This window comes from Mustela putorius, unplaced genomic scaffold (assembly GCF_011764305.1).
Source record: "Mustela putorius furo isolate JIRA1106 unplaced genomic scaffold, ASM1176430v1.1 tig00001433_pilon_pilon_pilon, whole genome shotgun sequence".
Lineage (NCBI taxonomy): Eukaryota > Metazoa > Chordata > Mammalia > Carnivora > Mustelidae > Mustela > Mustela putorius.
Genome location: NW_025421741.1, coordinates 601994 through 660547, shown reverse-complemented (window position 1 = coordinate 660547; position 58554 = coordinate 601994). Strand labels below are relative to the sequence as shown.

The 58554-nt window shown below is 51.7% G+C and overlaps 2 protein-coding genes across 6 annotated transcripts; one reads left to right on the top strand and one right to left on the bottom strand.

Annotated features, from left to right (window-relative positions):
- Positions 1 to 1529: 1529 nt before the first annotated feature.
- RAN (RAN, member RAS oncogene family) lies at positions 1530 to 4450 on the bottom strand. Its single transcript, XM_045087638.1, has 7 exons — positions 4303 to 4450; positions 3704 to 3749; positions 3447 to 3531; positions 3249 to 3374; positions 2383 to 2570; positions 2028 to 2198; positions 1530 to 1931 (listed from the first exon to the last, which is right to left on the bottom strand). Exons 2-7 carry the CDS (start codon positions 3737 to 3739, stop codon positions 1887 to 1889), a joined length of 651 nt encoding a protein of 216 aa, XP_044943573.1. The 5' UTR covers positions 3740 to 3749; positions 4303 to 4450; the 3' UTR covers positions 1530 to 1886.
- Positions 4451 to 17323: 12873 nt separating this feature from the next.
- On the top strand, positions 17324 to 49830 carry STX2 (syntaxin 2). Of its 5 annotated transcripts, XR_006608867.1 has the most exons (11): positions 17324 to 17613; positions 26412 to 26486; positions 30225 to 30324; positions 36473 to 36547; positions 38223 to 38296; positions 38884 to 38992; positions 40823 to 40896; positions 41001 to 41138; positions 43164 to 43274; positions 47168 to 47390; positions 47734 to 49830. XR_006608867.1 is itself a non-coding variant. In XM_045087634.1 (10 exons), exons 1-10 carry the CDS (start codon positions 17584 to 17586, stop codon positions 47809 to 47811), a joined length of 864 nt encoding a protein of 287 aa, XP_044943569.1. In that variant the 5' UTR covers positions 17324 to 17583; the 3' UTR covers positions 47812 to 49830. The 5 variants fall into 5 exon arrangements, 4 of the variants coding, with proteins under 4 accessions (XP_044943569.1, XP_044943571.1, XP_044943570.1 ...); XM_045087634.1 differs by lacking the exon at positions 47168 to 47390; XM_045087636.1 differs by lacking the exon at positions 47734 to 49830 and having other exon boundaries at positions 47168 to 47727.
- The last annotated feature ends 8724 nt before the right edge of the window (positions 49831 to 58554 follow it).

Genomic DNA, 58554 nt, shown 5'->3' with positions numbered 1-58554 from the left:
GCTTCCAACACAAGGCTTCCCCTTAACCCATCAGATTTCAAAACAGAGGGGAAACCCCCTCCCCGCCGCCGTGTCTAACCTGCACAGAAATGTACCCTCACAGGGAGGTGATGCATGCTAACGATTCATTATTTCCCACAATACTACAGAGGATCCAGAAAATCCAGGCAAAAAGAAACAATATATTTTGCAGCAAATTTTTCAGTAAGACTTGCAAATTCTCTCCCACCCCATATTAAACAGGTAAGTGAAGCAGCTTCCATGTTTAACGGTTACATTCCAGATTCTGAGTAGTCCCGTCACGCTTGCATTCCACACAGGTCACAAACACATATGCCTTCTACTAAGTATCGGAAAAAGGTTTCATCCGAACTATGGGAAGACCCTTTTCAAGTCCCAGATTTAATCTGGTTTTGAACAGAGTGTAGCATGTAGAGCGATTCCGATCTGTGAGTAAAATCTATAGATGCATTAACTGAATATTGAAACTTATTCAATTCTATCCTTTGTATTTCATTTTTTCCATATATTGAAGCAATCCCTACTTTCTTTTTAGGTAGGAAAGTAATCATTTAAGAAGAAATGGACTTGTGAGAACTTTGGTAAGCTGAACTCTAGCAGTGCTTGTATCAGCGAGATAGTTAAGGCTGACACCCAGCTGCTACAGGGCATAGCATCAATGGGGTCAAACTCAAGCAAGACAGACCCAACTCATTTTTAAATGTGGAAATCATACAGACTTAAATGGTTTCATCCGATGAAGCTTCTACAGTGTTTCACGTTTACCGAGAAACCATTCTAAGGTCTGCTTTTTTGTTTAGAACGTATTTAGTCTGTGCCATGGAACTGGCCACAAAAAAATCCTTCAGGAAAAAGCTCAAAGCTGTGAGGTGTCCAAATTAATCTTCGACATCCTTAAGGCTTGGGAATACTTGAAAACAGCAGGAAAACGTGCAACATCATTCTAAAATACCAATTTTACATTAAACATGTAACATTAAAACAAAAGCAAGTAAATGAATAACTTACACTCATTTTTAACAAGTATTTCGTATTTGAGACTTCTGTCAAGTTCCTGCCATCCTTTGTAGGGTATAACTGGACTGTGAAATCTCTACATAAAAGCATGGTTACTTCTGCCACGAATTAACCACAATTCTAATTCTCAAAATGCCTAGCAAAACTCTGAAACCACACACTGATCTGTCCTGACAGGCCACAGAAGTCTCAAGCTCTTCCCCAGGTGACGACACCACCCCGTCAACAGGCAGGTGGCAGGAGAGACATTTCAGCGTGACTGCACTGATGACGCTCACACCTCATCAACAACTTACCAAACAGAACACTGCGGACACCAGCCCATCACTTTCGTCAGAGGATTCAAACGTACAAGAAACAGACATAAGAGTTTTACTTGCAAGGCTTCAAATTAAGTGAGAATAGCAAAGGCAATTTAAACAGTATCATGGCACAACTTTCCCTGTTAGTAGTTTTAAAATTCTTACCAAACAAGGGAGGAGTTCACTTGCTTAGATATTTGAAATACAACTTTATTCTGATTCTAAACGAAAAGGAATGGGAATGACAGTGACAAACAAGATTTCACCACTGGGTATTGTGACGGGACTTTAGCAGTCTCATATCTGAAACTCAGGAAGGAAACAACTGCGTTCCAAAACAGCTAAATATGCAGGTCCAAAAAATGAAGGTACTTTTTAAACTGCCACATTCACTCCGAAGCCCATTCATCTCCTTCAGCATCCCAAAGATTAAGCACATGTTCTGCTCAGCTATATAATAAAGTGGCAAACACGCTGCACCACTGACATCACAGGACAGTTGCCTATAAAACTAGACTTCTGACGCTGGCCTCCGGCTGCACGTTCTCACAGGTCATCATCCTCATCCGGGAGAGCAGTTGTCTGAGCAACCTAGAAAAAGACACAACGTGGTAGTACTCTGGCCTGGAGCCACCGGCAACATAAGACCCCGGAAAGGACCACATGGCGAACACTTGCACACCCTACCTCTAGATCGTGCTCATACTGTGCTGCCAAAGCTGGGTCCATGACAACCTCTGGCGGGGCAAGAGCGGGCATGGCGACAAACTCCAAGTTAGGGTCTCCAATTAGTTTTCTAGCAAGCCACAGGAAGGGCTTTTCAAAGTTGTAGTTACTTTTGGCAGAAATGTCATAGTACTGTTGAAAAAAAAAAAGAAAAGTTAGTTTTTAAAAATGTATTTGTCATTAGGATGTTCCAAACTAAAGAAATTCTCTCGAACCACACCACAGATGTTTATGAATCCCTTTAACAGACCTGTTCATTGTAATTCCACTTTTGATACAGCAAGAACACCGTAAACAGCAAGTTTTATAAACGTACCTGAAGATTCTTCTTTCGGTGGAAGACAATAGATTTTGCCTTAACTTTCCTGTCCTTAATGTCCACTTTGTTGCCACACAGCACAATGGGGATGTTCTCACACACTCGTACCAGATCTCTATGCCAGTTAGGCACATTCTTGTAAGTAACCCTTGAGGTGACATCGAACATTATAATGGCACACTGGGCTGAAGAAAAATTCAGGAGAAGGGTTACACTCCTAGGATTTCCCGCACACACAAGGAATGCCAAGATCAGACCAGTCCTCTGGCTATCTGTTTCTTAACTCATTCCCAAGTCTCCTCCAAATGGAAAAATCTTCCATCCCTGGAATACACCGCGAGATCTGGAATCCCACCCCGCGCGCACGACCAGCCGGCTGGATCGGATCTCGCTGCCGTACATCAGTGCTGCCCCATCCCCAAATCTCCAGTAGATGAACGACACAGCAGCATTCTAGGAACCTACTCCTCCGCTCTGAGATCGGAGAGCCTATTCTGCGGAAGACCGCACAAGACGGGATACGCCACTCTCTCGCTGAGGGACGCGTAGGTCCCCGTGCTGACCCCTGAAAACCCTAAAACAGCTCAGTGAACCAGGAAGCACGACCTAACGCTGATTTCTAGCTCCACACCGATCTGTTATTCGCGCGTCGAAAACGGCCAAGAAAGGGCTCCCAGAAGCTTTCCGGCACAGAAGTGCGATTCCAGGAGAGCTCTTCTTTATGAAACTCCATTTCCAATTCTGAGATCCTTTTGGGAAAAAAAACCCCCAAACCCCAACCACTGCAGCAGCGCCCGGCCAGCTCCGCGGCTCTCGGATCATGACACAGCACGGCCTCCAGGCCGGGGTGGCCGCCCGCCTACCTTGGATGTAGTAGCCGTCCCGCAGGCCGCCGAACTTCTCCTGGCCGGCCGTGTCCCACACGTTGAACTTGATGGGTCCCCGGTTGGTGTGGAAGACGAGCGGGTGGACCTCCACGCCCAAGGTGGCTGCGACACAAGCGCGGCCGTGAGCCCGCGTCGGCGCCCGCCGCCCGGCCCCGCCGCCCGGCCCCCACGTACCTACATACTTCTTCTCGAACTCGCCCGTCAGGTGACGCTTCACGAACGTCGTCTTCCCGGTGCCGCCGTCGCCGACCAGCACCAGCTACGGGACAGCACAGGCTGGCGAGGGCCGCGCCGCGCGCCTCCCGCGCCGCCACCGCCCGCGCCCGCTCCGCGCCGACCCCGCTCCGCGCCGACCCCGCTCCGCGCCCGCCCCGCTCCGCCCCGCTCCGCGCCCGCCCCGCGCGCGGCGACCACCCCCGCCGACCACGTACTTTGAACTGGACTTGGGGCTCTCCCTGGGCAGCCATGGCGCTGGTGCTGCGGGGCCAAGAGAAAGACGTGGGGCCGGCGGCGCGGCCCGGAGCCACATGGCCGGGCCCGCCCCACGTGCCCGGGCCCACAAAGGGGCGCCGGACGGCCCGGCCCCACGCGCGCTCGCCCCGGCCGGGGCGGGGGCCGCGGCGCGCTCACGGCGGGCGGCGCTGCTCCGGCCGCGGGGCCTGGCGACGCGCCCGCGCCCGCGCCGAGGGAGGCCGGGAGGCCGGGAGGCCGGGGCGCGGGGCGGAGGCCGGGCGCGGGGCGGAGGCCGGGGCCGCACAGCGCCCGATCGCGCACCCGCCTCCGCCGCGGGCCCGCCGTCCGCCCCGGGGCCGCCCCCCGCCGCCCGCCCCGGGCCCAGCGCGGCTCGCGTCCCGGCGCCGGCCTGCGGCCTCCGCCGCGGGGGGAAGGGGAGAGCCCGCCGCCGCCGCCCCGGCCCGCGCCCCCGCCCCGGCCCCCGCCGCCGCCCCGGCCCGGCTTCGCCGCCCCCCGGAGTCCCCCGGGCCCCGGCCCCCGCGCCCCCGCGGCCCCCGGCCCGGCCCCGCCGCGCTACCTTCCAGAAGCGTCTCCGGCCCGTCTGACTGAGGGCTGGAAAGATGGCGGAAGCGCAATTCAAATGCCCGGAGACGCAGCCGACGCCGGCGCGCGCCGAGGGGGGCGGGGCAACGGCGCCGCGGCGCTCCCACGTGGCCCGGCGCGCGCGCGCACGCACGCCGCGGGCTTGGGCGGCCACACCCGTCGGCCTGGCGCGGAGGGAAAGACTCGAGGGGCGGCGGGCGCGGGCGGGCGCGGGCGGGCGCGGGCGGGCGCGGGACGCAGGGCGGGCGCGGGACGCAGGGCGGGCGCGCGCACGCACGCCGGCCCGCGGGGCCACGTGCCCCGGCCCAGAGGGCGGGTTCCCGCGCGCGCATGCGCCGACGGCGACGCGGCGCGCCCTGCTGCGGCCGCGCCACAGAGCTCGGAGGAGAGCGCAGGCACCTTGGGCGGGAAAGTCGCGGGGCGCGGCCCACACAAAGACCCGGGGCTCCCAGGCCGGGGGACTAGTCGAGCGGACGGGGCACGGCGGTACCCGGGCGGGCCCCATTTGGGGGCGCGAGCCACGCCTGCGCCCCCAGCCCCCTCCACACCCCCTGTCGGGGCCACACGTGGCCTCTGCCCTGCGCCCCCAGCCCCTTTTCTCTCCCGCCGCAACCCAGGCCCTTCCTCCCACAGTCTCCTCCCCAAGCCCCCCATCCCAACCACTACCCACCTCCCCTACTCGTTACCGCCCCGGTCCCTCGCCTTGGGCCTCGGCCGGGCCCCTTCCGTTCCCGCCGCGCCCGGTCCCTTCCTCCCACACCCGAGCTCGCTCTAGATCCCCTTCCCTGCGGCACCCATCGTCCCCCAGCCCCAGATCGCTTTCACTCAGTGTCCCTTCTCCCCTCTGACCTCGACCCCTGGCCACTTCCCTACGTTCCCGGTCCCACTCCCGCCCCCCGCGTCCCTGGCGTCCGCCGGAACCCACTTGCGGGTAAAGGACAGACAGACAGATGCTTTTTCCCACCCTGAAGAGCCAGCCTCCCTTCTCTTAAAGCATCTGATCGGTCAGCAGGCTCTGCGACCGTACCCTGCAAACAGGATGACCAAATCGTGTTTCCAGACTCGGCAGCTCTTCTCAACCCAGTTGCAAACGTGGATGCAGTCGATGAGTGTTTAGGTGCCAGACTCTGGAGGGGATAAAGCTGTCAACAGTCCAGACGGGACTGCACTCAGAAGCCCATCTGAGGGTCAGTGTAGGTAGAAAATAAAATGAGCCACAAGCTCAAAATGTTGATTGTTATTACCGCCCACTGGCACTGAGCCTGGTTGTGGGCCAGGTGGAATCCTCCAACCTCTGACCCTAAATCTAAGACCAGTTTTTGGCATTTGTGTGGACAGCCACAGATTCACCTCTAACCCAGATCTTCTTAGTCCCTCTGCAACCAAGCATCCACACTCAGAGCAAGAGCAGGCTGCTAATGACCTGGTCAGAACAGTCAGGTTGCTCAGAAAGGATTCCGCCATGGGAAACCCATGGACCAAGAAGTTAGCCATTTCGTCCTGAGTGTGCTTTGCAACCAAGCCTGTTGGGAACACAAGTGACGCAAATTGGGCACGACGTTTCTGTGAACCTGCCTGCTGGGAGCTCAAGTCTGAGCACCCCCAGAGGACCCTCAGGAGGACACCAAAGCAGCTCTCTATGCTGCTGGAGGGAGTGCACATTGCTTTGGCCTCTCTGGAGAGCAGAAGCTGATAAAACATCACTGCCGAGAGCTGCTGAGCCTGTACTTTCACTTCTAGAGAGAGTGCCTGGAGTTAAACCCCCATATATGCACAGGCAGACAGTATTGCCTGCGCTCACTACAACACAATAGCAACAAAAAATGGAACTTCCAGAAATATCCATTGACAGGAAAATGTATACACGTATTAACCTGGATTCCGGTGTGGCATCTAAAAGGAAGCAAGTTCATCTGTATCAACAGGGTTAGGTCTCAAAGGGTAATGTTGAGAAAAGAAGGAAGTTAAGAAAGATGTGATGATAGCTTTATACAGTCCACAGGATGTTTTATAGAGACGGTATAGTATAATGCCATCTATGGACATTTTTATAGACACAAAACCATATTAAGTCTTAAGTGTACGTAGAAAAATTTTTTTAATTGACTACAATGATATAGGCTGAATTCGGAGGCTGTTGTTTTGAGAGGCAGTAGGGAGTGGTGTGATGGGAACAGGCAGAATGGTCAAAGGCGGCTATCAAGGTTCCCTTTCTTCTGTTAAAAGAAGGTAATTAAAGCAAATAGGACGACATATTAGCCGCTGTAAAACTCTAGGATGGTGAGAACACCAGTGTTTCTACCTTTTGGCATTTTTGAAAATACTTCTTCCTGCAAGAAAAGCCAAGTTGAACCAAGGGTATCCGTTGTTCTCACACAGCGTTCCAGGAGCTCCTGGTGGTTTGGTTTCTTTTCTTTCTTTCTTTCTTTCTTTTTTTTTTTTTTAAGATTTTCTTTATTTATTTGACAGAGGTCATAAGTAGGCAGAGAGGCAGGCAGAGAGAGGGGGGAGGAAGCAGGCTCCCTGTGGAGCAGAGAGCCGGACGTGGGGCTCAATCCCAGGACCCTGGGACCATGACTCTGGGACCATGACCCTGGGACCATGACCTGAGCTGAAGGCAGAGACTTTAACCCACTGAGCCACCCAGGCGCCCCTCCTGGTGGTCTGGTTTCTTTACGTTAGTTGCAGATGGCGTTCCCTGGCCCTGTCCCAGAACTTCCGAAGAGGATCATCTCAAAGAACGCAGACTGAAAATGGGAAAATGTACCCTGGTTGGCACCGATAACACATTTCCCCAGTGAGACTGCCCAAGCTCTTCCATTCACCAGTGGCTTTGCAGGGTACCGGGGTACTTCCTTGTCTTCCCCACCCAGCATGGATTGCAAACCCATGCTTGCCCTGTGGTTTCAAACATGGCAATCACATGCTCAGAGAGGCAACAGAATTACAAAAAGGTTGCAGCAACAGTACAAGGAATTTCAGCTGTTGCCTCTAATTTCCTCAAACATCAGCACTCCTCATTTCATAGGTCCTCCTCTGCTTCCCTCAGTATCGATCTCACCGTATATATGATTTTAATATATATCTATAGGATTTTTGTCCTCTGGGATGTTTGAGAGTAAGCAGCAAGCAAGATGTCCCTCGGTATGTATTTCTTAAAACCAAGGACATTCTGTTACGGAACCACGGCTCAGTTACCCAGATCAGGAAATGAACCCGGCTGCAGTCCGATGGTCTCACCTACAGACCAGAATGCCACGGGTCTCACCGCCGTCCTACAGCTGGTGCGGGATCTGTTCAGGAAGCCATGTTACCTTCAGCTGTTTGGTCGGTGTAGTCACACTCCTAGATCCACAGCAGTAACTTCATCTTCCATGACCTTGACTCTGCAGGACCGGACTTCTGTGGATTTGTCGGATATTTCCTCTGGATGGGTTTTGGGTGACACAGTTTGGGTTGGGATACCTCAGAAATGGTGATGTCCTTCTCAGTGCATCTTTTTTTTAGGAGTATAAACTGACCTTCGTAGAAGAGTTCAGACCCTCCTTGGGCTGTCTAACACTGCAGCGGTTTGCCAGCTCACTTACATACATGACACCTGTGGCTGGCCAGGCCCCACGTGAGCTAAGTTGTGTCTCCTTTTCCACCCCATCTCCAGCTTCTTTCCCTGTAACTGTGTAGCCACATGAGCCTTTCTGAATCGTACCTCTGCCAAATTTGTCCCTGCCTGAGGGCCTTTGCACTTACTGGTCCCTTTGCCTAAAATGCTTTCCTCCACATTCTTGCCTCCTTCTCACCTTCAGACTGCAGCTCAAATGTCACCTCCTCAAGAAAGCCCACCCTGACTGCCCTCTCTACAATAGTGTCACTGTACCAGCCCATTTTCCATCTCAGCCCCCACTTGATTTTCTCCAAAACACTTACCACTAACTGAATATAGCTTGCTTAATAATTCGTATGTTTACCTTTCTGTTTTTCTTTCTCTCACTAGAATAAAGAAAGCACATTGCCTGGCATGAGTGCCTGGCTTGTAATGGGTACTCAGTAAATACATGTTGAATCATTGAGTGAATTACTCTTAACACCATCTGAATACAGTAACAGCACCATCATATGCTAATAAAATAACAGTGACTTACATACAGAAGCTTATTAGAATTTTAATATGCTATTTCTCGTCAAAAACTAATCATTAGGGCGCCTGGGTGGCTCAGTGGGTTAAAGCCTCTGCTTTCGGCTCAGGTCATGATCCCAGGGTCCTGGGATCGAGTCCCACATCAGGCTCTCTGCTCAGCAGGGAGCCTGCTTCCCTCTCTCTCTCTGCCTGCCTCTCTGCCTACTTGTGATCTCTGTCAAAAAAAAAAAAAAAAAAAAAAAAAAAAACACCTAATCATTAAGCAAGTAACAAACATTTAGCAAAAACATTGCCGATCTTTCCTATTTGTGCACTTTCCATCAACTTCCTTGACTTTGCAAACCAATAAGGAAGGAATTCTTCAAGATTCCATGATCTACTTCATTCATCAATCCAGCTGGATATCAATAATCTGTCAAATGAAATATTTCCTTTATTAGACACTCAGTTTTGTACACCAGGAGCGCGCTGAGGCACAGATTACATGTTTCTCCTTAGCATTAGCGCAGAAATTATTTTCCCTGACTGCAAAATCAAGAGCTTTGTCATTTATTCATGCCAGAGACCCATCCCCTCCTCCACGCAATGATCAGGCAGTGAATGAACTCAGTCCCACCCTCCTGTGGTATTTGTCCTCTCCTGGGGTGGATCACCACGTGATTTGTATCTAAACTAGTTTCAGCACTTCAGAATGTGATGGCGTTTAAAGTGAGCCCACCAATTCCTTGAAACTTCTCTCTTGAAAAAGGCTGAGCCTCCTTCTTGTGTGTGGGCGGGGCGGAGCGACTCCCTTCCAGCAATGGGAGTGTGTCCCAAAGGACAGCCTGTGATTTTGGAGACTGAAGTCCTGGAGGTTCTGGTGACTTCCACCATGCTCTCTCTGGGCACTCACTGGGAGAGTCCGCGTACTGCAGGGACGAGCGCAGCCCCATGGACAGGTTCTAGTGAGGAGGAGTTGAGAGGCTTGTAAGGAGCCCAGGGGGATTTGCTGGCTGAGAGGGAGCCTTCTAGAAAGTCCTCTCGCAGCCCCCGTCCCGCCTCCCTGGCTGCGGTCTCCTGCACGCATCTTACCTGCAGTTTCCAGAGACTGAGTCACAGCCTCCCAGTGAAGCCAGTCCTGGATCCCGACTCCTGGAAAGCACGTGAGATTTATTGTTTGCGGCTGTTTCAAACACTAACTTTTGACGTGATCTGTCCTGCAGAGTGGTAAGGTCTACAGCACAAGGAACAAGGGTAGTTCATGTAAAAATCCAGGCGTCTGGTTTCTTTTGAGAATCAAGATGGGCAGTCACTGAGCCTGCTTTCTTGTGTGGCCACCGGCACCTGGATTCGCCCCTGCCTCCCAGGGACGGGCGAACACTGCTATTGGCCTCAGGCTCTGCCAGTCCCTACTGTGTCTCAGTCCCAAGGCCTGCCGTGGGCCCTTGTCACCTGGCACTGATCCTGCTCTACTCACGCACCCCCCCTGAGCCCTGCAGGACCTGCACTCAAAGCCTCTGGTTTCGTGAGTCTGAGATGAAAAAATACACCACTCATTCATTCATTCAGCAAATACTTAGTGAACATCTACTATGTGCCAGCCATTCCCTAAGGACTGGAGTAGTTAACAAAATAGACTCCAGAGGTCTTGGACTCCCGGAGCTTCCATCCTAGAAAGAAGAAACAGGGGAAAGACTTGGTAAGGAAGTAATACGTATATAACGTAGTGATGATTGCTAAGTGAGAAACAAAGCAGGTAAAGAAGATACGGAATGTCAGAGCAAAGGGAGAGGGACCAACAGGCCTCCCTTAAGATAGTGACATGTGAGTAAAGGCCTGTAGAAGGTGAGGGAAGAAGTCACACAGATATTGGAGGAAAGATAATTCTGGGGACAGGGAATGGCCAGTGCAAAGGCCCTGAGGTGGAAGGCTGCCTGGAGCTGTCAGGGACAGCACGGAGGCATGTGTCTGGAACGGAGGAGCAGCGGTGACGTGGGATCCCCGCGCTGACCATGTTTCTGCGTGAACTCAGATCTCAGAACTCGAGCAAGGAGCCTCTTGTCTTAAGAGCAATGATTGCTTCTTTATTGCAAGAGGAACCTTCAAAATAGGCCGTTCGTTGACAGTCCACGGTAGGACAGAATGCTCTCTGTGAAAGAAACTTTCATTCTGTGTCCCATGTCACTTTAGGGGAGTCTGGACCAAGAAAGAGGCTAAAAAAGGCCTTAAAAAAACACAGACATGGGGCACCTGGGGGGCCCAGTCATTAAGGGTTTGCCTTCAGCTCCGATCATGATCCCAGCTTCCTGGGAGTGAGCCCCGTATCGCGCTCTGCTCAGCGGGAAGCCTGCTTCTCTCTCTTCCTGGGGTTCCCCCTGCTTGTGTTCCCTCTCTCGCGGTGTCTCTCTGTCATAAATAAATAAAATCTTTGAAAAAAAAAACCCACAGATATATAACAGAAGTAAACAGTTCTCAGAGGCTGACACAGGCCTGGGACCCTCCAGCCCACCGTAGACCTACACATCTGCATCTCTATCTAGACATCAGCCATCTACACTCCACATGTTGTCATTTGCTTTCAGATGGTGAGACTGAGATCTAGCATCTACATACCTGGTGGCCTAGTAGCTAGGCAGCATCTCTGTCCATATAGAGACAGTACCTGGTACCTATATCCGTAAGCTATATCAGTATTTATATATGGATACCTATACCTGCAACTTTTAGAGTATATACATGAAAAATTCCAGTATAGATTTGTCACAGTGTATCTTTAAATGAATACCTCTATTTAAAATTTCAGTATATATGTTTTTCAGGGTTTCAAAAATTGTGGCACTTTTTTTTTTTTTTAAAGATTTTATTTATTTATTTGAGAGAGAGACAGTGAGAGAGAGCATGAGCGAGGAGAAGGTCAGAGGGAGAAGCCGACTCCCCATGCAGCTGGGAGCCCGATGCGGGACTCGATCCCGGGACTCCGGGATCATGACCTGAGCCGAAGGCAGTCGTCCAACCAACTGAGCCACTCAGGCGTCCCATGTGGCACTTTTTTTGAAAAGATTTTATTTATTTATTTGACAGAAATCACAAGTAGGCAGAGAAGCAGGCAGAGAGAGAGGAGGAAGCAGACTCCCTGCTGAGCAGAAAGCCCGATTCGGGGCTTGATCCCAGGACCCTGAGATCATGACCAGTACCTGAACGGAAAGGCAAAGGCTTTAACCCACTGAGCCACCCAGGCACCCCTGTGGCACATTTTAAATGCTGACTTTGAACTAACTGGCTCTTCTAAGACGTGCAAATCTCCGACACATAACAGTGCTATTTATAAGGTAATGACAGGGTTTACTGGGTTCTGGGGCTCCTCCTGTAACAAAAGACCAGAAACGAGGTGCCTTGAAATCACAGAATCAGACTCTCTCACACTTATGGAAGCCTGAAATCGAGGTGTGGGCTGGGCCACGCTCCCTTTGAAGGCTCTAGGGGCAAGTTTATTCCAGGCTTTTCTCTTAGCTTCTGATATTGGTGGCAATCCCTGGCCATCTTTGCCTTTTGATGCCATCAGCCTGCGGTCCCAGGGGCTATCACACAGCTTCCTACAGTCTTCCCTCTGTGGGTCTGTGTCTTATTCCTTCCTCCTCCTCCTCCTCCTCCTTCTTCTTCTTTTAAAGATTACTTATTTACTTATTAGAGAGAGAGAGATAGAGCATGAGCAGGGAGGGGGGATGAAGCAGACTCTGGGATCCTGACCAGAGCTGCAGGCAGTCCCTTAATCAATTGAGCCACTCAGGCTCTTCCTCCTAATCTCTTCTGATGCCTTCCCCACCCCTCCCCCCATCAACAACACCCCTTCACTTGCTGATGTCTGTAAAGACCGGTTTCCAAATAAGTTCCCAGGTATGGGGGTGAGGACTTCAGAGTATTTTTCTGGGGGACAAAATTTAACCCTAACGCAGGGCTTATAAAAATTTTGTAGAACCACAGTCTGTTTCGGTAGAATGCTCAGAACTGGGGCACAAGCCTCGGTTGCATGATGTTTTCTTCGCTGGAGTCTTGACAGCGTGTCTTAGAGCTGCTCAGGTGTATCAGGTCACTCACACGGAGGCCGGGGAAGTGGCATGGCGGCACTGGGTGTCTTCCCGAATTACTGTCTGATTCGCATAATAAGTAACCTTCCAGCCTTGATAGATCAGTTGAGGTGTGTTTTAGTTTTTGGTTTTTTTTTAAAGATTTTATTTATTTATCTGACCGGCAGAGATCACAAGTAGGCAGAGACGCCACTTTCCTTCTTTTTTAAAAGATTTTATGTATTTATTTGACAAAGATCACAAGTTGATGGAGAGGCAGACAGAGAGAGAGGGGGGAAGCAGGCTCCCCGCTGAGCAGAGAGCCCGATGTGGGGCTCCATCCCAGGACCCTGGGATCATGACCTGATCAGAGGCTTTAACCCACTGAGCCACCCAGGTACCCCATGTGTTTTAGCTTTTTTTTGCCACTAAAACCATGCGGCAGTTACTATCTATCTATTCATCTATGCATCCTGGGGCTTTTATAGCAAGTTTAGATTTCTCAAGAGGAATCAGTGGGTCAGGGATACCTGGGTGGCTCAGTTGTTGAGCATCTACCTTTGATTCAGCTTATGATGCTGGAGTCCTGGCTCAGGTCATGCTCCCGGGGTCCTAGGATTGAGCCCCGCATCAGGCTCCTTGCTCATCCGGGAGCCTGCTTCTCCCTCACCCACTCCCCCTGCTTGTGTTTTCTCTCTCTGTCAAATAAATAAATAAAAATCTTTTTTTAAAAAAAGAGGAGTTAGTAGGTCAAACGGATGTGTACCTCTGTTTCTGCTTTCCCTAGGCATTGGGAAAATTGTGTCACACAGTAGTTTTTTTTTTTTTTTTTGGTTCGGTTTTCTTTAAAAGATTTTATTTTTCAGTCGTCTCTCCCTGCAAGGTGGGGCTTGAACTCACGACCCCGAGATCAAGAGTTGTTGGCTCTTCCGACCCAGCCCGCCAGGCACCCGTCGCACTGCAGTTTTAATCAGCGTTTCCTGGTGATCAGGGATATGTGCATCTTTTCCTCCCCCTGGGCTGGTGTTTCAGCCCACAGGTCAGAAGAGACTGGTCTGGTGATAGTAGCCCTTCTCTCGGAAGACATCAGTACCAAACAAAGTCATTAGTCATCAGCTAGAAGGCATTTCATCCTGTTTCCTTTCCATTCACAGAAAGGAATGCATCAAATAGTTCTCTGAAAAACAGGCCAAGTCTAAGTCACAACGGCACCATCACGGCCCCCAGGGATATCTGCACTCCAGCCTCCTCACCTGTGACTCAGAGTCCCCGAAAGGGACCTTGCAGAGGTGACCAGCACCACAGACTCTGAGAGGGACACGAGGGGGATAACTGACCGTGGGCAAAACGTGGAAGGTGGGAGAGGTATGAGTGCTACGTGGAAGGGGAAAGAGCCGCCCCCCCCCTCAGGTGAGTGGTGACCCTAGGAGGCGGGAAAGGGGCTGAAACAGACCCTCTCCCAGAGCCCCCAGGAATGTCCAAATTGAGCCCAGAGAGACATCTGGCCCTGCAAAATTAAGATAATAAATGTGTGTGTGTGTTTTTTTAAAGATTTTGTTTATTTGACAAACAGAGATCACAAGCAGACAGAGAGGCAGGCAGAGAGAGGGAGGAGCAGGTTCCCTGCCCAGCAGAGAGCCCGATGTGGGGCTTGATCCCAGAACCCTGAGATCATGACCCAAGCCAAAGGCAGAGGACCAACCCACTGAGCCACCCAGACACCCAAGGATAGCCTATTCTAAGTTTAGTGTAATGGTCAATTAAACAAGGCAACTGCATTTCCAAATACCTAAAAGCCTATCCTCGTTTCCAGTGACATTGCATTTGTAGGATCAAGCGGAGACAGTGAATTCTTTAACGTATGACCAGAGCAAGCACTCTAGGGTCAACGGACAGTCCTTCTTCAGGAATCTGACTTGGAATGGTTTTTTAAATTTCCCCTCGTAGGTCATTAAGTCCAATAAGGCACATTAATTTAGAATCACAGAATTTTAAAACAGGCAGGAACCTTGCTGGGTTCAAATCCAGACTCTTTGGCCTGAAGTTAGGTACCCTGTACTTTGCCATAACTTGCCCACCACAGTAATGAAGATTATAATGGGTATATGCACTAAGCAAATTTTGTGGCATAATTTTTTCATTCACTTAACAAATATTCATTTAACAACTCATATGCTGGGCCCCATTCTTGGTGTTGGAGATAATTAGGGGGTAACAGACAAAAATCCCTGACCTCAGTGGAGTGGACATTCCAGAGGAAAGAGACTGTTAATAAACAGCAAACAAATACATATACACAAGATGTACCTCATTAGAGGGTTGTAGGTGTTATGGGGGGGGGAGAAAGGGTAAGGGGGTTTGGAGTGTGAGATGGGGGGGTGCAGTTTTTAACAGGGTCATTGAAAAGACGTCATTGGATCAAAGTCTTGAAGGAAGTGAGGGACCAAGCTCCACAGATACCTAGGGAGAGAGCATTCAGATGGGAACAGCCAGTGCAAAGGTCCTGAGGTAAATGGGACTGGCTGGGAGTGAGTGGAGGGAAAGGCACTGGAAAATGAGACTCTGGAGCTACTGCAGATGGTCAGATGGTGCAGGGCTTCCCAGGCCACTGGGAGGACTCTGGCTTTTACTCCAAGTGAGTCGATAATTTACATATAAAAATTATAAACTATCCCATGAATCTGTTGTTACTGATGTACTGATGTACTGTAACCTTCTGAGTGTTGGCTTAGATTTCAGTGTACTGAAAAATCAGACATGCTGCAAGCAAATGTTTTTTTTTTTTTTTTTTAAGATTTTTATTTATTTATTTGACAGACAGAGACCACAAGTAGACAGAGAGGCAGGCAGAGAGAGAGGAAGGGAAGCAGGTTTCCCGCTGAGGAGACAGCTCAACGCGGGGCTCAGGACCTCGGGACCACAACCTGAGCCCAAGACAGAGGCTTTAACCCACTGAGCCACCCAGGCGCCCCCAAGCAACTGTTTCTAAGGGAGGAGTGAGTCATGAAAACTAAAAGCAGTGGCTTAGAGGAAATTTCTAGGCTACAGAGAAGAAAGTTGGAGACTGTGTGTTAGGCTGTCCTTGAAAAGGGACATGTGAACAGCATAGATGCCCCATCCAACAGGGACTCAAGTTCTGATTTTAGTCAATGACTATTAGATTCCTACTGTTGCCATGACAAATTATAAAAATCTAGAGCTTCTTTAAACGACACGTATTTATTGGCTTGCAGTTCTAGGGGTCAGAGGTCTGGGCTGCATTCTCTGCTTTGGGGTTCAGAAGGCTGATACCAAAGTGTCAGGGGGTCACCTGTCATTGGGAGGCACCAGGAAGAATCTGCCGCTAACCTCAAGCAGCGTGTTGACACAGCACAGGTCCCTGTAGTTCAAGACTGAAGTCCCCATTTGCTTGATGGCTGTCAGGGGGCAGCTGGCATCCTCCCTTAGCTCCTAGAAGTCTGTCTTCAGTCCTTGTATGTGAACCCAACATTTCAGAGCCAGCGATGGAGTAAAGACTCCATCCCACAGTGGGGGACTCTCTGTCGTCCTCTCTTCCCGCTGGAGAAAAGCCCTTCACTTGCAAGGGGTCAGGTGGTGAGACTAGGTCCACCCCCATAATCTGGTAAAGTCCATAACCTGTCACCATGGCCACGCTGCCTATCTTTGTACATGACAGAGACAACGATGACAGAGTATGTACTATCCACACTTCATTCTTTCCCAGGTGGGGAAGAAAGCTCTGGTTGACAATTCAACATTATCACATGAGTTGCTGCCCATGTGATGTGTTTAGGAGTAACAGAGGGCGGGGAGGAGACAGGAGGCAGGGCCAGCACTGGCTGGAGAGCGGTTAGCCCCCGGAGCCTGAGAGAGTACTGCTGACTCCCCTGGAGGCCCAGGAGGCGGCGGTCCCGGAGGGGTGCAGAGACCACGGCGTTCTGGGAACCGCAGGGCATGAGACACCCAGCATGGGAAACCATACAAAGAGGATTTTAAGACTGATGCTGTGGATACCTTTTACTGTCCTTTGGGATGCCTTGATCAGAATTGACCGTGGGCCTGCCTGTTTCCGAGGCAGCGTGCACGCTGGACGCTCGGGTGCCATACTGGGGATCCAGGGGCACTCGTGGTGGACATCCGTAGGTTTCCATGGAGGAGGTGCTTCCAGAAGAGTCTTTGTTAGGGTCATTCGGTGCCCCGGGCCTGTGCGCATCGCTGCCCCACGGGGCCCTCCTCCAGCGCCGCGTCCATCCCCGGTGTGCATCCTGGAGGAGACAGCCCCTCCAGGGTGCGCGCGTCCAAAGCTGCACCCAGCCCTCTTCCACAGCCTAGCTGAAATGCTCGCCAAAATGTTCGCGATCTTTGAAAATAATGAGTGTGAAAGCTCAGAAACAAAAAAGCAAATCAAGAGGGGACAAAAGGCACATCTGGGTGACCGAAGACGCGTCGGTGTACAATTCTGCCGGCCCCCAGGCCCCTGCCCCCAACAGACCCCCGCCCCGCCTCCCCAGGCCCCCTCTCCAGGCCCCGGGCCCCCTCTCCAGGCCCCCACCCCGCCAGCACCCAGACCCCCGCCCTGCCAGCTCCCAGGACCCCGCCCCGCCCGCTTCCTCACGCAGGCCCCGACCGCCCCTCAGGCCCGCCCCCTCCCCGCCAGGCCACTGTGTTCCCCACCATGCAGGCCCCGCCTTCCCCTCATGCCCCGCCCCCCACCCAGGCTCCGTCCCTCGCGCCCCGCTCCGTAAGCTCCCGGTTCCGCAGGCCCCGCCTTCCCTGCAGGCCCCGCCCCTCGCCGCCCGGCCCCGCCCCTCGCGGCCCGGCCCCGCCCCTCCGGCCGCGGTCTCACCGCCAGGACTCCCGCAGCCTGCGTGGGCCGGGGTGCGGCGCGGCCGGGCATGCGCAGAGCGTGCAGGCGCGGTTGCCGTGGCAGCGCCGGCCCCGGGGAGAGCCGTGGGAGGGCGCGGCGCGGAGCCGGCGACCCGCGGGCTGAGGCGGCGCGGCCCCTGGGAGTCCGCGGCGGCCGGAGGCGGCGCCGGGCAGGCCTGGGCGGCGGGGCGAGGCGCCCGGGCCCGTGGGGATGCGGGACCGGCTGCCGGACCTGAGGGCGGTGAGCGGCGGACGGGCGGCGGCTAGCGGTTCGCGCCGGGCGGGGCGGGGAGGCGCGGCGGCCTGCGGGGCGGGTGGGGGTGGGGGCGCCGGGGAGGGCCGGACTGCGCGGGGGCCCCGGGGAGCGCGGGACTGGCGGGAGGCGGGCGGGGGGCGCTGTCCCCACCGTGTCCCGGACGCTGCCCAGCGAGAGGCGGGAGCGCTTGTCCCCTCGCGGACAGATGGGGAAACTGAGTCCGAGCGCGCGGTTTGCCGGGGGCGCGGGGCAGCGGCCGGGCCTCGAAGCCGCTTCCCTGAGCCGCTCGCTGCCGCCGAGGCTGACGGCGCTTCAGGGCATCCCGCGCCGCACTTGGGACGGCCGGAGCCCGCCGAGCTGTCGTCGGTGCCCCTCCGCGCCCCGCGGGTGGGTGTGAGCGCCGAGAGCGGGGCTGTGCCGTGCCCGCGGTCTGAGACCCGGGGTCTCACGCGGGACCCCGCCCTGGAAGCAGGAAGGCACACGAGGCCACCTGCCTGCGGGCGCCGGGCAGCCGGGACGCGGGGTGAGCGCAGGGGCGGGCACTGAGCCCGCGGCTCCCCAGGGAGGAGCCGGCCTTCCGAGAACCGGGACCGGTGCCTGCCCTCTCTCAGCCGCCGGCGCTCCGGCTCCGGGCAGCGTGGCGCCCCCGGCCAGTGGCCCTTGACTGACTGAGCCCGGGGAGCTCCCTCGGGGGCCGGGCGAGTTTTGAGGCGCGTGTTCAGGACGGCCGCTCGACTGCTCTGGGACTGGGACGGCGGCGGTGGGACCAGACTGGGTGTTCGTAGAATGTGGGAGGCCAACAGTTAATTATGACCTTTTCTTCTTTAAAAATGCAAGTCCTCCAGGCCGAGTGGCTTACGTCTTGTATCCCACTGCAGGGGAGAGCCCCTGCCTTGCGCTGGGCCCCCTGCCCAAGACCCCATTGCGCGCAGGGACTGAACTTCTCTCCTTTGCTTCTAGAGTGCAGCTGGTTATAGGTCGTGCCTGGGAAAGATCAGGGGATAGTCCCTTGAATCGTCACCTGAGGAAGCCTGGCTCGGGAAGGCAAAGGATGACTCTCCCTTGGGATCATAGAAGTTATGCTTTCTGTTGGTTCCCGGAGCCTTTCTTCATCGTGGGGTTGTCCTTCCCGATGTGTTAAAGGCGGAATATTCTGATCTCTGCAGTTGAACATCCTGTTAAAAGTAGCAGATTACCACTATCTCACCGGGTAGAATGCCTTTTCTGTGCCATGACGAGCTCAAATATTTGTTGAGTGAAGAAATGCTGAGTGCCTCTGAACAGGAGAATTGTAACAGTTTTAGCAAACAGAAGATCTCCAAATAGATGTAATACTGGGGAACAGTAAGAAAAATCTGTCAGTAGACTATATATAAACAGCTTTTCTTGGCTTGATTAACCAAAAAACAATTCGGGCAATTATTTACCCCTGTTGAAGCTTATGTATACACAGTTGCCTCTGCTGTAGGGTGTGGAACACACAGGACCCGTTTTGATCTAGAATTTGAGCTAGCAGTGGCCTTCTTTAGTCCAGTATCATCCTGCTCTAGATCAAGACACTGAGTAACTGTAGAACAGATTGTTGGAAGTTTCTACTGGTGGAGTTGTCTAATCTTGGGAAAATTATTTTTAAAACTCTGAAAACCTTAATTTTCCTGTATATAAAATGGGGATAATAATATCTGTCTTGCTTACTAGTAGAAGGAGTTATGAAACATGAAATTATCTCCTGCGTGTGACACTCTGGGAGTAGATGGGAGAAAATGCCATGTAATTATAAGTGCTATTAATATTTATTAGCTTTTTAATGGTTATTGGAAGTTATAAAAAGCAATTTTTATATATTAATTTAAAATTTAGTATAAAATATTAATTTAAAATCGACATATTTAAAGTTTAATAACTTTTAATATTTAAGAGCTCATCTGAAAATCATCAGATCTAAAAGTCACACTTTTATTTTTCCTTAAGGAAATGTATCCTTTCCAAGTAGTTTTTTTTTTTAAAGATTTTATTTATTTATTTGACAGAGAGAGATCACAAGGAGGCAGAGAGGCAGGCAGAGAGAGAGAGAGAGAGAGGAGGAAGCAGGCTCCCTGCTGAGCATAGAACCCCATGTGGGACTTGATCCCAGGACCCTGAGATCATACCCAAGCTGAAGGCAGTGGCTTAACCCACTGAGCCACCCAGGCGCCCCTCCAAGTTCTTGACAGAAGATTTGAATGTCCATACATGACCATGTTTCTAAACAGTTGGTGTTTTTTCCCTACCTAGGTGAATTTTAATTTGGTAGTTAACAATGCCTCATCAATGCTGTTCAAGCTGGTAAAATAGTTGTTTTGGGAAACCTCCAAAAAGTTTCCTTTATGAGCTGTTAGTGCTTTCCCTTGAGAAGATTATCACTGAAAACCCCTTGGAAAAGACTTAAATATTAGTGTGTTCAATACAGTTCATCCACTTCAGGTTTAGCTGCTTCTAACCAATGTTTCTCTTCTTGAGCAGCCAATCTCTTTGGGTGCAGAAAGTTTAAGTGACTTGTTCAGGATATCCTAGACTCCGACTCCAGAATGATGCGGTTTCTGATTTCTAGAAAGTAAAAGAACCATGTGTCCAAGAGCCCCGTGAGTGCCGGGTCTCTGGGGGGGATGTGCGGGATGCAGAGAGGCGGGAGCACACAGGAGGGCACATGGCAGAGGCGGGAGGAATACCTGTTCTAGGAGGCAGGGACCCCACATGTGTTATGATTGCCTTTTCAAAAAAGTGTGTGTACGCAAATGGACGTATCCTAGCGAAGAGTAGAGAAACTGTGATTTTAACTGTGGGTATTGTTTACAGGATAATAAACACAAACACATGGTCATTCTGTGTCTTCATTAGTAGACCTAAGGGAAATGACAAAATGAGTATTTTTAATCCCTGATTTAGGGTGCAAATATAGTTTATTAAAGGGCAGGAAAAACTGCGTAAATATTTTGAAAGTTATTTTTGACAGCTCCGCTTGCACGTTATAAAGATTCAGATTCCCATTTGTAAAATAAAACGTTTTTTCCTAAATACTTCGCTGACACTTAAAATGCTAAGAATTTTATAGTGTATTTATCATTTCCTGTATGTGTATGTTTATAGTTTAGAATTTTATGGCACATTTAGTTCTGCTAACTTTTTGTATTTCGTTTGTCGAAACCGTTCCCTCAGTTGGAATCTATGGGTTCTCTGTTCTTAACTGTCATAAATATGTTCATTTGTAGGCATGATGTGTCTTTTTAAGACAACAAAACTTCGATGTTTACACGGGTTCATTCTTGTTTTTGACCTCAAGTCTCTTGTGAATTTAAGGAATAGAAAACCTAAGAGAACCAGCTCATGAAAGCCAGTTCATAAAAGGGTTTCCTCTTTGGTACGCGCTTCCCCTGGGCCGCCTTGGTCCCGGCACTGTCTGCACTTGCCGAGGTGGCCTCCCTCTTCCCTACCTTTATGTGTGCTGCTCCCCAGGTCCCCCTTCTCTGCCTGCCTGTCACGTCCTCGTGGTCTCAGCGCCTGTCACGTCCTCGTGGTCTCAGCGCATGCCGGCATCACCCCTGGGAAGTCTTCCTGTCCTGCTCTCATGTCCCCAGAGGTGGCTGTCCTCCTGTCTCTGAGCACCGACAGTCCTGTTTTCTTCCAGACTTTTCACCCTTCCCAGGGCCGACTGGTGTGGGCAGTTGTGCTGGGAACTGTCAGGTTGAACTGGTGTGTTTCCGTTTCAAGATCCCACGGTGAGGAAAATGGAGATGACAGAGGAATGTGTTGTCCTCAAGGCTCTTTGGGGTGCAAAGGACAGAAACCCATTAGCTGCAACAGAGAAGGGAGGAGGTTGACTCAAAGTAGGAGGGTGGTGCCTGAGGACTGGAGGGCAGAACGTGCCACCTGATCTCCGGCTGGGGGGCTGGACCCGGGACCACGGGTAATGCCCCCGCCCAGGTCATACCTGCTTTGTCTCAGCCCTGTGTGCTTCTCTGCTGCTTGTGTCCTCTGTCCTCCCCATCTGCCCCTCAGTCTCCTCCGCCTTCTGTTCGTTTGCTCAGCTGATCCCTCTGAATGGGAACCTGGTGCAGGAGCTGTGAGAAGGCAGATGGTGTCCTTGCTGCCAGGCCACTTGTGGGGGACAGGCAGGAGTGAGTAAATTCCTGCTCTGAGGGAAACAGAGCCGGGAGGACGGCTGTGGGTGGGCTCCCTGGGGCTGCATTGAGAAGGAGAAGCCCCAGGGGTGCGGCCAGCAGAAGGCACAGCAGGCCCCGAGGCTTCGAGGTGGGGACAAGTTGGTGTGCAGGACAGAGGGAGGGCTGGTTTGTCAGAGTGGAGGTGAGAGATAAGGAGAAACCTTTAAACGGATCATGGGGAGAAAAGAGTCAAATTGCAGAAACGTCTCTGCAGTAGGGTTCTGTTGATGTAAAGTCCAAGTACCTGTGAAAGGTCTGTGTAGTATTCAGAGTGGAGACAAGCGCTCAGGCAAATACACCAACGTGAACCGCGGTGACATTCTGCCGCAGGGCGTCAGCCCCGGTAACGTCAATGCAGCGGGAAGGCGCGTCTCATACAGACGCCAGTAGACGGCTTTCCCTGTGTTCAGTTACAGGCGTTCTTTGCTTTTACTTAAGTGATCGGAGTTAATGTTCTCTAGCATCAAAGGTACCACTGTTGTATGTGTTTCAAGAAAATGTAACTTACGTGCCCACAGTTACTATCTGTGCAAGGCCCTCGCGTCTCTGCACTGGAGAAAGGAGCCAGTGTTTTATCCAAGTCCGGATTCTGCTAACTTGGGATAGTTCAGCTTCTGTTGAAATCTAAACAGCATTCCAGTGGCAGATTATTCGTGTCTGTTGAGGAGCCCTTGAGCGTGGGCACTGCTCTGTGTCTGCTCCTGACAGTGGCCACTCACGGAGAATTTTGTTTTTTATACGCCGCTTTGAGGGAGGCCTCTTTTAAAATTTAACAGAAACGGAATGTTGATGTTTGAGTGTTTATCTTGCACTTTGACACTTTGGAAATCAAGCCCGTCACACTGGAGAGTATTCCCACTGCTTTTAATAAGTGCTTTGCCATGAGTTGTTTTGTTATTCAGGGTAAAGCTGTGGCCAGGGCTGGGTCAGGGCTTGGACTCCACTGTCCTGGCGGGAGGGACTAGGGGAGGCCCTCCAGTGAGTAGCAGTGTTCTGTCTGCGGGGTCTCGCTTTCCCCTTTCCCTTCCTTAGGAATGGAGGACCTAAGGCAGCAATGGAGCCCATCTCCAACTACCTGATAGCTTTGTGAATTCCCCTTAGAGATAAGAAGTAGAGGTAAAGGTTGTGAATCAAGGATAAAGAAAGGAAACGGTAGAGAAAATGCGTTCCAAGTCCTCTGGCTCTTTCACGGTTGCAGGCAGAGAGAGCATCCCCTTGCCTATAGGGCTCGCCGGAGATCAAGGGTGCGGTGCGGGTCAGAGGGTGGCGGCAGCATTGGGCTTCCTCCATCTGGTTTGCTGGTGGGCGCTGTGCATGGGGTGCAGTCAGCGCCCAGCATGGAAGTGTGGCGGTGATGTGACATGCTCCCCACAGCGGCGTGAGGTTGGGAACTGTGTCCCCGAGCACCGCAGTGGGCTGCTGTGTCTCCTGGAGTGGCAGCTGGAGTTTTCTGCAGCGTGGAGCCACTGCACGTTCTCTGTGGGATTCACCTGGGGTGACCTAGTGCCATGGGGGTGGGGGGTGCGGGTGAAGCAGGACTGGTTGCAGGGAGGTGGTGGTTGAACCAAGTGGTGGATGCACCCAAGGCTCATTGTCGCATTCCTTCTCCTTGTGCCGCTTTGCAGCCTTCCCCAGCGTTCCCCAGCAGGCAAAACCAAAGCGCCCTGTGTGAGTCTGCAGTGACTTTCAGAGCGGAGAGATGGGAGCGGCCCTGTTAGAGTCGGGTTGGGCGGACGCCTTTCTCATCTCTCTGGCCCCGGGCCACAGTTGGAACCACTGCGCTCACTCCTAAGTCAAGTTCACGTCCGTTCACAGGAAGCCAGCTGCTTGCGTGATGCTGTTTCACTCTTGCTCCTGACTCGAGGGGGACGTGACATAACTGTTTCCTGCTGAGACCCCGCCTTGGAGAAGGGAAGACGGATAGCTACTGTAGGGCGGTACAGGGCCAAGTCAGGATGAGTGGGGTGCGGAGTACACTCTAGGAAGCCAGGGGCAAGGCTGCTGCCAGGAGTCTGGAGGAGGGCCTGTGGTAGCCGACAGAGGACCTCTGGGGAAGCTCCTTCCTCTGAGGCGTGGATGGAGAATTTTTAAGAGTGAGGGTATTTGGAGTCAAATCGACAAGGGCAGCCCCTCTGTCCTCGGCCTCTTCCTGGCAGCATGGAGACAGCAGAGTAAATGGGACCATTGGCCAAGTGTTGGAGCTGGCGGTGAAGGACAGCTCTTTGTGGCCAGAGTCAGCGTGGGGAATTGTTGATGGTGAGCTTTGTAAAGTGGGACAGATGGGGGCGGGGGCACATGCTGGCCCAGAACTGCTCAGCTCTGAGGACCTGAGCACAGCCCTTCACCGTGTGGTTTGTGTTCCAGTGTGTGACGCGGCGATGTGGACCCGGGCCGTGGGTGGTGGTTGGCGAGGGTGCTTCCTGCAGCCCTGGGTGCACCAGCAGCAGCACTCTGTCTCCGTGAGCCGGGCCCACCTGGTGGGGTTAGAAGTACCCGTGGCTCCCCTTGACGTCCGTTGTGGTGACATGCTTGCCGGTGCCCGGCTCAAGTGCGGCTCTGCTCACAGCCGAGACTAGAATGAACTGATGACACAGCCCTGTGACACAGAGACCCCTTCGGTCACACAGGGGGACAGAGGTGCTTACAACCTGTCTCTGAAGGAGATGGGGCCAGGAGAGCCCATGGTTCACAGACCAGGGGGCAGACCTCGGAGGTTCAGGTGCTGATGGGGAGCAGTCTGGAGCCCACATCTGGGGGATGCTGCTTTCCTGCTGTGTCCCTCGTCCCCACCAAGGTTCACAGGCAGAGGTCTGGGGTTAGGCCTTCTCTGTCTGCTTTCCTAGGGACGCATTTCAACTCGTAACACTTGTCCTGCTAATGCAGACAAACCCAACATTGTCAGCAGCCCTCATCCAGGTGTCTTTCTCAACAGCTGTTGTCATGTGAGAGCAAGGTGGTGTGACTCAGGACACTAAGGGGAGTCAGGGCACAGGGAACAAATAGGGTCATCAGTGCGGCCATGCCTGTCTGAGAGGTGCCAGTGGGTCCCTCCAGCGAGAGAGTATGTGCAGGCTTGTGCCGGTGGGGCTTTTGCTTCCCCTTGCCCACTGCCCCCCTGGTCCTGTCGTGCTGGTCCCGCCCCACTCCTCTGGTCCTCAGCACTGTGTCATCCTGCGATTAGGGCTTCCTCCCATTCTCCTCCTGCAAGCTGCTCCTCTGAGCGAGCTCTTCCTCTCTATCATAGAGAAACCTCTCTTTTCCCTTTGCCTCTGCCAACAGATGTGGCTTATCTTCGCCCAGAAGAGGCCCCAGGCTGAGCGAGGTGACCTCCAGAGATGATCTCAGGGCGGTGGGAGAGTATTGGTGACTGTTAGGCCAAATCTCCTGGCTTTTGTGAGGGCTCCAGATGGTGCAGAGGGAAGGCCTCCTATGATTTCTTAAACATTTATGAACTTTTCAGATGTTTCTTAGCTAAATTCTAGTAGAATTTTGTCTGCAAGTTATTCCTAGGCTGTAGATCAGTAAAGCTGCAGCGCAGACTTGGAGTGGATAATGACTTCCACTATGCTAAGGTTCTGAGAATTCCCATAACCCACGGCCTCCTCGGCTTCTGCAGGGCTCATCTGCTGTGTCCTCAGGCACATGGTTCAGAGCCGTTCCCCGCCATGGACTTTCTGGCAGGTTTTCTTTCCTTGTCCTGCAGTCCCGCCAGCCCCACTAGGGGATGCTGCAGACACGACTTTGATGCCCGCGGTGAGCCACGGAGCAGTCCCCTGGGCTGGCGGTGCTCTGGGCATGTGTCGTGCACGGCTGCCTTCCCAGGGCTGGCTTCCGCTGTACAGGCTTTGCCTCCCTGAAAAGTGGCTCTTCACACAGAGTCCCGGGTCCAGCAGCAGCAGGAGACCGTGTCTGACATACTAGAGTGCTCAGAATGCTTCACTCTGACCTGCCGAGTCAGGGACCCAGCCTTCCCACGACTCTTCTGCACCTCAAGTTTGAGAACTGCCCTAGAATGTTCTCGGATGGGATTTAAACATTCAGAGCCTGGTTGCTGGTGTAGCATCCCCAGCTCTTTCCAGTGGTCAGGACAGTGCTTTCCTTCTTCCTAGTCAGCGTTTCCTTATTAGAGTGCCACTGAGTGTTTGTGGACGCCCCTGGGAGTCACTCACGTAGGGAACAATGAGGACCGCCGGCTGCTACAGGTGCAAGTTCCTTGAAAACTGTGTGCTTTAGAAAAGTTAGCCTGTGCTGTCAGCATTTTTCATCTTTATAGAAAATATGCGGTATGAGGGGTTCGCTTCTTGAGGATAAAACCTGGGGTGTCATGTTGACTTCCGTGGTGCACGAGCAGCTCCTCGTCGCCAAGTTCTGGGAAGCCCTGCCATTGCTTCCAGGAGGTGGCCGTGCTGCCCCCAGGGCTGTCCGCTGCCTCCGCCCTGCCCCACCAGCCAGTCCTCAGTCTGTCGCAGACAGCGCGGGCTTGTTAGACCTCGCGCTCCAGCGGGTCGCTTTTCTCTTTGACCTTGTGGGCCTACATGAACATCTCTAAAATCTGAATTTTTCTTTTTATATTTTCCATTTTAGTGTAGAAAAGATGACGATGGGGACACAAGTGTTGTTGTTGAAAAGGATCATTTCATGGATGATTTCTTCCACCAGGTAAGAGCCATTCGATGAAGCCTAGCTAGACTTTCTTCTTTAGACACAGTTAGTGTAACTGTGTGTGTGTGAAATTTGAAATAATACTAAATGTAACATTTGCAAAAGTTGTTTCTGTTGACGTAGGTTCCCTAGAATTTTTCATGCCCTGAACATACCTGGTTGTATTGAGCCATTCTTCCTGGTAAGAGGTTTGGGGAGGGGCTGCCAGGAGTGGTGGTTTGCAGCTGTGGAGCCCCAGGTCCCCTGTCCTCCCCAAGGAGGAGCTCTACACTCCCGCCTTGGGTGGCGCTTCTCTCAGTGTGGAGCTGGGGCCGGGAGATAGCTCCTCTAGCTAGGCTGCCTCTGGGAGACTTGCCACGCCCTGTGGTAGGCCTGTGTCTCACAGGTCCTCACCCCAGGACCGCTGGTGCTCTCCAGACTGAGGGCCCCCTCATCCTTAGAGAATGGCATGCCAGTCCTGGGGGCAGGGGTGCCCCTTGGCTGACACGCGCACAGGATGCTACTTCTCTTGTTTCTCCTGGAACAGCAGTGGGTCCCCAGATGATGACCGTATGTGTCCAAGAGCTCATAACTCAGAAATATTTCTGAGATCATTGAATGCATCTTCAGTTCCTCTTCTGAAAAGTGTAATGTGTGAACAGGCATATAACTGTGGGAACACTGCTGTCCGTCAGCTTGGCCTTTCTCCGAGGTGTCTGCCTGGCCCAGCAGCCTGGGACTATGTTCCCTGGGGCTGACCGCGACCCTTGTCTGCTCTCACGGGCTTGCTGCAGGACCTTTCCTCTCCCTCGTAGCTCCTCAAGGCTGGTTCTGGGCTTAAACCTAAGTCATATTTGACCAAATTTTCCATGATTTCACGTTTTTAAATTTGAGTCACAGAACAAATATTTTGACTTTGTTAAACATGAAGAAACATGTCCATTATCATTATTTAATGATAAAAACTGCCCTTTCATGGTTTGCTGTGGTTGTGTAAACCTGGTCTAATAGTGTCATTGACTCTTGAATGCACGGACAGTCTGAACGGGCCTATAAATGTGCAGATTTGATTAAAAAAAAGGTAATATATTGTGGTGCTTATGTGGCTCACTCAGTGAAGTGTCTGCCTTTGGCTCAGGTCCTGATCCCAGGGTCCTGGGATCGCGTCCCGCATCGGGCTCTCTGCTCAGCGGAGAGCCTGCTTCTCCCTCTGCCTCTGCTCCTGCTCACACGCATGCTCTTATGCTCGTTCTCTCTCAAATAAATATGAATAAAGTCCTAAAAGTGTACTGTTTTAATACAAATATATGAAAAGTTAGCAGTTTTGAGAGTTTGCTGAATACTTGGGATTAGCGTAGCCATGGGGTTTCCGGTATTTATGATGTTAGCTCCTGATTGTACCTAGTGGGAAAAGCATGAAAGTCATTGTTTGATACAGGGACTCACTTCAAAGTGTGAAGCAGTTACGATATTGCATGTCCTGGTTTCCCTTTGGAAATGAGACCTTCTGTATTGTCTTGACTTTACCTACTCTGTGAAATTTTTTTTTTTTTATATTTTACCCCCTTTATCTGCTTAATTCTTCCATGCCAATTCCTTGTGAAAATGTAGTTCTTAAAGACTCTCCTGGTGTTAATGAAATGTTGCTGTTATGTCTGACGGAAGACTCGTATATCGCAGACCTGGCTCTTGGTTTCTGGGAACGATGTGCTGACCCAGCTTGGCTGTGGCACCCCAGAAGTGTGAGAATGGTGTGTGGGCTCGGGGGCAGCAGAACCCAGCGCAAGTCAGACTCTCACTTGTTAAATAGTTGTTTCATTTCACAGTTAAGCTTTGTGGAGTGACTTCTTACACATATAGACAACGATATTGTTAATACAAACTTGTTTTTAGAGAACGGCATTCAGATCTTAAACATCATACAGAACATTGTAAAAGATAGGATTTCGCACCTGGCTGGTATTTGGTGAAGGACTTGGGATGGTACCCTACTGGGTGGCCAGTGAACATCCCCTTTGTGAAGGTGATTTGTTTTTTTTGTTTCTTTTTAAATTTATTTATTTTTTTTAATTTTTATTTTTTATAAACATATATTTTTATCCCCAGGGGTACAGGTCTGTGAATCACCAGGTTTACACACTTCACAGCACTCACCAAAGCACATACCCTCCCCAATGTCCATAATCCCACCCCCTTCTCCCAACCTCCCTCCCTGTGAAGGTGATTTGTAAGGGACAGAAAGAGACCCCACGTCGTGTCCCTCCTGGCTGTCGGTGGGAGTGGGCACCCCCGTGACTGCGGTGCTGCCCCCTGGCACTGTGCAGGGAGCATCACAGCCTCCTTTCCTTTCTGGGCTACACTAGGGCCGCTGTTGGAGAGGCTGAGGGGGTGTCTACTGCAGAACTCTGTAGGGGGCCAAACGGTGTTTTTTCTCCTGATGACTGTAGTTTCCGGCAGAAACGGCACTTTGAGGGCCGCTGGTGGGGCTGCCTGCCTGTTGCACTGAACCCAGAGCATCGCCGCATGTGTTTACACCTTCATGAACTAGCAGATGTTTAAAAGAATCAGCTTTTATTTTATTAATTGTTTTCATGCACGAAGTCCGTAAAGTCCTACAGAAATTATGTGTGGCTGGAAATCACCCCAGGCCCCGCAGTATGGCCGTTCACCCTTCTCGGGAGGCAGCGTTCTGTGTTACTCTCTCTTCCAACACTTGGATTTTCCAGATGTGCTTTGCAGCTGGGCCCTGGGGCCTCTGGGGAAGCCAAGACCCTGTCACGGAGTCCATGTGGTCCAGACCGTCTTTATAGCGATTCGAAGTCTCCTTTCCTCCGATTCTCTCATGAGTGTGTGCGTGGACTTAGTCTCTCTCCGCTGCTGTCACAAATTAGCACAGCCCAGTGGCTTCCCTCACATGCATTCATCATCAGGCGGTCCCGGCCGGACCTGAAACGAGCCTGCCGGCGGGGCTGGCTTCTTCCGGAGGCTCTAGGGAAGAGGCTGCTCAAGTTGGCACACCTTCGTCTTCTAGATTTGACCCTCCGCCTCCTTTTTTTGAGGAGTCCTGTGGCTGCTTGGGGGCGACTCAGACAGTCCAGGATAATTTCCCATCTTAGACTCTCGGCCCCATCCGCAGAGTCCCCTGTAAGGGGACACTCACGGGACTGGGATGTGGGCTACTGCCACAACATGCAGTGTTTTTGTAATTACTGTTCTAAAACGAATCAGTAAACATTTAAGCTATTTTTCCGGTGTGCTACTAATTATGGATGCGTGGATCCATTGGGATAAATCTCGCCGGTGAGTACCTTACATTTTGAAATAAGCGTTGACTAGTTGAGATCACGAGAGGTGAAAACGTGACTATGAAGGCTTGGCCCTGTCGACCACAAATACCTCCCCACACGGAGGCGTGGCTGCCTCCTCCTCTGCTGCTCGGAGCGCTGGGCGCGTGGCCGTGTGCCTCCAGTGACTGGCACCTGTGCAGATGCTTGGCTGTTGATCGTTGAGGTCTTTCCCACCTGGTAGTTCTGTTAGTGAATGTTAGTTGATATCGCCTTAGTCATGGGAGTATGGATCTTAACACAGTAATTTTATCTTTAAAATAAATAATTATCAATGTGAGAATTGAAAAAGGCTGGTATTTCTTGATGTGATTGTTATCTTCCTTCCTTTTTCCTTCCCTTTCTAGGTAATAGGAAGGGGTAGCAAGTTGGAATTGGCCACAACAGTGACGGCTGTTTTTATCTGTCCTAGGTTGAGGAGATCAGGAACAGTACAGCTAAAATAGCTCAGTACGTTGAAGAAGTAAAGAAAAACCACAGCATCATACTTTCTGCACCAAACCCAGAAGGAAGTAAGTCACTGGCTTTAAAAACTGTTCCCCCCTCTCTCTCACTGCCTGTGAACCAGGCCTCAGCCCTGACTGCACGCGCGGTGGCGCAGGGAACTTGTCCGGATCCTGGAAGTTGGCAGGCCGCCCCTCCATTCGGACGCACTTTCTCTCCCTCTGCTCTTCTCCCTGCTCACGCTCACTCTCTCTAAGAGAAAGTAGATCTTTAAACAGAAGAAAGTTAATAAGAGACTGAGTTGGAAAGCAGCATTTGTTAGGGCAGGTTTACGGGTGATCTTAAGTGTTCAGGAAAGGCTTTTTTGTATGGAGTATGCTGTTCTGGATGTCTGTTAAGTAATGATTTTAAGTTAACCCGGAATGAGGACCTTGGTAATTATAAGGGAGTGTTTGCTTGATCTGGAGAGATAAATCCTGAAAACTTTAAAGGTACAATGGATGGGGCACCTGGGTGCTTCAGTTGGTTAAGCATCTGCTGTTGGCTCAGGTCATGATCCCGGGGTCCTGAGATCGAGCCCTGCATCGGACTGCCTGCTCAGCTGGGGGTCTGCTGCCCTCTCTACCTCTGCTGCTCCCCCTGCTTGTGTGCGTGCTCTCTCTATCTGACAAATAAATAAGATCTTAAAAAAAAATAAAGGTAAGATGGATTGGGATAAGCCAGAGATTGTGACTTGAAATCCATCCATCATTTTGGGGAAGAAGTGGTATTTTTACAATATTATATCTTTTAATCCATAAAAGGGTCTGTCCCTCTACAATTTTCATTTCTTTGATCTCGCTCAGTTGTGCTCACAGGGTGTGGTGTAGGGACCGCACACAGCCTGCACTGTTTCTTACGAGGTGGCTAGTGTGAACAGTGTGACCATACCTGCCGCAGGTTGTGTTCGCTGTTTGTTTCTGCATCTAGAAGTACGGTGGGTTCTTAGACGTTGACCATTATCTCGCCTAATTACCTATTAATGCGGTTAATTTCTGTGTAGATTGTATTGGGTTGGCTCTGCGCCCAGTCATGTGATCTGCAAATAATGACGCTTTTCCCTTCCTTTGTGCGATTTTTAGTGGACTTACTTCTGTGACCTCTGATACGGGGTTAAGTATCCAAGACGGGGTTAAGTGGAAGTGGTGGTCCCCTCTTGTTCTCAACCTCGGAGGAAAGCTCAAAGCAACTTTTTGTTAGAGAATTATTTGGTATATAGCCTTACGTTGACAAGATAAAGATATTACACAGAAAATGAATACGTTCTTAATTTTTTTTTTTAAAGATTTCATTTATTTATTTGACAGACAAAGATCACAAGTAGAGAGGCAGGCAGAGAGAGAGAGAGATCACAAGCAGGCAGAGAGGCAGGCAGAGGGACGGGAAAGCGGCTCCCGGCCGAGCAGAGGGCCTGATGCGGGGCTCGATCCCAGGACCCTGAGATCATGACCTGAGCCGAAGGCAGTGGCTTTAACCCACTGAGCCACCCAGGAACCCCAGCATGTTCTTAATTTTAAGATTTTGCATGTCTCGTAAAATAATTATTTGACCCTCACTAGGTGCCTTACCTTATGGTTTAGAAGGCCGTTTCCCGAATGTCATCACTAGCCTGTGAAACAGGAGCTATGGCACCTCGTCATGCCAGATCCCCTCATGGGAAGTTGATGTCCTCAGTAATAAAGACCCTGACCAGTGTGGCATAAATAAGTCCTGTTTACCTTACAATTGTGTTCCACACACTTATTTTCCCACAGGACTTTTTATGTAACATCTATTAATATCTTGATTGTTGGGGAAAATTGAATTTGAATATTAGCATTTTTTTTTCCTTTTTCTTTTGGATAATTTACCTCCAAAGAACTTACGTGGATAACACTACCTTTTGAATGCAAGCAGAGCTCTTTTTTTTTTTTTTTTAAAGATTTTATTTATTTATTTGATAAGCAGAGATCACAAGTAGGCAGAGAGGCAGGTAGAGAGAGGGTGGGGGAAGCAGACTCTCCGCTGAGCAGAGAGCCTGATGCGGGGCTCAATCCTAGGACCCTGGGATCATGACCTGAGCCGAAGGCAGTGGCTTTAACCCACTGAGCCACCCGGGCGCCCCACAGGCAGAACTCTTAATGCTTCCCAGTAGTCCCTACTGGGCTCTGAATAAAACTATCGCTCTGGTCTTTTGTCTGTTTCATGACAGAGTGTGAACCAAAATGTGGGAGGCACTGTCCTAGTGCCTACTTAGTTGACCCTTGAAAAGAGAAATAAGTTCATGTTCTGTGGAACTGGGAGAGGGGAGCCTGGGGCAATGCACAGGCTGCCGGCCCCTGGCAGGCGGGGGTGCCTCGGCGCTCTCCCTGCCTGGCTCCCGGGTGGGATACACGATGGGTGGACGGGCTGCCCAGGCCCACCTGGCCGCACCCTGGTGTCCCGTTCCTGGGTCTGTTCCTGCTGGATCAAGGGACTGGCACCATTAGACATGTTCTCCACAGTTTCAGTGTGAACATTTTCAAGTCGACGGGAAGGTTGCAGTGATGGTCCGTGGGCCTCAGCGGTTGTCCACATTGGCCACGCTGACCTGTGTGTGTGTGCCTGTACGGACACACAGTGTACGTGCTGTCGCATGCGATACGTGTGTTCCGTGTGTGCTGTTATTCGTGCTGACTCCTTTCAGAGTGACCTTTTTGGGGTGCTCCGAAGGACACTCTTGCTCGCTGGCACTATTCATCTGGCAGGGGACAGTCACGCCAACTCAGTGCTGTTGCCTGACGGGCAGCCCTGTTCCCACCCCAAGCCTGGTCCCGTGTCACCCTCTGTAGCCAGCCGTTCCCTCCCTCCAGGGCGGGGCCAGACGCATGTGCGCAGAAAGCTGGGGATTAAGGCCTTCACAACCGGAGGAGGGTCTCATGCTGCACTGGGCCTTTCATCATGGGTGCGTCCCTCCCACTGCTACGAACAGACAGACGCTCTCTGTGCCCTTGCAGCCACGTTGCTTACGTGAACAGAGCTCCCTGGTTTGCCTTAATTCGTGGCTGTGGGATCGCTCTCCCCGCCACTTTCTTTCTTTCTTTCTTTTTAAAAAGATTTTATGTATTTATTTGACAAAGATCACAAGTAGGCGGAGAGGCAGGCAGAGAGAGAGGGGGATGCAGGCTCCCTGCCGAGCAGAGAGCCCGATTCAGGGCTCAATCCCAGGACCCTGGGATCATGACCTGAGCCGAAGGCAGAAGCTTTAACCCATGGAGCCACCCAGGCATCCCTCCCTGCCACTTTCTGATGATCTTCCCATAGCCGTGTGCCTAATGTGTATCTCTCGTCTTTTATACGTACAGTATTATGGGGTTTGTCACTTTTCCAGTCTGGTCATTTTTGATCTCTACGTGCTTGTAGGCTGTTACCGAGCATTACTGACATATTGGGGTGGACATTCACAATCATGTTTGTTTTTCATTTTTCTTGCTTGTTCTCCGTTACTTCTCTCTCTTTTCAGGCTTTCTTTTGGCTTAGGTTTTAAGAATTTTATCCCCTCCACTGCTAGCTTGTTTATGAGTCCTATTTTCTGTTGTTGCAGTGCTGTCCTCTGCAGTACAGCGTGCATTCTTGACTTAAGGTCCAATAGGAATCTGTGTTTTTACTACTTCCAGACACAGGGACCTCAGAAACTTTAACCACATCTGTTCATGCACATGTCATCGTATATACGTGATGCGTAAAAGTAATGTAAACGTTTGTACCATGAATGCCCGTTCGGATCCCCCCATGTGCATACCCCTACCAGTGCTCCTTATTTTTTCTTGAGTCTCACAACTTCCATCTGAGATCGTTTCTTTCTAAAAAGCACTCTTAGGGGGCGCCTGGGTGGCTCAGTTGTTAAGTGTCTGCCTTCGGCTCAGGTCATGATCTCAGGGTCCTGGGACTGAATTCTGCATCGGGCTGTCTGCTCAGCCTGCATCTCCCTCTCCCACCCTCCCACTTGTGTTCCCTCTCTTGCTGTTTCTCTCTGTCAAATAAATAAAAATAAAAAATCTTTTTTTTTAAAGATTTTATTTATTTATTTGACAGACAGAGATCACAAGTAGGCAGAGAGGCAGAGAGAGAGAGAGAGAGGAGGAAACAGGCTCCCCGCTGAGCAGAGAGCCCGATGCGGGACTCGATCCCAGGACCCCGAGATCATGACCTGAGCCGAAGGCAGCGGCTTAACCCACTGAGCCACCCAGGCGCCCAAAAATAAAAAATCTTTAATAAAAAAAAAAAGCACTCTTTTTTATTGCTTTTAGTAGGGAACATGCAGTTATCTGCAATTTTCCAACTATAATCTTGTTCATTGAGTGGTGAAAGTAATTTTCTTTGACCATCTTGAAGATTCTGAAGTAATCTCTACAGTGCCTTTTCTTTCTTTTTTTTTTTTTTTTTAAAGTCAGCTGTTGAATTGTAGCTTTTAAGACACTTGGTCTTTGGTTTAGCGATTTTGCCCTGCTGTTTCTGGATGCAGTTTTCTCTTGTTTGCGCTGCTTTTCCTGAGTTAGCCTCCTGGGCCCCTGGGTCTGCACCTATGGCCGCCTGGGCCACTTTGTCCTCATGATCTGTCCCTGGTCCGTTTCCTACCTTCCCTCTTTGGGAGACCTGCAGTCTGTGTGATCAGGGCCTTTTCCCTGTGCCCGTGATTCCCTACCCCCTGTTCTGTTCTCCCCCCCGTCTCACCATCCTGCTGGGGAGTCTGTCTGCGGTTCATCTGCAGACCTCTCTTTACCCGTTGAGGGATTTCTGGGTGAGATATTTTCAGTCCTGGAATTTCACTTCGTTCCTTTCTGACAAAATTCCTAATCTTGCATTTCACCCCTTTGGATGTAATGATCCCACCGTATCTGACGAGCCACTCCCTGGTGCTCCTGGCGTCTGTGTGCCTCCACTGTGGTTCTTTGTGTGCCTGGCTCTTTGGGATTGGGCCCTGCGTTTTGTGCATAAAAGCTTGTGGCAGTAATTTGAGTCCTCCTTTTCTAGAAGATGATTTTTAAACATTTCTGACAGACGGCCAGGGGCAGCAGCAGTTCTGGGTGTAGTTTGGGAGGCTTAGATGAGCTGCGTCACGGTCCCTCCTCCGGAGCTTTGCAGCTCTCCCCTCCTCTCCCCTGCCTCCAGCTTCAGGCCGCTCCAGTCGCTGGCTCCCCCTCCGGGTGTCTTCCTGGATCTCCTTACCTGCCTTGTTAGCTTTAAATACCTTCAAGCAGATTAAAACACATTTTGTCCAGCTTTCCTGATGGTTCTTAGCAGGAGTGTTTCTCGTGCCACATCCTTTCCCCAGTGGTTTGAAATGCCACCTTTGCCACAGATAAGCTTATGGCTCTTCTCTGTCCCTTGAACGGATCAGATCTGGTCACGCCTCTTCCATTTCCCTCACAAACACCTGAGCCCCTGCCTGCCTGTGTGAGCGGCGAGTCCGGGATCCGTCCTGGAACAGCCCAGGGCTTTCGTATCCAGAGTGGGGTGCTCCTGGGGAGTACCAGCTGGGGGCGGGGCTCTGACCCAACCGAGGCTCCAGGCTCCATTCTCAGTTACAAAGGCTTTGGTGCCCCCCTCTCCCCCAGCGCGGCTCGTAGCTGTTCCCCAAGTCTGCCATGCCGTGTCCTCAGCTGGGCTGCACACCTGCACATGTTCTGCCCCGAGTGCATTTTCCTGTCGACTCCTGCACTGCTCTCCCTCTCCAGACCCAGGGGCTGTGTCTGGGGGCTTAGCCTTCCCAGTGCAGGGACAGCCACTTCCGTGAGGAACCTGCTTCAATCAGGCAGGGATGAGCACAAAGGAAATCAAACACATGGGAGAACACCTTTCCAGAATATGGTTAAATTTCTGCTTCCTTCCTTAGGTCTAGGTGTTAGCAACAGAGTCAGTTTCAGCAGTTAATTGCTATCACCCAGTTCTTCCCAAATGTTCACCCAGTTCCTCCCTCACAGTCACCTGCGGGCTGGTTAGGTCGGATTGCAGGCTGCAGGTCCCACCTTGAGTCGGTCTGAGTGGGGCCCAGGAATGTGCATTTCTACCAGGACCCCACCTAGTGCTGAGGCTCCTTGGTCTGGGAGTCCCACTTTGAGACCCAAACACTTAAATATTTACCAGGAATGTCGTTCCATTTAAGTTAATTGTGTATTATAGCTTAGATGTCCCCCCCTTTTTTTTTTAATTTTAAAGAAATAAAAGAAGAACTTGAAGATCTGAACAAAGAAATCAAGAAAACTGCGAACAAAATCCGAGCCAAGTTGAAGTGTGAGTTTACAGCTTTGGCTGCATGTAATGGGTGATGGGGACATGTGGGTAATCTGTGTTTCCTTTATAATCTCTGATTCTTGACATTTCTCAAGTCGGAAGTGTAAGCACTTTAATTTGTATGAACTTGGGGTAGTGGCCTTTGCATTATTCATTGTTCTAGAATTCTTAGCTGCTGGCTCTAAGGACTGCACACAGGGAGCCAAAGCTAACAGTGTTAATCTGCAAATTCAGGATAGAACAACTAGTTTGTATTCATCAAGGTTAATTAAACATTTGCTTATAAATTGTTAATCTCTCATTGAGGCCTATTTTTATGACAATTTTTGCTGAATTACAGGTATTTCAGAAGGTGAGTAGCCTTCCATACGAATCTCTAGTTCTTTTTTTTTTTTTTAAATTATTATTTATTTTATCAGAGAGAGAGAGGGGAAGAGAGAGAGCACAGGCAGACAGAATGGCAGGCAGAGGCAGAGGGAGAAGCAGGCTCCCTGCTGAGCAAAGAGCCCGATGCGGGACTTGATCCCAGGACGCTCGGATCATGACCTGAGCTGAAGGCAGCTGCTTTACCAACTGAGCCACCCAGGTGTTCCACGAATCTCTAGTTCTTAAATAGTTTCTTAACTTTGTAGGAGTTTAGCTTGTGGTGCTCGGGTTCAGCTCCAAGAGGTGGTTTCTGAGAGGTTTGGGCATAAACAGGGCTGCCAGGAAGACACTTTGTATCTGTTACAAAGGAGCATTCAAACCCAGGAAATCTTCACAGATCAGAAAGAACTTTTGTTGGCACATTGTAGACAGGTTGGGGCAGGGAGATGACTGCCCCCAGCCTGTGGCCACACCCTTCAGCTCTGCACCCGTAGGGCTCCACCTGCCCTGGTGGCTTCATCAGCACATATGTCAGTATATTGAAAACCAGAAGGATTTTCACCCCCCAATACAACCATGTGCCATGATCATATATATCCACACAGGTTTTTTTTTTTTTTTTTTTAAAGATTTTATTTATTTATTTGTCAGAGAGAGAGAGAGACCATGAGAGAGGGAACACAAGCAGGGGATGTGGCAGAGCAGGGAACCTGATGTGGGGCTGATCCCAGGATGCTGGGATCATGACCTGAGCCAAAGGCAGACGAATAATGACTGAGCCACCCAGGTGCCCCAAAACACATTTTTTAGGAAATATCCCATCAGAATTTACGCTTCCCCAGTGTTCTTTGAATTTCTTTTTACAGTGTGCTTGAACTGGGTTCCAGATGAGGGAATCAATCAATCAATCAATCACCCTGTGATTGGTGGCGTGTCACTTAAAGTTTTTAAAACTCAGACTCTCCTTCCATCTTCCTCTCTTTTTTCTTTTGGTTGGAGAAACCAGGACATTTGTCCATCAGAGTTTCCATGCTTCAGGGTTTGAAAGCTCTGTATCTCCTGTAGACGGATGGTTAAGTTCTCCAAACTCCATCAGAGTCAGGTGATTTCTTTTGCTTGTTTTTCTTTTAAATGTTAAGATAGAATAAGTGGTTTTATTTGGTGGTATTACCACTGACGGATGATCATTATTAAGACCCATACATCTATGAGGAATTGGAAAGATAAGAAAGAAAAGCAGCTAGAAGTTTGGCTTGAGAAACTTCTGTGTTTCAGTTTGAGAGGTGACTCTTTCCCTGTCTGTCTCCAGCGATTGAGCACAGTGTCAATCAGGATGAGAGCGGGAGCCGGGCTTCGGTGGATCTTCGCATCCGGAGAACCCAGGTTTGCCTGTCGGCCTCGCCCAGATGGCAGCAATGTGTAGAATAGGTCTCTTTACTGCTTTCAGATTTGAAGTCGTTCATCTTTATGTCCATTAATCCTTACAACATCTCTGCATACAAGGGGGTGATCTACAGATGACCTCCTTATTATGAGGAAAAGGGTATTCTGTCCATCAGCAGGGTTCTGCTCTGAAGAATAGTATTATCTGAATTATCTGAGTCCCTGGAGGGTGGGGGGTGGGGTCCACACCTTCTAAAGGTTTGTGGTGTGGACGGTGGTGTCCAGGCTGCTAGCTTCTGCTTGACGAGGGGGTGCCTGGTGTGCAGGCCCGGCCGCGTCCAGTGAGGTGGGAACCGTGGGTGAGTTGGAGTCCCTGCATCCACGTCCATGCAGTGGGGGTCCCAGAGGGTCCGGGCTGGTGGCGCACAGGAAGCTGTCGGTATGAGTCTGTCCTAGAGTTGGCTGGTCCTCTCACTTTCTGTCTGAAGGACTCTCATGATGGCTTTAGTTTTCCTGGTGTCATATTTTGTATGTCACTTTCAGCAGAAGAAATGGTCGTTATATATTAATTTCTTCTGTGTTAATAGCATTCCGTACTATCTCGGAAATTTGTGGAAGTTATGACAGAATATAATGAGGCACAGACTCTATTCCGGGAGCGGAGCAAAGGACGGATACAACGTCAGCTAGAAATAAGTGAGTAGAGGAAAATGCTATTTTTGTTAAAAACATATTATTTTTAATGTCTGACATCAAAGTACTCTAATTCAGAAGAGTTATTCCATCTCTATTTTTGTCAATATTGCAAAACCTAAAACCTTTTCATGGCTTCCTGTTCATTGAATCACCAGAACTTTTTCTTTATTTACATCCTTTGGAAAAATCCTTGGTGAGTGGACTTTAAATTATTTTCTAATCAGCTTTACTTTTAGAGTGTTGATCAGATTTGGAAAACTTCCAGCCGTTATCTCCCCAAGGACTTTTCTGTTGCCCCCAACCTTCTGTGCCCCATCTGGGGAGACAGTCTCAGAGGGCCTCACAGGGCTGTGTGTCTGGCAAGCAAGTGCGGGCAGCCCTTTGCTCCAGCCTACCTTGCAAGGATCCGTGCATTGCCATCAGCCTGGGATGGTGGGGCTCCGGTTTTCCTCCGGGCAGAAGGCACCTTGCTGACCACTTAAAGGTCAGTCAGCTGTGCCTGCTCCCCGTTAGAGAAGACCACCTCCTCAGTTGTGGCGTGAGCTCATGATGGGTGCGGCGGTCACCAGGGCTGTGGGCTTTGTGCACCTTCTCAGGGACTTGGGGAGCCCAGGATAGCCACGAGTGTGAACTTTGTCAAACAGCATTTCATCGTATTTATACTCAGTTATATCCCATGCCAGTGATGTGCAGAGTGTACAGGTCAGTGGCTCTAGTGGGTCACAAATCCAGTTGCCTAACATCTTCGCTCCAAAGATGTGCACCTACTTCCGTCACTCCTCGGCCCTCTTTCCCTGAGCCCTAGGCAGCCACCGACCTCTACCAACTGGCTCGTTTTGGACACTTCATATACGTGCAGTCTCACAATATGTGCCCTTTTATGACTGGCCTCTTCCACTTAAAACAGATTTTTTGAGATACAGCCATCCGCGGCCTGCTGGCTCAGGTGCCATCGTGCAGATGGGCCACACTGTGTCTCTCTGGGGCCCTGATGATGGACGTTTGGGTCATTTCCTGATGACAATATGGATAATGCTGTTGTCAACTTTCTTTCTTTTTTTTTTTTTTTAAAGATTTTATTTATTTATTTGACAGACAGAGATCACAAGTAGGCAGAGAGGCAGGCAGAGAGAGAGGAGGAAGCAGGCTCCTGCTGAGCCCGATGTGGGGCTCGATCCCAGGACCCTGGGATCATGACCTGAGCCGAAAGCAGAGGCTTTAACCCACTGAGCCACCCAGGCGCCCCGTCAACTTTCTCTTTAAATGAGATTTTCATTATTATGATGTTCATTTAATTTTGTCTTTCATGGCACAAATTGAAAAAAAAAGAATTATCAGTTGCGTGTTTTCGAAAACCTGTGGATGTATTTCTTAGAGAGCATTAATACATTTAACTCAAGGAAAAAATACCATCAACTAACACATAGCGAGTATTAAAGCCCCTGCTTCTAATTGTTCAGTCTTTATTTGTGATCTTCTAGTCTATGCTGATAGCACACCCTTTATCTGTGAGCCAGAGGTAAACTTTTAGAAACACGTGTGTTTCCAGATACATATGACGTCCTCCTTAGAGTTGTTTCTCATTCTTACTAAAGTTAGATTTCATGATTCATTCCAGTTATGAGGTTCTTCTGAGAGTTTTCCAATTTTTCCTGTTTCTTAGTCTTAGGTCAGTTTCTCTCAACATTAACACTCATTTAACAAGATACATTTGAAAGGTCTGAAAAGCCTTTAAAAACGTAAACTCGAGTGGTAGTTGGTGACATATGGCTGAGAGGGTCGTTTACAAATGTGGGCGCGTCCTGAGTGGAGTTTGTGTTTGTCTTGCAGCTGGAAGAGCCACGACGGATGACGAGCTGGAGGAGATGCTGGAGAGCGGGAGCCCTTCGGTCTTCACGGCGGACGTGAGCGCCCGGGAGGCCACGCGCCTACACGCGTCTGCCTGTGCCTCACTCCCGAAGTGGCCCTGAGTTCATCAGTATTTCTCTTTTGTGTTTGTTTTTCAAAGATCATATCAGATTCTCAAATTACTAAACAAGCGCTCAATGAAATTGAGTCTCGTCACAAGGACATCATGAAGCTGGAGACCAGCATCCGGGAGCTGCACGAGATGTTCACGGACATGGCCATGTTCGTGGAGACCCAGGTAACTGCACACAGCTCCCTGTCTCCCACACGGACAGCAGGCATCTGTGGAATCTCCTAGCAGAGTCCTGCGTGGCTGAGAAAGCCAGAGCTGTGGGTCCAGTCTCAAAAGTCAGAAGAGGCTTGCAGCATTACTGTGAGGTAGGAATGCTGGCGACCGCTTCAGCTTGCAACAGAGAGGGACTGGCTTCGTACTTGAAGTCTGTGTGTGCACAGGACAGCCGGCGAAGCAGACCCGGGCAGACTTTGGTTCAGGAGGATTTTTAGTGAGACGTACAAATATTGAGCTGGAATTGTGAATGAAGAGGGAGATACAAAGTCTTATGTGTGTACATACCCATCTGTGTAAGCATAATCCAGTAGCACGCACGCACGCCCGTGTGTGTACATGGCATGAATGCAGCTCTGCACAACAGTGTTCACAGAAGGAAAGAGATCTACCAAGTAAGGTAACATGGGACTGTATGGATTTAGTTTTCTTCTCTAAAAACCATGTATTTCTCAAGTGTTCTACAAGGAGCACGTATTAGCACGTAAGGGGAAGAAACGTTTAAAAGAATAAGCCCTAAATTTAGGGTACTGTTGTGACACACACAGAAGCCTGTGTGCATGGCATGGTGGTCTAATTCTTGGTTTGTCCAGGACACAGGTAAGGAGGGCAGGCCACCCCAGGGAAGAGGGTGGAAGGAGTGTAGACAGTTCCTTACAAAATGTAAAATCCAGTGTCAAATACAGGCTGGTGTGTTCTGACTCCTGGGACCTGAATCAGGCCCTCCCTGATGTTTCCAGTATGGAAGGAGGCCTGTACGCGGCTGCTCGTTGATTCAGGGGATAGGATTCTGGTGACACCCATTACCGTGGGAGGGTCCATGTCACCCATCTTCGGTAGATCGCGTCCTCATGCCTTTGAAGGCTGGTTTCGGGGTCTGCTCTGGCAGGAGCAGTCTGGTGAGAGGTTTCGAACCTGACCAGCTTATATTCTGGATTATGTGAGGGGTGACAGGAAGTCCATCCTTGTATGGGATTCATTCTCCATGTGTGTCCCTGACCTTTGGAAGAACACTGTTTATTTTTGAGGACGTTTATCATAAAACATGGAAAGCTCAGGTACTGTGTGATTGGCAGGAAAACCCAACAGCCCCGGGGAGGGGCGTTGGGGGTGGGTCGTGGGCTCACTCTTGTTTAGCTTGGGTGGGGCCCTTGCCTTCCCACACTAGAAGTTTCTGCCAGCTTCCTGTCTTCAGGGAGGATTCTGCAGTAAGGACACTACACTGTTTCTGTAATTACGGAAGGTTTCAGAGCACCTTCGACTATGATGGTTCTGCAGCAGATGTGTTGCATCAAGGTCCGTTAAGAAAGGGCTGTGTTCTCACCTTTGTGTCATGGTCTCCTTGTAGAAGAGTGTTAGTAACACTATGTCGGCTCCTCGAGCTCAGACTATGTGTGTAGTCAGAGATGCTAGTGAGCGTGGGAGGTAATGGTCGTCCTTTTCCACTGCTGCTGGCGTTGCTGCAGGTTGTCTGCCATGGACGGAGAGCAGGTACCGACCCCTCTCCCCTCGCTCCTCCCTGCGCTCGCCTCGCCCCACACACTTCCTCAAGCTCATCAGCCTAGTGTCACACATACACTGCTCTTGGTTTTCTGGTGTTCTAAGGAGACCATGGCAGTGTGCCACTCATTCAAACCATGTCATTATACATCGCGTGTGTGCGCGCGTCAGGAAGGCGCTGGGCTGCGTGCACACAAGAGCACATCTCAGAGTGTCCTTGACGTGCCTTTCATCACCCTCAGCCTTGCTGCCCACCCCTCTCATCTGTGCTCATTCTTTTTAAAACATAAATTCTGATCATTTTGTATTGGCATGTGTACAGTGGTTTCATCTGTCTGTAAACCTGGAAAACATTCGGTGTCTATTACGTGCACATTATGTCCCCGTGAAGCCTTTGTCTGTGCTCCGTGGCTGTTGTAAGATATGCGCTCAGGTGTTTCAGGGGTGTCCTCTGAGCCTGGAACTTTCTGTCTTAAGGGCGAAATGATCAACAACATAGAAAAGAACGTGATGAACGCCACAGACTACGTGGAGCGCGCAAAAGAGGAGACGAAGAGAGCCGTGAGGTACCGCAGCAGAGCCAGACGGGTGAGTCTGCCTCCTCGGACTTCGAGTGCACGCTTCTGTTGTGCTGGCTTTGAGGGTGGTGTGTGGAGGTAGCCCTCCTTAAAAGGGATTCCAGGAAATAAATGATTCCTTAAATTCTTATTTCACTCTCAAATGGAAGTGATTCTGTTTGCTAAACGGTGAAGGTTGTGTAGGGAAATGTGTTGACCATGGGCCTCTGTGTTCTGCGGCCCCACGTTTCTCCAGAGACCTCTGTGTCTTGGGCGGTGTCTGGAGGGGGTGTAAATACAATGGGACCGGAATTCTAGAAGCTGTCGGTCACACATGTTGTGCTGTGAACCCTTGATTCCTCCCTCGGGTTACTTGCTGATTCTCTGGTTTGGAGGAAGAAGAGCGTTGCTGAGGCTGGACTGTGGTTCTGTAGCCGCTGCCGTTCAGGCTCTGTGAAGGGGTTGTCCGTACCCAAATCCTGCGTGAGTTGTGAGCAAAGCTCTTCCAAGAACACAGCGACACGGTGGAATTAAATTCTAACTCAGGAAGAAGAAAGCTTTCTCCAGGTTTCTCAGGTGTCTTTGCCAGCTGTTCTTCCTGTCCTTGTCCCCCGTGTGGGGAGGGCCACACAAAGTCCCTGCTGCTGCCCCCTGTCCCAGGAGAGGGCTGTGCGACTTCACGGTGCCTTTCTGGTTGGGGGTTTCCATGCGCTGCCCACAGAATGCAGACAAGAAAGGAAGGGCTGGGGTCTGTGCGCAGAGGCCACGGTGCTCACTGTTCGCGGGCCGCAGCTCTGGGCCCCTCTGGGCTCTCCTTGCAGCCTGCATCTCCTGGGGCCTATCTGAGCATGCTCTTGTCCTTGAAGCATGACATCAGTCTGTGTCATCACTCTTTAAAATACTCCTGCCGTGAAGGAGGTGGTACAGTCCACATGTGAGTTCTTAGTCTGCTTCCAGGCACACTGTGGACTAGTCTGACAAGGTCATTAGCCAAGGGCCGGTCCCTTCCTTTGCCTAACCAGCATAGCAGTGCAGTGAGAATTTTCATGAAAAGTTGGTTTTACAAAGACAGCAGGCCTCCTGTTAAGTACAGATTCTGCCGCTGAGGAGGCCTCCCTGTCTGGTGTCAGCTACTGTCCGGTACTGTCCCCACCTCTCCGGTGACACAGCTGACCCCTGACGTCACACAGCTTGTCCACACTGCTCACTCTGTTCCCAGACGCCCCACTGCCGCATCTGCTCAGACCTCAAGGCCTGCGGGCGCAGCCGGCCTCCGGGTGCTATGCTTTCTGGGGTGGTGCAGGGGCAGCGGAGGGTCCCCCGCTGACAGCAAACAAACATGGAACAACAGGGCAGGGCTCATTCTGGAGCTCTGGCTGCTGGAACAGGGGTTGGGGCCTCCCTCATCCCTGGCACTGATGGAACCTGATAGCCCGAGTTCTAGAACCGTTTATCTCCAAACAGCCTCACCTCGTGCAACTAAATACCACGCTTTTAAAGAACTAAAAGCTGTCAAACTATCAGGTGTCCTGTAACTTGGATTTTAAAGCAGCTTCCTGGGGATGGTTCTACTGTCAGAATGATGTCTTCTAACGTGGTCCCAGGAGAGCACCGTAATGTAATTGGCTTGCTCTTCTTTGACAGAAACAGTGGATGATTGTAGCCGTGTCAGTGCCCTGGTTTCCGTAAATGCTCTGATTATCGGTTTATCAGTCGTCAGATGCCCACGCGGATCATGTCCGTGTGTGTACCCCCGCTGGCACGGCAGAGAGGAACTGACTGCTCGTCCATGCAGTAACTGTCCTTATCAGCTATGCGGCTTGCCCAGTCCTGCCAGCCGTCTGCGGGGAGGCCTTCTTACGTGGCCCGTGTGCAGGTGTGGCAGGGGTCCCCTTCCTGCCTGCGGGGCACCCACAGCCCAGAGGCACTTGCTCAGTGAACGGGCACTTCCTGCGTTCATGGACCTTTCCAGGTTTCAGCTTTGGGAATAATTGCAACAACTGAAAGTTGCTTTGTGAGGTTTCCCCACTGCGGGGGTTCCCGGGGGCTGGGGGGTAGTGGGAGTGGGGTCTCCAGGGACGTCCTTCATGTGCGCCCGCTGCTGGTGCTTTCCCCATGCCCCCTCGCTGAAGCAAAGGCCATCGGGTCAGCCCGCCTGCTCGTGAAGGGTCCTGAGTAGAACATATGGTTCTACTTCATGGTGATGGAGGTCCCTAGATTTCTGTTTGCCTTGTTTACCGCTCTCCAAGCTTCAGTACATTTTGTGTTTTCACTCCGGTCTCTGGTACACCTGGGGCCCTCCTCCCTGAGGGGGCGCTTGGCTGGCATGTGGCTGGTGGGCTGCGGTGTCCCGGGCCGGTTGGCTACCTCCTCCCGAGGGCCGCAATGCAGCGCCCGGAAGCGGGGTGATGGTGGGTGGTCCCGGGGAGCCCCTTCTCTGGCTGGGAGGGCAACTGCAGACACGGGATGGACATCAAGTGGAGAGGAGGCCCGCGCTGACGTCGGGGCTGGGGGTCCCGAGCCCGCGTTATCCACGTGCCCCAGGATCACACGGGATGTGGTTTCAGAAGAGGCTCTGGCCACATAGCTGGTCGTAGGTCATTCTTCAGAAGGAAGGAGGCTTAGCACTCTGTATTGAGACATTTATGTGATCTTCACGATGCTGTCCTGTTAGCTCTGCTGGAGCTAACACGGTGTCTGTGATTTTCTTTGCTAATATAATTGCATTTAAAAATATTTTTATAATTACTTTAAAAATATATATTTTCTTAGTTTTTTCCGTTGGTTGTAATATGGTTGTTTGAACATGGTTACGCTAAAGGTTAAAATTAATGTTTAGGTTGGACTTAGAGATGCTGTTTGGTCATGCTATTGGGTAAAAGCAGACTTTTCAGTGTGATTTTTGGAGGAGCAGTGGGCTTATTGTGGGCCTTGGGCCCAGTTTACTCTAGTGTCTTCAAATGTGAATACAGAACAGTCCTCATTAATAAAAACACCCCAGAGTGCGTGTCAACAATTACTTCTTTTATACAAATGCAGTAGTTGATGTCTATAATTATACTTCTGAAAATTTATGTTTTCAGCAGAGCCCTCCGGGGGGCCAGGCACCAGACTGTAGGCACTTTGTGGAAGTAACACTGCAGCACGGGGGGCGGGGGGGGGCACTTGATTCCTGGTCCAGGGACACAGGCAGAGAGTGCCTGGCCCATGGTTTGTGTCTATGAGTTGGGAAAGCCAGGCCTAGAACTCAGAACTCAGAACAGGATTGGCGCCCTGGGTGTGCTCTGCCCACTGAGAGAAGGCCCACGTGTGGTTTGTGCTGTTGGCGGGGTGTTAGACAAGAATGGTTGTTCGATCTGGAGCGCAGGAGTTCAGCTATCATGGAATTCGGAGGAGCGCCACCTCGAGCCGGTGGGAAAGGAAGGACAGGTGCGCAGAGCTAGCCCCGGGGTACAGAAAGTCCAAGCTCACGTGCAGGGTGGCCGGGTCTCCCAGGGGCCCCAGGTGGTGGCAGTAGGTGCTGGAGCTGAAGGGTGCCCGCTGATGGGAAGGAAGAAGGGACCAGAGGGCAGAGGAAAGGCTGTCATCAGATCATTGTGCTGAGCAGAGTTCACAGGCGTATGGTGGGATGTGGCTGGGGCTGCAGTCCTCATGCCAGGAACATGGGGACCTGAAGGTGGCACTCCCTGCCCTCGGAGTGACTGAACGTTTCCTGTGGGCCTGGCATGAAGTGTGGACAGAGCTGCTACAGGCCGGTGCTGGCTCAGAGCCGTGCCCTCTTCATAGGCGTGTTTCTTAGGCGCCGGTGTGGCCTGTGTGTGCGAGCTGGCGGTACAGGTGATGAGTCTGCCGTCCACAAAGGGAACCCAGAGTCATGCAGGACCAGGTGCCTTTAGTCTTGTGACTTCCTATCTTCTCCCCCAGATGAGTCCCCTGGATGAGACCAGATGCCCTAAGCCAAGGGCGGGCTAGCTTCCAGCTGTGCAGGAATGCTTGTTAGCTGAGAACAAAGCTGGCTGTGCTCATAGCCCGGCCTCTGTGCTGCAGATGAGGCGGAAGGGTCAACAGCTTCCAGTTTCTCACGCATGTGCACACACCTCAGTGTGAAAACATGGGGAGGTCAGAGGTTGGCAAACGAGAGATTCAGGTAAGGTTTGGAGATGTGCAGTGCATCCAGGAATAAGTTTGTTGTTTCCGTCTAACCACTAGGGAGTGTTCGTTAAGAACCCGCACGGTGCCGAGTAGACATTGCCTTTCCCTCCAGGAGCATGTGTCGTTGTAACAACAACCGTTTTAGCTACATCCCCTTAATTTAATAGACGTGTGTGTAGCTCAGAGCTTCGCCCCTGGAGCTTTCCTTCCGAACTCTGTCCTTTTCTGTGACCTGTGGGACTCGTATTTTAAACTCTTTCATATTTTGTTAAATGACATTAGTGATTTCTTTCTTTTGATACTTTGCAAATTAATTAATGTTTTTCTTTATCTTGCAGAAAATGATGTTCATTATTATTTGTGTAATTGTTTTGCTTGTGATCCTTGGAATTGTCCTAGCAACAACGTTGTCATAGCAACCATGTCCCGAGAGCCACTCTCCTCGGAGTCAGACCACACCTGCAGCAAGTCTGCTGCCTCCTGTTCCATGACTGAGCCCCAGATGCTGCGACCTGTGGCGCTGGGTGCTGACCGTTTCTTAGTGAAGGAGAGGGCATATCTCAACAGGATGCATCATTCAGGGAAAGTCTGAGTGGGATAGGTGTGACGAGTTACCCCGAACAGCCCTGGACTCTGAACAGCACATCACAACAATGTAACAATGTGAAACTTTCTTCAGTGGCCTTAAAATAAGGAATTATTGAAAATTTCAATTTTTTTTATATTTCAGTGTTAAAAATACATGTGAAGTTTAATTAGGAATACTTTGTGTTAGGAAGCTAGTAGATTGAGGTCTGAGCTTTCCTTCTCCACCCCTCCCAGCTAACCCTCTAATTAAGAGATGTTTTTGTACTGTGTTTAATTTGTGTTTGTTTGTTGTTTGCAACAAAAATGTTTATCATCACAGCTGTTTTGTAAGATATCGATAACTTTTAATGTTTATAAATTGTTTAATATATTAACATTTTAATTCGCTCCATTTTTATATATTTAATATCGCCTTTTGAAAGAACGTTCACGACATCGTCAGAGCCGCCTTTACAACCGTTGTTTGCCTTCAGCAAAGTCCACGTCGGGTGCCAAGGCCCCGAAATGCCTTTAAGTGCCTTCTGTTGGTAGCGATGTGTAGGGCGCCAGTGCCCTTGACACCCTCCAGGACAGTCCCCGTTACTGTGCTCGTCTCCACGGCTCGACATAATAAATCAGTTCCTGCACTGTGAAAGCCCACGGCCTCTTGCTTGTTCATTAGAAATAAACCTTATGAGTCCCTGTTTACATTCCTAAGGCCTGAGCTTAGGATGCTGAGAAGACCAGGATTCAGTACTTCCTAAACTCGTGGAAATTATTTCCAGACGTTAATTCTTCTAGATGTAAACTGTTGTATGGAGTCCTCAAATGCTCTTGTTAAGTACTTACTACTTTGCTGAACTATAGAAGTGAATTACCAGCGTTTACAGGGATCGCTCATTAAAGATTTTTATTGCTTATTCATGTTGTTTAGTATAATAATACGGTTGTTTTTTTGACTTGTAAAGTGTACGCGGTCTCACTAGTGAGTGGACTTCTGGAAGGTAGCAGCTAGGCAAACTGTAAATGAACGTGAAGGATGGTCACAATGTCGCTAACTCTGGTGATGGCCGTCTGTGACCGTGTCAGCATGTCTGTATTCTGACGTTGGGCTGGAAGCAGATGGAGACGTTCTTGGTTCCACACAGTAAGTGTGAATGATGCTGAGCGATTTGGAACTGTGTTCTTTGTGTCCTACAATTATGAATCCCACTCGTTCCCAATTTATGCATGCGGTGGCTTAGCTTACACTCAGATCTGAATGCATTTGCATTTGCTGGCTGATCACTGCTGCGTTCTTGGAATTACGAGAGGAACCTTCTGGCCATCACGTGTTTTTAAGAGTCTTGAAACCGCCGGTCAGTGGAGTGTGCTCACTGCTGTGTGCCTACGTCGAGACTCGCCTCGAGGGATATTTAAATACTTAGCGATCATGCTTGTATTCATATAGCTTTTGGGCACCTGTTTGTATAATTATGTCCGTGTGTCCATCTGTGTCGTCATGGTTCTGGTTCTGCTCATTCAGGTCATCCTCCCTCCTCTGAAGGCCTGACTGAATGTGTGCTGCTGTCATCAAAGTTACAGAAGTGCCTTTTGATTTGTTTAGATAAATAATCCAGTTAGTTATCACATAGCACGTCTGTATGTGTAAGCCTCAAGCACCTGTTTGAGATGGGATTTTTAAAAATATATTTACAGATTCACTTGTTACTTTTTATCATTTTTCCAAATATTTTATGTTTACATTAAAAAAAAAACTGCCAGAGAACTGAAAACAAATTTACTTTTAGTCTTGTCACTTCTGGAAAGATTTTTGGGGACATACTTTATTGCATATCCATTAATAAATTGTTCTCCTGAGAAAACTACTCTTACCTCTGTGGCCATTATTATATATCATAATGTGAGTTAATGGTGTTAGGGGTTTTGATAGGTTTGGGTTATTTGTGTCATTATTACAAGCCTCTGTGACTCACTCGTGTCTCAGGGCCCGTCTTTCTTGCTGCTCACAACAAATGCTAATTCAGGGAACTTAGGGTACATGTCAGAGTTACTGACTTCCAGTGCTTACGTCCATTCGACAGTCTCCTTTGTTAACGGGTGGGCGGGGATGTCCTTGTGCCCCCAGTGCTCTGAGCTGTTTATCCTCTTTCTTTCTTTCTTTCTTTTTTTAATTTTATTTATTTGTCAGAGAGAGCACAAGTAGGCAAGAGCGGCAGGCAGAGGCAGAGAGAGAAGCAGGCTCCCCACTGAGCAAGGAGCCTGACGGGGGACTTGATCCAAGGACTCTAGGATCACAACCCGAGCCAAAGGCAGCACTGAGCCACTCAGGCGTCCCATCCTCTATTTCTTAATCCTCTTTCAGAATTTTTCTGTTTTTCTTTATTTAAAGGATCTTACTTATTTATCTGACAGAGATCACAAGTAGGCAGAGAGAGAGAGAGAGAGGAGGAAGCAGGCTGCCTGCTGAGCAGAGAGCCCGATGCGGGGCTCGATCCCAGGACCCTGGGGTCATGACCTGAGCCGAAGGCAGAGGCTTTAACCCACTGAGCCACCCAGGCACCCCCAGAATTTTTAAGTGGGATAGTGGAATTTCCTAAATTCAGAACCCTTCAATTATTATTTTTTTTAAAGGTGTTATTTATTTGGTGGAGACACAGCGAGAGAGGGAGCTCAAGCAGGGGGAGTGGGAGAGGGAGAAGCGGGCTTGCCCCTGAGCAGGGCGCCGGATGCGGGGCTCGATCCCAGGACGTTGGGATCATGACCCGAGCGGACGGCAGACGCTGAACGACTGAGCCACGCAGGCGCCCCTCAGCCCTTCAATTCCAAGCACACTGGAGAGTGACATTCACCCCGCATTGGGGGAAGCTCGGGCTCTCCGTGCCGGGAGGGCGGGTGTGGAGCCCGCTCCCACCGTCGCTCCGTGTCCTGATGCCCCGCACAGCGGGTCTGCGCTCGAGCTGCCGCCGCGACAGGCACGCGCCGGAGGTCAGCGCCAAGTTCCTACTTGTCACGCGTACTTTGGACGATCAGGTAATGGACTTTGTTAGTCTGAGCCCTCGCGAGCCCCGGAACCCGCGCGTCCGACGGGGCAGGGGCGGCGCCCGCCCGGGCCTGGAGGGGCCGCAGCCCAGCACCTCAGGAGCCTGCGAACTGGCGGACGCCCCACCCCCTCCTCCGCCCTCGCCCCAAGCGCGGGAGCCTGAGGGGCCGCCTACAGCCGGGGTCAGCCGGGGTCGCGGCCTCTCCGTGACCTCTGCCCACAGCGTCGAATCGCGTCCTCAGCGGAGGCCACGCCCTCTCGCCAGCTCGAACCGCGACGGGCCGGGCCGCGTGCGCGCGTGCGGGCCCCCCTGCGGCCGTCTCCAGGCCAGCCTGTGCCCGGCTGCGCCCGCTGCGCCCGGGGTTCGCCCGGGCCGTGTGCCGGCGCGGGGGCGACGTGAGCGGCTCGGGGCTGAGCGCGGGGCCCTGTCTCCCGGCACCTGGACTCAGGGCTGCGGACAGCCTGCGGCCTCGTCCTCACCGCGCACCCGGGCCACGGCCGGGACCAGGCGCGCTCCTACCTCAGACGGCGGCTCGGCCTTGACTTCCTCACGCGGCCGGGTCCAGGAAAGGCTGCGGGGGCCGGCGCCTCAGAGAGGGAGACGGGGAGCGCGCGCGGCGGCACGGGGGGACGCACGCACGCACGGACGCACGCACACGTGCACATGCACGCACACATGCACGCACCCGCACGCTCGCGCACGTGCCCACACCCCGCCCCCCGGGCTCGCTCGCCCGCGGCGCGCCGGGCCCCTCCCAGGGCACCGCGGGGCCCCCGGCAGGCGTCGGGGTGGCGTGGGGCGGCCGCCGCGCCGCCTGTCCCCCGGTGCTGGGGCGTGCGGTCGGGGGGCTCCGAAGGGTCGCTGCTCTCGGGGACGCGCCTGGCTCAGCGAACGTGTAACTCGACGGAACGGCTGAGCCGTCGGTCCCCGGCCCCCGCGCCACGTGCAGGGACCCCAGGCCGCACGTCCTCGGGGACACCGGTGCCGGCCGCCTTCCCGTCGCAGCGTCAGCCCCGGTGCCGCGGGCGGCCTCCCTGCGGCTGCGCCGGCGTTTCGCGGCGGCTGCGGGACGGGAACCCTCTCGGGGCTCCCTGGCCGTCCCAGACCGTTCTTCACGCGCCGGCCACTCGGGCCTGCGGCGCGTTTAAAACGGGGGCGGCTGGGCTTCACTTTTGTCACTCACGCCCATGACCTTGTTGGTAGCCGGACGCTTGGCACGTCTGAAACTGGAGAGTCCGGGGGCGGCTCCTCACCAGGCCTCTGCCACTTACCCTCTAGGTGATTATGGTGGTGCCTTCAGACCTCGAGGTCTGTCCAGCTCATTGGAAAATGCGGGGGTTGGAAAAGTTGACCTCCGACCCCTGCTCTGTTAGTTCTTGGAGGCGCCAGCAGGTGAGGCCGGGGAAGGCCTCGGGAAGGCCCTGGGAAGGCTCCCCGTGGAAGGAGGAGGAACCACTCTGTTGTCCAGGACACTCCTAGCCGCAGCGATACACGACGTGGCTGAAATGCCTGGAAGACGGAAAATCTAGGATTCCACTGAGTAAGACATTTGGAGACAGGACATTTCCAGATGTAGTGAATCCTCTGAGTCTGTATCTCAGGCTGGTTATCCTCACGGCCATAAGATGGTTGCCGGGGATCCAGGCATAGACTGATACCCAGTGTCCACACAACAGGAGAATGGGAGGGTTTTCCTCAATGTCTCTTTTTACTAAATGTCCAGGCCTCCCCAGCCCTGCCCTTGGACACTTCGCCAGTGTTTCAGTGGCAGAATTGGACACATGCCCATTCCTACTCAGCCTAACGGGGAATGGTTGGCTTTGATGAAACATGACTGAGCCGGGGGCCGGCTGCCAGCACCCCGTACCGGGTCGTGTTCTGACGGTGGCAGGGGAGCCCGCAGGGGCCTCCCTCCCGTGGGGATTGCAGGAGTGAGGATATAGGAAGGACATGGGACAGGACCCTTTATACGCCAGCAAGCACTAGACCCCAGCAGCACAGATTCCTTGGTGACTTGTTTTCCTCGTTAAAATCTGATTTCTTCAATTTGTTGAGATATTCTCGGTAAGCTTTGTTTTGTCAGAGTCTGTGTTTAGATTTTCTAAAAAAAAAAAAAAAATGAGCTCCATTTGCAAATTGGTAGATTTTCACACGGCCAGATTCCTCCTCCTCCCCGTCCACCCCTGAAGGTCTGGGCACATGGGGCCGGCCGCTGGAGCTGAGCTTGGACGTGCTCGGGCTTTCCCGCAGGCCGCACTCCCCTACTCCATGTGGTCCGTCGCCTTGCCTGCCTTACTGGAGTGCATGTCCCGCTGGGCCCCCCGAGGGGCTGAATTTTGGAAATGCTGGATCTGGCCTTGGCTTCTGGGGGGTGGTGTTGGCCATGGGGTGGGTCCACACGGTAGCCACTCTGCTTCCCATGGTGCCGCCATTGTGGGGGCTCGTTTACCAATTGCCAGTGGAAGTGCCCTTGACCGTGGCCTAGGCAGTGCAGGCCCCCATTCCCAGGGGTGAGCCCAGTGATGTCCGTCCTCCCACAGTGAAGAGGAACTTTTTCCTACTTGTGAGCTAAAGGCTGATTCAGTGTCAACCTCAATATCTCGGACTTCAGAGCCAGACTTCCCAGGTCTGAATCCTCACCCTGCCGCTCACTTGCTGTGTGACCTGGAGCAAGTTACTTCCCCACTCTGTGTCTCCACTTCCTGTCTCTTAAAGGGGATGGCTAGGAGGTGTAAATGCGTCATAAGGGTGCAGTGCTTGGATTTGTACCTGACGCATAGTGAGTGTGTGTGCTAATTACACGTGGCTCTGCTCTGGTTAGTTGAACTTTCTCATCGTTGTGGAGTAGGAATTTGGCTTTACCTTTGTATTTAAGAAAAGGCCTATTAAAGTCATTTCCCCCAGACGGGAAAAACAGAAAACAAAACAAAAACATTCCCTCCAGTGATTAATTCCTAAATGGGATCGTCCATAACTAGAAAAGATTGCCGAGTGTGTAAGTGTGTAAACCCAACAGTTAGTCCCTGGTTCTGGTGAGCACACGCCCGGGAGCAGGTGTTCTGGCCCGTTGGCAGGCTGCTGTCAGGAGCTGGGCGGCGGAGACCCAGCAGATGGCAGATGGGGTGCGGCTGGGCAGGAGCAGGTGCCCTCTCTCCTCCTGCAGGGGCCGTCTTGTGCTCAGGGCCGAGCCCTCTGCTGTGCGGGCGCTGCATCAGGACCGTGAAGGGAGACGGGCGGTGCCAGGCCCATGCTGCCCAGCCCAGCCTCTGCCCCAGGATGGCGAGCCCGCAGGTGTGCGCCGGGAGTGGAGCTGGGGGTGGCCCTGGGTTGGTGGACATTTGTGGCTGCTTCTGGTGTCGACCCTGCTGGAAGGGATATCTGTGCTGGGTTTCCACTTGTGGAGAAGGGCAAGGGTCTGCTTGCCCCCGTCTGGGGCGTCCTCGCAGTGCAGGGGGAGGATGTGGCAACATAATCTTCCCGTGTCGCGGCCAAGAGGCAGAGTCATGGGGCTGTGGATGCATGTGCCCCTGGACTGGGGCCCCAGGCATGTGCCTTGCGATGCTGAGACATCCTGGAGGGAGTGGAGCTGGGGGCTCGAGGTGGGCAGCAGGATCCGGACTCTGAGGGCAGATTGGGGCATCCCTCCCCCACCCTTGCCCTCACTTTGATGCATCTTTAGGAGACACTTTTCTGGAGAAGATTTGGGGACATGTGTGCTTCTGAACCATGTAGGGGACGTTCAGATGGTGATCTGCAGGGGGAGGGGAGGACGGGCTCCAAGCAGGCTGCAGGGGAGGTGAGGGCGGGGCCCTTGCTCTTTCCCACTCCCCCAGCTCTTGCCTGGTGCTGTGCACATGGCGTTTGGGGTCCTTCCGTCCAAGCTTCAGCCTCTGATCCTCTGTCTCAGCCCGTGTGTGGTTTGCTTACTGACCCCTTAGCTTGTGTTCTGACGTGGGAAACAGGGCTGTTCCGCCTCCTCCCTCAACAAAGATGTGGGCACGCTCCCCCTTCCTTGTTCTCATGACACAAGCCACACGTTTGCTCCCAGTACCTAGAGGACCCCTGTGCGCCGGACAGCGTTCTGTGGGATGGGCACAGAGTGGTGAGCTGTCCTGGGAAAGGGCCGGCACCGACAGGGTCATCTTCTCGAGGAGTGGTGAGGTAGACAGTGTAGTGTGCTGGGTGTGGGGGACGTCTCAGAGGGGGACAAAGGGGCGTGGGTGTGGACACCATGAGTTGGCATGTAGGTGGTCCCGAAGATCAGACTGGAAGGTGATACCCAGGTGGTGGCATGAAACAGGGGAGCATGGGATCCATGTGGATTCTGTGGGAGGAGTTTCGAAGCTGGGGAGGCAGCATGTGCAAAGGCCCTGTGACAGGTGGCTGCCCTGGGTGCCAGTGGCAGGAGGTGAATCAGAGACATTAGTGTATGTGCGCTGAGGGTGGGAGTGGGGACCTTATCACTCAGCTCCCTGTGGGCCTTAGCACAGACTCTGGCTCTCACTCTGCCAAAAACAGGAGCATGGAAGGTCATGTGTAGATAGTTGCTTTGACATATGTGCCAAAAGTGTGACGCTGACTTGGGTGTTGGGACCTATCAAAGGGCCAGTAAGGTGGTTAGGCAGTGCCCTTTATAGATGACAGGGGAGAGGGTCTGTGAGATCCCCATGCCGTGTATGGAGATCCTCAGACACGCAGTGCAGGCCATGGGCCTGGGGTCTGAAGGCTGTGGTTCGGGGCACTTGCTGAGGCTGGGGCCCATGCTGGACAGTTCCTTGTAGTCACAGCGGCTGGCTGACCCAGGATGTGAGCCCCGCACCCTCCTACCTGCCATCCATCTTGCTGGGAAATGGGATCCCAGTGGAACATTGTCTAACAGCAGACATGCAGGGGTCTCCTCCTGCTGGGGACCGTGTCCTGCGGACCAAGTGCCTCAGAACTCCACGGTCCGGCTCCTGGGAACATACACAACAGCACGGAATTAGACAGTCCCTGGTTCCTGGGGTTAGTGGCTGGGCCCCCTCCGTGGACAGGCCAACCCTTGGCCACATGCATTGCCCCATTCCTGGGTTAGAGAGAGCCTGGTTCCCATGCTGCACCTGCAGAAGGAGATGGAGAAAGGCGACCCCCACCTGCGGAGGGAAACACGGGGAGTGAGGCTCAGGGAGATCGAGAGCCAGGGAAAGGGGACAGCAGGGGGACGGGAGGCGTGTCACTGGGACCATGGGCTGGGTGGGCCTTAGTGAGGTCTCTAAGGGCCTAGGAGCTGGGGTGTTAGGAAAGACCTGTAAAGCGATAGCCACGATGTCTCTGTAAATCTGCAGTTCTTCCAAAATAAAAAGTAGATTATGAGTCAGATGCCCCAAAGCTTTTTTAAGAAGCCAGCCTGGAGACAGCGGCTAAGCATGCCCCAGGGTGGCTGGCCTCGAGGGGCCGATTAATGTGTTCTACTCTAGGAGTTTCCACATTTTGTTCTGTAGAATTCCTTTTTGGAGGAGAGTTCAAGCAGCTCCTACCGAATGAGCATGACCCAAACCACTGGTGACACAGCCAGGGTCCCTGGCCTTGGCCACCTCACTGGGGTACATGGACTCATCTCTTTACCTCCTGTGATGCCTGGGAGGTGGTCTGCACACCTGGTCCAAGCCACACATGACGTCCCCACTTCCCGGCATCTGGGGAGAGTGATGGTTTACAACCGTTCACCTGAACAGGGTGCACCAGGGTCCTCGTGACCTTCCCGGGGACAGGACGCATGTCTGCCAACAACAAGGGGACATGCAGGGCCCTCACGTTCCTGCCCTAGGGGTGCTAGGGCTCTCTTGCTCTCTTGCTCTTTTCACATTTTTCTGATTAATTAAGGTAAATGCACCTGTAGGAAAAAGCCAGCAACAACAAGACCCAAGAGAAATCTGAGCCAGATGCATTGTGTGGACGACACTGGGATCCTGGTCTGAACCAAAGCCACTGGTGTGTTTCTGAGATAACAAGATACATGCGAATTTGGGCTGGGTATCATTGGTTGATAGTAAGGACTCACGTGCTGTCATGTTCATAAAACGTCTGTGTGTGTTTTCAGAAACACATCCCGAATATCGTCTCTATCACTTTTATTTTTTTTTTAAAGATTTTATTTATTTATTTGATACAGAGAGAGAGAGAGATCACAAGTAGGCAGAGAGGCAGGCAGAGAGAAGGGGGGAAGCAGGCTCCTGGCTGAGCAGAGAGCCCAATGCAGGGCTCGATCCCAGGACCCTGGGATCATGACCTGAGCTGAGGGCAGTGGCTTAACCCACTGAGCCACCCAGGCGCCCTTCTATCACGTTTTCATAGAGCCCGAAGCATCTTGCTGGCGTCAGAGGGAGAGGGAGAATCTCAGGCCTTAGTCTGAGTGATGCCCTGAGTGGTGTGTTTGCATTTTGGACGGGGGGAAGGAGGCCCTCAGGGGCTCAGGGATGGTTGGTGGCTGAGTTGGGGGCAGGAGGGGTGAGGGTCAGAGCATGGGGGGGCAGGTGTGGAGATCGGCCCTGGTGAGGCGTATTGGGGGATCACGTGGAACCCCCGCTAGGTTTGGGGGAAGGCAACCTAGACCAGGGAGGCAGGAAAGGTGGAGAAAGAAGGTGTCGTCTGGGAATTCCAGAGCGGGGAGGAGGAGCCTGAGTTGCCAGAGTCAAGGCCGGAGGCTAGGAGTTGACTTTTACTTCTTGAAAAGTAGAGAAAGGGTGGGGGCTCTCATCTCCAGTGAACAAAAGGGTTTGGGCAGCCAAACTTTTTTTTTTTTTTTTTTTTTTTTTTTAATTGTGGTAAAAGGGGAGCCTGGGTGGTTCAGTCGGTTGAGCTTCTGCCTTTGACTCAGGTCATGATCTCGGGGTCCTGGGATCGAGCCCTGTGTTGGGCTCTCTGCTCCGTGGGGAGCCTGCGTTTCCCTCTCCCACTCCCCCTGCTTGTGCTTTCTCTCTCGCTCTCACGCTCTTGAATAAATAAATTATTTTTTTTAAAATTGAGGTAAAATGCACACAAACATAAAACTTACCTTTATGACCATTGTTTTCAGTGCACAGTTTGGGGCACTGAACACATTCCTGTTACGGTGCCTCCCTTTCCCCGTCATGTCCAGGATTTGCCAGCATCCCAAGCTGACTCTGTCCCACACACACCAGCCCCCCTACCCCCCTGCACCTGCAGAGCAGGACCTGGGGTCTCCACAGTGAGGAGGCGTCGTCTGGGGGGACCATATGGGGATGTGGGACCCTCCATTGACTCCAGACACGGGTCCCTGGGAAAACCTCAGGTTCTGGCAGATTCATCAAGAAGAAATCCTAGCTTTCCTTGCTTTGCTCGGTAGGACAGTTTTTAAAATATTTCGCATTAAGTCTTGTTTATTTGTGATTAAAAAAAAAAAACTACTGGTTGTAGGAATTGTTTGTTCTTTGAATTCCTTCCATGGAATCTTCCATCTCAAGCTCTGCAGCCAAACAAAGCTTGTAGTAGCCCCGGAGACAGCCGTCCCGTGGGACAGAAGCAGCCCAGTGTTTTCTGGGAGAGGCT

Excerpts from the sequence above, each read along its gene's own strand:
- RAN (XM_045087638.1), bottom strand. The coding sequence starts at position 3,739 with ATGGCTGCCCAGGGAGAGCCCCAAGTCCAGTTCAAA. Across the intron at positions 2,571-3,248 it reads GGACGGCTACTACATCCAAG|CCCAGTGTGCCATTATAATG; the intron begins GTAGGCGGGCGG and ends ATTTTTCTTCAG. Across the intron at positions 1,932-2,027 it reads AGTATGAGCACGATCTAGAG|GTTGCTCAGACAACTGCTCT; the intron begins GTAGGGTGTGCA and ends GTCTTTTTCTAG.
- STX2 (XM_045087634.1), top strand. The coding sequence starts at position 17,584 with ATGCGGGACCGGCTGCCGGACCTGAGGGCG. Across the intron at positions 26,487-30,224 it reads TGGATGATTTCTTCCACCAG|GTTGAGGAGATCAGGAACAG; the intron begins GTAAGAGCCATT and ends TATCTGTCCTAG. Across the intron at positions 38,297-38,883 it reads TTCGCATCCGGAGAACCCAG|CATTCCGTACTATCTCGGAA; the intron begins GTTTGCCTGTCG and ends CTGTGTTAATAG.